Consider the following 72,089-nt stretch of genomic DNA (forward strand, 5'->3'; position numbering starts at 1 on the left):
ATTTGGTTAATTTGTGTCTTAATACATATACTTCCTGGTGTGGGTGACGGCCAAGTGGATGTGAATGTGGGTCCTGAAACTTTTGGCAACCATCTGCCTGGCAGATCTTAACGGCTGCTTCCAGTAGCCTTTCTCTAACTTCTTTGTCTTCCACGCCAAAATCAATCTGGTGCCTGATCATTGAGTCTTTCAGTGTTTCAAAGTTGCATGACTGCGCTTTTAGCCACAAGTCCGTCAGAAAGCTATCAAAGGGCTCATGCTGATGCTGTTTACGAGACCGAAACGCGTCTCTCTCGTACGTCTCGTTCTTCTTTGGAGACTAGTGAGCGTCAAATTTACTAAGCACTACATCCAACTGTCTTTCTTGGCTGTCGAACAGGAACGTGTTATAAACTGCTATTGTTATTGTTAGCAGCATTGCCACCTTCCTAGCATCCGGCTTTGTCTCCAGTCCCAAGGCTGCGACGTTTGCTGTTTGAAGGTGCGCCAGTTCTGGTCGACGTTCCCCGTTAGTTTCAAACTGTCCGGTGGTTTTAATTCCATGTCGCTCTTCTTAGTTTACTCCTGGTACCATGTTATCTTCGCGTTTGGAAGAATGAGGCTTAGTTTAGGTCCCAACGTAACTTTATTACACAATGCCTTCAGCAACATACATGTGTATCTTAGTGTCTTCTTACTCTAATGTTTTCTGCGTCTTTAATTACTCCTGTTGCCACCTAGTGGATAAAACATGCAATAGCATCTGATCGCAACACACAGGACCTGAGGCTGGTCTTTAATTTGTTGTTGCAGATTTTCCTCGGGACGCAGCTCTCTGTGCCCCAGACACTCCCACTTTTATTTACAAGCAATAGGTATTGATTTACGTTTTTTTAAATCTAATGTGATTGCTCGACCCTCGACGCCGTCTCTTGTACGTCTGACGTCACTGGATTTCGTCTTATGCTAGCTGACTGGTAAACATATGGGGACTTCAAATTGAACTGGGGAAAATCTGGCAACAAGAAAAAAAAAAGAGGATAAGGGAGCTTGGTCCGGACCAACCCGTTTTACAGATTCAGCAGCAAGTAATGAGGACGAGCTTACACCCAGGGCTCCACCCGCTCTTGTTATGAGAAACAGAGGTGACTAACTGGATGTGGTGTAAATAATGTCTTTAAATGCTTCCCCCGTTTGCTGTTTTGCTGTAAGGTTGCCACAGTCACAATGATGCTACATTTTGCATGTGGACTGGCATATTGTGTGTTGTTTTGTTGAGTCCAGCTTCAGTTTGTTCACACACACACACACACACACACACACACACACACACACACACACACAAAATAATAATAATTAAAAAAAAACTCACCCCCCCAATACATTTTATCATCAGCCGCCACTGGTACTTTGTTCATTTGTGAAATGTGTTTATTGTTTCCTGAATTCGAAAGGCTGGTCATGTTGTATGCCTTACGCCCTGTCTACACTGATGTGGATATTTTGCAAAACCATCGTCATCCTCTGCATTTGGGCCTCTTGTCCACATGCAAATGGTATTTACACCTACCAAAGTGCATTTTTCGAAAAAACCTCTGAGCCTCTGTTTGGCTGCGTCAGTGATCGTGTGATTGAGTGTGTTGATTGCTCAAGGGAGCTGATTAGTGCCCGACTGACAGCTAAACGGTTAAAGGTCGGCGTGCTGCCATGTACATTGTAACTGGTTATCATGCACAGAGGTTAGAGGAGTTGGTTGTGTCAGCATTTACTATGACAACAACATGGAAGTCAATGATTCACATCCCATTTTCTACCAACAGTTGGTGTCTGTTAAACATGACAGACATGTTTTTCTAACCTGCGAGTTTATCTTGTAATTAACTTTGACTGAGAAGGTTTAAGTGTCTGAACTTAATCAAACCATAGAGGTGATGGATTAGAATTCCCTCCTGTGAGTGGGTTTTAGAACAGTCATAGTTCACAGGTGTTTGTTTAACCAGTCCACCCAAGATGTCATCATGTAACTTCATCTCATCCAGCTCCCCCAGAGATTACCCACAAATCATTTCACCATCACGTGAGGTCTGCTCTTTCACCCGACAACCAGGAGTCACAAGACGTGACATCACTAAATTCTCATATTTACGAACCCAGCCCATCTGTCCTGCTTTATCCTCGAGGAGACCAAAACAAAAGATCTAATACTGCTGAGTCACCGCTAATAAATTCAAAACTTCACTTTCTGTGGCTGGAGAAGCACACACACAATTTTACTTACGGAAATATGCTGCATCTCATTTAGTAGAGGTCCAGTTCTCTTCTTCAGAGGTGTGTTTTAGATAATGAAGCTTTAAAAGACGGCTTTTTGATGGTGAAGGAATTGTGTTTTCAGGAACCTGCTCTCACAGGCTCAACTGACGGACTACGTATTTAAGAGAACTATAAAAAGGGCGCAAAACACATCTGGGTTCCAGGCTCTGTAGTTAAGGCTTTTCATGAGCGATCTCATGGAATTCAGAGCATCAGGAGTTTTTGTTTAGATGAACATTAACAGGAAATGACATCTTAATCTTTTACAACCATAAAGGGTTGTATATATTTAAAGATATGTTGACCCTGAGACAAAGCATCCAAGGCTGGTGTATTGTTTTCTTATTGTCAACAAATTCAGAGAAATGCCTCAAATCAATGGTATGCAAGTCTGTCTGACACAGGCTAGTAGAATCAATCCATTGTGAATTAATTCATTGTGATTTTGGTATTTTCAGGAATTTGTTTACAATAACAATCATTTTAGAACATGGGACAAGATGGTGAATATCCCCTATGTTTAAAGGTCTTCTGCACTTGCCAACCGCCAGAAGATATTAGGGATCACCAGCAGATGTTAGCAAACATTGCAGATGTTAGGTATATATGTATACCTTAGCTTGTTTTGGCCTTCTAGACACCTTCTGCTAAGGCTGACCCACCATATGCAGATCAGACCTGGGTTCTTGTTCAAAACGACCTCTCTGGTCAGTGGAGAACGCCCTCTCATTCCCTGTTTCCCCTCTCTATTGTGTACCTTCTTTGGGAGAGACTCACTTTACAACCAGTGCGGATGTGTCTGAGCTTAGCTGGAGTTGGGCAATGCGGCTCAGATGAATCTTCATTCAGCCACTGCTGAAGGTTTTTGGGTGAAAGAAGATGTCATATGTTGCTCTCAGCAGGAAGCTGATTTTGCATGCCTCCATCTCCCATAGGTCCTTCCAGGTTTCTGTAACAAGGCTATTATTGTCAGGTTTTGTGTGGAGCAGGTGGACCCAAGATGCAGAGGCAGATGTTTCAACAAAAAGTGTCCTTTTAATGGCAAAAATCTACTAAACAGGAAAAACAACTAGAATAGGATAACAAAAGTCTCAACTGAAAAATATAGAGCACACTGGGGAAAACACTAGGAACTCACGAGAGATGGAGATGACGCAGAGGAATGACGAGGCATAAATGATGACAAACCAACAAGGACAAAGGGAAGCACAGAGACTTATATACACAGGGAAGGCAGGGGCAATTGAACACAGATGGAACACATGAGGACTGGTGCCGACAATCACAAGGGCAGGAAACAGGACAAAGACAGGGAGTCAAGATGGTAAACACACAAGGAGCAGAAATTACAAAATAAAACACGAAACCGCACACAGGGAGAATACATAAATCGAAACACAGAAAGAAACAGAGTGGGAAAAGGAATTGGGACAAGATGAAACACCTGTGTATTCGACCCGTATTCACGGGTCGAATACAAACCTAAACACAGGGATAGACACGAAACACAAGGAGGTCATAATCAAAACTGAAAACACTCTTCTATAAAGAGGTGAGAATAAACAGTCTGGAGTCATAACCATGAGGGCCGGATTCCAGACGGTCCAAACTGGAAACTGAGACGTTTGGGAGGAGGGCGGTCCGGAGGAGGGAATCTGGGACGGAGCACAGGGGCTCGGGCGGGCGACCCGGAGGCTGGTCAGGGCCAGAACATGGAGGCCCGGGCGGACGGCCCGGAGGCCAGTCAGGGGTAGAGTATGGGGGCTTGGGCAGACGGCCCGGAGGCTGGTCAGGAACAGATGCAGGGGGCTCTGGAGAGGATGGCAGCTGCTGCAGCTGTCCAGGTACAGGAAGGGCGTTGGCCTAACCCTCAGACGTGGGGCAGGAATGGGGAACTGAAGAGGTTCCAGCAATTAGAGAGACACCAAGCGAGACCCCTTGGCGCGGAACAGGAGCTGGAGAGGCACCAGGCGAGACCTCCTGGTGCGGGACAGGAACTGGAGAGGCGTCTGCCGGGACCCCCGACGCCGGATCAGGAGTGGCCTCTGCCAGGACCCTCCTGCGCGGGACAGGAACTGGAGTGGCGCCTGCCGAGACCCCCGACGCCGGAACTGGAGTGGCGTCTGCCGTGACCCCCGACGCCGGAGCAGGAGTGGCGTCTGCCGGGACCCCCAATGCCGGGACTGGAGGTGACTGCAGCCCAGCCAGGACTGGAGGTGGGTGCTTGTGAGCAGGCTGTAGAGGAGATGGGTTTTTGCTGTGTGGAGCGCCCCCTCTCCGACATCTGCCACGCACAGCATAATCTTGACGGAGGCTGCGGTGGTCCTCCAAAAGCCAGACAGGTGCCAAGGTATGGGTTAGTAGATGGAGCTGGACAGGATAGGAAGTGTTTGAGCTTAAACTGAAAAACATAGAGCACACTGGGGAAAACACTAGGAACTCACGAGAGATGGAGATGACGCAGAGGGAGGACAAGCACGAATGACGAGGCATAAATGATGACGAACCAACAAGGACAAAGGGAAGCTTCTTAGCTATCATCTTGCTCACCATATAACTTGATTGTGTAACATCGTCTCTGTCAGAATGTCTTGTAAAAGCTGCTTGTTGGTCACAAACTTTACAGAAGAACATTGACTTTACCAAAGAGCAGTTGTCAATTTAACTCATCCAGTCTAGCTGCATGTTTTCATATGTAATAATGCTGAAATTGGCTATTTTCATCACTGCAAGTGCCTCCCTCTAACCATGACACTGGCTTTTCTTTTGACCTCAACAAAAACTAATAACTCAATGTTAGTCTCTTTTATTGAAGAAAAAATTCATTGCTCTCATGAGAACTATTTCATATTAATGAATTGCCTCATGGGCTGGATCAAACTGTCTCACAGGCCGTATATGGCCTAGAGGCCGGACGTTCCCCACCACTGCTTTAAACCCTCACATGGATCAAATCCTTGGGGTGAGGGTGTCTGAGTCCGAAAGACATCTATCCAACAATGCGTCAGGCTTACTGGGCAGGCACTGGCCAAGCTTGGTGTGTTATTACAGTGCAGCTGGTTCAACAGAGCTTGAATCAACAGAATACCAAAGTGGATGAATGAATGCATTTTCATCGCTCATGCTTCAGTTGGAGGAGAGCTGCGATATCAAGACTGTCTCATTACATGTAATGGAAGGAAGCAGTTTCAGCACATATCTGATGCAACAGATACTACAGGCGCTGAGGGAGACATTCAAGACACAGCATTTATCTGTAATGTAGTAATGCCTTTGTGTAATAACGAATCATGATTCAGTTTATGGTTATAATCCCATATATATTTTATTTGATGCCGCTAGATGGATGTATACATAGTATACAATACAGAAGACAACTGATAACATTATCTGTACATGGTGTGAATAAAACAAGTAACTGTACAAAACCATCTTTTTGTTTGTTTAGTTGTCCCTCTGAACCAAAACAGATACCAAATTAACACTAAAATGAGTTTTCTGTTGAGGGACGTGTTGAGTGACTGGAGAGATTTAAGGACAGTTTCACCTTTGAGTAATAGTAGTTATCTCCCATCATTCTGTGATGTCTGATGAGCTTTTACCAAATATATTTCAGAGTGTTCATCTATTCTCTGTTCGGAAAGTATGCTTCAAATATTTACCTCCACCAAGGAGGTTATGTCTTCAGCCCTCTGCGTTGTTTGTTAGTGGGATTATGTCAAATTTACTGAATGGATTTCCATGAAATGTTGTGGATCTGGACAAAGGGGCAGATCCAGGAATTTCTTTAACATTGTGAGATAGGATGTTTGATTTTTTTACAGTTTGACAGAATTCCCAGAGAAATAATTCATTAATCTGGCCCCCAAAAAACAGGCATGTTTAGCAGACTGATATTTATGAGTGTGTGTAATTAAGTGCAGATCCAAATAAAAATCTGGATCTGGAGCAAATTTAAGTGTCACTTAAGTTTCATAAGTTGGGCCTTGGCAGAGATGCCATTATGGTTCCAGCTCTGACTCAGTTCCAACAGTTGGAGAGATGATGAGTTGAAATTAAATGAGAAGAATCACATTAAAATAAAAGACTGTAATGCCAGGATGGAAAGTGCAGCAATATCTGTGTGGTAATTGATTTACTTTTTTGTAGATTTTGCCAGTAGTTTTACCGAGTGTGTGTTTCATGGGGTGAATAAACATTTTGCCACTTGAATATACTGTGGGCTTCACCTAGCAGTTCACTACAGAAAGTTGGCATGTCACCAACCACTTTCCTTTTGATGTATTAGTCATAGTGTGTAGTAAGTCACAAACTGAAAACCAGTGGCTATCAGGTGTGTGTCTCCTGGCTGGGTTTGGTCGGACATTTCTCTGTTTTTCATGGGCCAGAGTCTCAGCTTTCAACTAATAAACTGGTCTGGTTCGGTTTCAGTTACATTTTCAGGTCTTGTTGGGTTCAGACACAAATCTCTGGACCCTTGAAGAATACTCTGACCCAGTCATCTTGCCACAACAATTTGGCCTTTGTCTAAGTCCCTCTGGTCTTTACACTTGCCCACTTCTCCCGCATGCAACATAATGACTATAAGAACTAACTTTTAATTTATCATCTGATATTCTGTATTTCAGACTCTGACATCCACCATTGTTTTGGGATTATCAAAGATTTTTGTTTCATTTGTGAGTGGTCATAATATTTTGGCTCATCCTTAAAGGTCTTTTGTTTTTAAGGTGTTGTAAGATGTTGATTTTACCCAGAGTGGAACTTTTTCAGCTCTTTCATCTCTTGGAACAACCCTCTGCTCAGCATCAGAACAGCTAAAACTCTTTGCTTTGAAATATGATGAAAAGCTATTTTTCCAGTAATGTGTTTTTAAAGCAGCTAATGGATTTCCTGTCTTTCATTGTGAGAGTGAGTTTACATCTATTGGCTTTTTCCTCATTCAGTTTTAATGCTGCTAATGTCCTGTCCTCTTCCCTCTTGTGTTCTGCTGCTATTATAATAATAATCATTATGATCATAGTCAGTGGCTGTTTGGAATATGTAGTGAAAAATATAAATATAAATTCAAGCAACATCTTCATGTTGCTTGTTTTGTTCAACAAAGACTCCAAAATAAAGCTTTTAAATGAAAGAAGGTGGAACCAGTAAAGTTTTTGCATGTTCCTGCTTTCATGTTCCTTCTCTGTTGACTGATTCATTGATTAGTTCAGTTAAGTGTTTAAAAATGTTTACAGCTGACTTCAGTCTCCAGGGGGTTTGAGTGTTGTAACAGTCGGAAGGTAATTTTCAGGTGATGACGGAAATGTACAGCGACGGTTCTTTGAGGAAGCCACGCTCCTGTGCGGCTCATGCAGAGAAGCGGCTCTCACAGTGCTAAGGCTTTGTGGAAGGTTATAGCTCTTTGGCAACAGAACACACAACTTAACATTTGTCAGTTTTTACACACAACAGACAGAAACACATTACGTTTTGCACCATACAAACAGCCTACATTCACTGTATACACAAATTTACCTATGAAAAAAAAAAAGTTTAAAGATATTTGGTCGTTAGTATTCAGGGATTCTTTGATATTGATCCAATTGAAAAAGACTGTTTCAAGTGGGTATCATGTTGTATCAGGTTGACTGTGTTTCATTTCCAAATGATATAAAGCTGTTAAGATGAAGTGAATGGCACCAAATCAAGACATCAATTCAAAGATGTAAGAAAATGATGCAACAGCACAGACCAATTATGCCTGGACTGTGGCAGATACAGTACTGTGTTTCACATATCGATCACTTCAGTGATGAGTGAAATGAGAAAAAAATGTCCATTTACCGGTACCTGCTTCTGATAACCGCACAGTGTGGGTGTCACACGCTTTCATCCATTCTTATCTCATCCTATGCATGGAATGATCAGTGTCTCTGCATCCTCTGCTACTGTCTGTATAGAGTTTACACAGGCATTGTGTCATCGTTTAAGGTCGAGGTAGACTAACCAAAAGTCCAACCTGCCACAGTTGGTTTGACGGTTCACTTTACAAGAAGACAGCTTTCCCTCTATTTGTATGTAAACAGATCTCTGTCTTCAAACAGGAGCAGGAGGACATGGCGCTCCCTGTCTTCTACTGTAGAGCAGACACCCCTGCAGACACAGTTAGACTGAAGTTGAGAGGATTTGCACCCAACACAGCCATCCAATCATTGTCATGCTGATTTGGGACAAGGTTCATCAGTTTGACTTCCAAAATTCAATCCATGGACTGTGCCTGCTCTGCTCTAACATGGCTTTAGGTTGCAGAGATCCAGTTCCTGAGGCTTCCTCCGTCCAGAGCAGTGGTCCCTGGGTAGATTCATACCATTCTCGTTTATGCAGTGCACCGGCCGCCTTTTAAAGCCCCTTCCACAGGACTTGGAGCAGTGAGACCAGGTACCTACATCCCACATGGGGCATGGATCCCCGCATGGTCTCACAGCTACAGGCCTGTCAGTGCTGTCACAGTCCACTGCAGGACGCCCCTCCACACTCTGGCACTGCACCAGCCTCTTCTGAAAACCATTGCCACAGGTCACTGTGCATATATCCCAATTTCCTGTCACCCAGTGACTAACTGGCCTCTTCCCCATCGCTTGCTTCTTAACTTCTACTTTGTTGCTGTCCATCAGGACGCTGTTATGTGTTTTGTGGCTTCTCTCCTCTTTCTTCAGGGTTTTTTCCTCCTTGCTCTCCTTGGAGACGTGGAAAGAGTAGCGCACCCTGGGTGGAGTCATCTTCCCCACAGAGAGTACCTCCACAGTCAGGGGCTCCTGCAAGGGTCTGGTGGCCCGCAGAATCTCTATAGATGTGGAGGTGCCGCTGTAACGCAGCAGGCTGCCTTTCACCAGCAGGTCGCGCTCCACCGCTGACACCACGTAGTTGCCGTTCAGGAGGTACGTGCCATGCTGATTCTTTACTGCTAGGTAGTTTTCATCGCTGACCATTCCTCGATAGCCGCGCTGACGGATGTCAATGTTGGAGGCTCCCACTGGCAGCATCACCACAAAGTTGTAGCCATGACTGGAAAGGAAGAGTGGAGATGTGAAATATTAATTATGCTATTTTTCATTGGTGATGATGTAACTTAATTTAAATTCTAGAATAATGTAGAGTGCAGCATGTTGCTACTTGTTTCCTCTCTTCCCCAGAGTAAGATTTGTTTTCTATGCTTGTAGTGGAAACATTGACACAAGCCTATCTTTGCACAAAGAGAATAGGCTGGGTGAAACGAGTAAACTTTATTCAAAGTGAATGTTTCACTAGTTTTATCAGAAGTAACTCCAACAATATTTCACTAACTGATTATATTTTGTAATTCATGAGCCATCCGCCAACATCTTTAAAAGAGACATATGATGCTTATTCAGTTTTTCTTACCTTTAGTGTGTTATATAGGTTTTTGTGTGGCCTACGTAAAGGGTCTGCAAAGTTCAAAAGCCAAAACTCTGTGATAAAGCAGCTTCTCTTTAAGATGATCAACCTGACTTTAAGCACAATATCTGTACTTCAAAAGGGATCCCCCCATGATTTAAGCAGCTCATTAGACTGCGCCAGTGTAAGTGTTAAATACAGAAGTTATATTTTGGAAATAAAGCTCTTTGACTTTGGCTGACCCTGACTGAAACACTTCTCGTCCACTTAAAAAAAACCCGGTGGCAAGAGTTTGACAAGCCTACAGCCACAAATTAAAACACAAATTGGTCCTTTTAGTTCTTACAAGTGGAAGCCTTAAGCATTGGCCACATGGAAACAACTCAAACTCCCTGAGTGAAGGAGGATCTGGACGAGAATGAAAACCTTCATCCCTCCTAAGCAGATGCTGGTTATAGCTGTTAAAAAGCTTTGACTTTTACAAGACCGTTGAGTCTGGGCAGTTTGAGTCTTAAGCAAAATGATGAAAATGATCATGTGAATCAGGAATAGGACAGGGGCATCATGTTTATAGTTTTTCAATTTTTTGTCTTTCTTCAAAACATTTCACGACTAAGGAATTTAGGGCAACAGGTAACAGATGCTGATCTCAGGCACTGGGACATTTGTTGTTTTCAGAACTTACAACAGGAAACTTGAAAAAAGAAGAAAGGAAAAGATGCATCTGATCAGCACATGAATTTAATTTTAATACCCAGCTGCTGATGATATCCGGACCCACAATTTTCCTTTGATGATCTGCTAGAAGAGCCCTCTTTCACACTGTGTCAATGAGACCTCGTCCTTTCCGGTACACTTTTCATCACAGGAATAAAATCATTGCTTTCAAGCCACTGGTCTCATGTAATTGATTGTGTAAAACATGCAACCTGTCCCCAAGATGTTTGACCTAAATCTATTCATGGTGAGTTATTTACATCTTGTGTCATTTGTATTTGTTTTTTATTTCCTTGACTGTATCTATTTCTCTTCCCTAGAATTTCACATTTTATTGTGCAAGAAGATCTTTAGATATCCAAAGTTTATCATTTGGAAACGTAACTTTCTTAGTGGGGATTAGATTGTGAGCAAATGGAAACATAGCAACAAACCACCTCAGTGAATTCATCAATTCTGTCAGGAGATTCCCAAAAGAGCATAAAGCACACAAAGCATCCTTACAGTGAAGTGCAGAACTCCACTCCTGCTGATCTCCAGACCTCTATCCAGAGTCAGCTCTCTGTAGATATGCATCCATTCTTTTATGTAATTCCTCAACTTTCTTAGAGACGGCACACTTGCCAAGACAACAGAGCAATGCTGCATGCCTCTCCTCTGGTCTGTCTCCTGTCCAGAGCCCTTTGACTGCTGCTCCCTGGTTTAAAACCTTGGTCAACCCTGTTATCATAAAATGTGGCACTCAGCCACATTGTCTATTCTATTACCACTGAAGATATATTAGAAATTCAAAAGGCGACGAAGAGCCAGATTTGCAAAGATCTCCAAACATACTCTAAAAGATAAGGCTTCATTGCAACCACTGTTCTCTCCCTGAGATTGAACAAAGCAGGTTCAATTTCTGATTTAGGCTTCTGGTTGCAAGGACTAATGATTCAAAACCAGTAAACAAACACATAAACGCCAACTCACACATGCACCAACATCTGTGGTAGGTCGTGGCAACACCCATGACATCATCACATGCTTCTTGTGAATAACTGAGTCAATGTAACTCTAACAAACAGCCCCAATCTGGTGTCATTGGCTGGACTCCAGGTTTGACAACCTTCAGAGTCAGTGTTTGGATCATATGTTCCATATCCACGATTGTCCTCGGGAGCTTATGAGCGCCATGACAGTTACACATGCAACATGCTCAGCTTCACTGATGCTCTGGCCGGGCTCCGCTGCTACCTTCAAAAATATGAAATTCCTGTATTTCTTTAATAGTATTTAACTTATTTTAATTGTATTAATTTTACTTCTGTGCTTTTGTAATTCCGCACCTCTTCGCGATCAACTTAAAATACTAGGTTACTGTCATTGTCGATGTAGCTAACTGTGGGCCATCGCTTCATGTCATCACGTTACACAGTTGTCCTCACAACTTTTTTATGTTTGTACCGTGTAAAATACACCTCTAATTTTTGTCCATTTTGCGACTATTTATGCTATAAGCCAAGTTTAGCAGCGAGCATGACAACTAGGCCCATGTGAACACAACTACTCCACTTAAATCAGAAGTTGAAGTCAGCATAAAGGTGGATACACAAGAAATACACAATGGTGTATGTGTTTTGGGTTTAAATAGATTTTCCATTAAAGTAACTTAGATGAAAATCTAACCATTTAAAGATATTTATTCATAAATTCAGATAATAACAAACAGTTACTTTTTAGACTCCGTGACAACTATGGGTTTCCTTTCTGAACTCACACTGCACAGTTTTGAAATACCATGTACGTATTCAGTCTTGCCATTACTTTGGTACTTGACTAAAAAGTATGGTCATAAAATAAAGTTGACCCTGACCTGTCCCACCACTTCAGATGTGACCCCAAAGAGTGGCACAGTGTGCCGGCGTACTACTTACACAGGTTTGGTGAAGAGTCCTGAGACTTTCTTACAGCCCTTGTTGTCCCCGCCACACACGCCACACTTGTCAGACTTCTTGTTAGAGTCCAGCTTGCCATCGCAGCCGGCCTTGATGCATTTTCCCTGAACACATACAGCTGAGGTGTCAGGAGAGCAGGGCGTCCCATCCACCACCTGCAGGGATTGAGGTTATAAAAGTTACATCATCCTGGGCTCAGGTCATTGGGTAACATGTGAGTAGGACAGCGAGAGCAAGGCTGAAGATGTGCTCACATTTTGACAAACACTTGAACCCATGTACATAAATGAAAATAATGAACCAGAGAGAGTTACAGTGTGTGTGAGTGTAAACGAGATGTGGAGTTGTGTTGCTGCTACAAGCTTGTTTTCATGCTGTCCAGCCACAGCTGTGAAGCGATACAATCCCTGCATGTTTCCCTCTCTCACCACTACTGCCACTAACACATCTCCACTCGTTGTGCAGTAGACAGAATTAGCTGTTTCTTCTTGCACTGTGGATGAGGGCCAAGTCACACCAGGCCGACAGTTACTGTAAACACCAAACCAGGAAACCTCTGTGAACATGGAGCCGCTCAATAAATGTTTCAACTACACCTCCCATGAGGTTCTGACTTGTGACGAGGTGTTCAAGGACAAAGAGTCCAGATTTCATTAGGAAGCACAACTGCAGCTCAGAAGATTAAAATACTTTACTCGTGTCATGTCTCAGGTTTTTAGACAGATCTGAGTATGAGGAAATTTTTTCAGTGAGTAGAAAAGTGAGTGTGGATTTAAAAATTTGGTATGAGGAATGTTTCAGTGAAAAAAATAATTATACACACCTTAGGAGCAAGGACATAGAAGTAGCCAGTCCCGTTAGCACGGCAGATGAGCTTGCATTTGTCCTTGGGAGAGATGCCAGAATATTTGGGAACCCACACCACAGAGGAACCCAGTCTGTTGGTGTTTAGGTTTAGGCCGTTGAACGCCTCACATTGCTCCTCCCTGAAACTCTTACCTGGAGAGAGAAAAACAAGCTTTGAGTTGATTGACAGCTACTGCAGCACTGTTTACTGCCCAGGGTGTGATGCACCAATCATGCTCTCTGTTCTTGCACATATAGCACATTTTACATTTTACAGGGACAACTTTACATACAGAGATAGTGTAGATAGGTAGATGTACTTTACTGATCCCACATTGGGAAATGTTAATGCTACAGCAGATGAACTCACTGACATGTACTTAGTAAATAACAATAAAACATAACTAGAAATACCTCAGTGAAATCAAATCACTTTGTCTTTGAGTCCAAGTGACAATCAAAAGTTTTCCCTCAAAGCGTTCTTGAGGTTTTGCATTCAAGAGGCCAAAAGCATATATTGAGAGGCCACGTGACCTTGCCTTTTGACCTTTGACCAGTAAAATCTAATCATTTAACCCTTGAGTCCAGGTGAATTTATGTGCCAAATTGGAGAGAATTGGGCCGAGACATTCCTGAGATATCACATTCACAAGGCATAACTCTTGCTTTGTGAGAACACAGTGACCTTGACCTTTGAACCTTGACCACCAAATTCTAAGCATGACCTCCATGAGTCCAAATGAATAGTTGTACCAAATTTGAAGACATTCCTGAATGGGGCGTACATACGTTCAGACATACATACGGGCTTGAAAATTTAGGGTAATTTCTCATTGATGGACACACAAGGCTCCATTGATATTAGCAAGGAAAACTCCTTCCTACAGCACAGCCCCATGCATTTTCAAATCCTTTTTAGTGTATGCATAGTCCAAGTGGGGGACCACATCGGTGGACCATCAAGACCACCAAAAGCTTTACTATGGAGAGAAAATGGACTCAAAATGGTCAAAAATGTGAACATGACAACTACACTTCTATGAAGTTGAAGTTAAAAGTCTGTTCCTGAAATATCTCCATATTTATCAGCTATAATATATTTTTATAAGAAGAAATGTGTCCTATTATAATGTCGTGAACACATAAAAATGTCTAGTTATATTTGAAAAACATTATTTTAACAATAAACTTTTCACATTATAATGTGATAGTGATACAATTCAGATTTACGTTATAGTTAAAAATACTCTCAAAGTTGTGAGTAAATAGATTAAAAAAAATCCTGGCTCTGTCCCATCAACCGGATCTGCCCTAAAAGTTGCACAAATTGGTGCAAATTGGTTCAGTACTTTTTGTGTAATTCTACTTAGTAAGAGAATTAAATATAATATTCTGTAAAAATTGATGACAGCACCTAAGTAACGATATGCAGGCTCTCTTGTGTAGAGATCAGAATGTGCTGCTCTATAGGTTTCCATTAAATTTCCAAAACTAAGCTTAAAGGTCCAGTGTGTAAGATGTAGGTGAAAGGGATCTATTGGCAGAAATTTTATGTAAAATAATCCCAGTGATGTTTTGACTCGGGTGTTTCATCTAAATTGTACAAATTATTGTTTTCTTTACCATAGAATAGGATCTTTAGCTTCAAATACTTTATATTAACATCGGGAGTGGGTCCTCTCTACGGAGGCTGCCATGTTTTTACAGTAGCCCAGTCTGGACAAACGAAACACCTTTTGAGTTTTTATGACAACTGAAGGCTACCACAGGTTCTCTTTGATGTTTGGAAGGGGAGGGTGACGTGAGGGGTATTCAGCTGCAGCATGCACCTTCACCACTAGATGTCGTTAGATTCTACACACTGTACCTTTAACTTAGAGAACAAATACACTGATGCCTTTATGGATCTGTTGTATGTAAGTAAATGAACTGATGTCATGAAGTTGTGGAATTGTGCCTGTGGGGTAGAGTTTCAGTGAATGGTCAGTCAGAGCCCTCTCTGTGTCTCCCTGTGTGAGCAGAGCCTAGCGTACCTGTTTCAGGGCAAGGGTTGAGGTTACAGGAGCGATATTTGATGCGAAGGCCGTAGCAGTATTTGCCTCCATTCTCAGGGACGGGGTTGTTACACTCCCTCTTGGCGAGTTGAACTCCTCCACCACAACTGCGGGAACAATCTCCAAATGCACCCCATTTGCCCCACCGGCCATCCACCTGTGACCAAACGAAAAGAGGCCGTACATCAGTTGTTTCCATTAAAAGGACCGAGGGCAACTGATCTTCCAACACTCACCTTGATCTGCATGGTGGCATTCTTATCAGCGCAGGCTCCTCTGTAGCAGACCTTGCCGTTGCCACAGCTGGTCCCATCCGCCCAGGGAAAGTGTCGGGTTTGACAGACCAGCTGTCCTCTGGCCTTCCCAGTGCACCACAGTTTGGAGCAGGGCTGCATGTATGGGCAGGGTTTGGAGGCGGGACCGAAGGCGAGCTCACACTGGCGGTGCAGGCTGTAGCTGGAGCCAGGCAGGTTGTCCGGGAGAGACAGCTGCCTCTGAGGCTGGTCCAGCAGACAGTCTCCTAAAGAAACAAACCCACAGCACTGCTCTCAGTCCCACTGCACACTGTACTGACTCATATGGATATTGAAATCCAATGACTTCATGACTAAACATGTGGAAGTGTTCAAATATCTATTCAAAGAGCAAGAGTTTATTGAGCCGCTTGGTTGCTGCTGATCAGCCTTTTAAACATTGGAAATATTTCTGTTTTGACTTTGACTTGTTTCCAGCAGCAACAGGCAGATGTTTTCAGATCGAATAAACCCACTGATACCTGTCAGCAGTCACACAAAGTTAGCGTAAGAGCCAGATACTTCCCTCAGAAAAAAAGTGCATCGACCAAACCCATTGTTTCTTATGCCAATTCATATTGCACACAAAAATCGTTCTCATCTGAAGCTACACCGCACTATGTATTGCTTTCCCACCAGAAAAGGCAAAACAGATCAGTAACACATTATAACATGAAAGGTTTATTCTTACAACAATGTATTTTTAAGTTATTACAACATAAACACATCATAAAAAGAAACCATGTCTGTTATAACAATGCAATATTAATCTTGGTTCAAAACGAAACCTTTCACATGATAATATGATAGTGTGATGTGATGTCATGTTTGAGTGAGGAAACATATAAAGAACTGATAATTTGAGGAATATGGACTTAAGTCTTTAGTTATGGCAATCAGATGGGATTAATGCTTCAAGTCCACTTATCAACAAATCATCCTCATGTGATTGATTCGCTGCTCCAGGTCCTAACGTGAAGTCTGAAAATGTGCATTTTCTCTCTCATGCACACTTTTTATTTTTTTGCTAAACCCACTGAAATTTTTAAAAGTTCTTTAGGATACTGCCCAGCCCATAAATATAAAAATAAGTTTGAATCAGCTGGGTAAAATTGTTGTGCATTGAAAGGATGTTCAGATGACTTTCTGCAAGTGAATGGTTTAAGGTTTATCTACGTCGACATCATTTAAAATCAATGGATTACAGCATTCAAGGGAGATTCAAAAATAATATTTTTCGAACCAAAACAGAAAACCAAGACGATGAGCTAAAAGACACAAAAACTGCCCGATGATAATTCTCTGTGGGTGGGTTACTCAAAGAGGCACCTCTGATCCATCACAAAAAATGCCGCTTTAAGTACACTTTTAAAATGTCCTTTGATTAAAATGTTTTGACTTATTTGATAAGTTGGATATTATGATATTTCTGTGGATTCTTTGCTGATATAAGGTTTCATCCTCTCGCATTTGAACTTCACAGTGAACATTTTAAGTGTGTGCAGAGCTTTTTATATATAGTCTATGATGCAGAGTGAAGTTAGAAGATTTTAGAGTCAATGTTTTTCATAAAACAACTGAATTGGATTTATTTCTGTTCACATGTGTGATTCATATATGTTTTATTTATTCACTTAACTCTTTTTATTTTTTCATGCCTTGCATGTCGGCTATTTCAGAGGTCTGTAAATAAAAAAAAATACCCCAAGTAAATAAAAGTAGACTCGGTCCACAGACTGAAGGCACACTGCCCTGCTCTCAATGACTGCCACAGAGAAGTTGGTCGCCTGTTTATTCAAATGAAGCAACTTTGACCTTGAAGCTTGAAGCAACTTCAAGGCTGATTGACAACAGGCTCACCACAAAGGTAGTGGTCGGCACACCAGATGTACAGCAAACCATGATCATTTGCTCCTTAATAAAGCTGGTGGGCATGAGTGTGTTTGTCAGAGTAACAGTGTGGAAATGTCAGGCTGTAAAGTCTGCAATGTACACCTGAGTGAATATGACTGGGTGTTACTGGCTGCACAGCTTTGAACAAGCCACTGGCTGTGAAGCCTCATTTATCCATAGAGACATATTAATGAAAAAAAGAAGGACGGAATAGAAATATTTTTGGCCTTCGGTCATACTACCAAGATGATGAGTACAACTGTGACAAAAGCGAGCCAATGTCTGTTTTTTTGTGGGTTAGATTACTACCAGCTGACAGCTCAAAGCCTGGACAAAATTAGCGAGTCCATCTACATCCAGAGAAGTGTTTACTAACCATGACCTCTGTCCAGGAACTCAGTAATGATGGCTGCGCTGCAAACAGACCAGGGTCGGCTCCTGTCAATCTGAATCAGCGTGGGAGACATCATGTGGTTGTCCTTTAGTTTCCCAAACACCTCCTCACATGCCTTCACATTGTCGTGGGGCATGTTGAAGACGTGGCCTGAGGAGAGAGGGTGGGGTGGGAACAGAGACAGATGGTCACACCGTCGTGGGACTCAAGTAGTTGCATTTAATGTCATACCATGATATGCAGTTGGTTCAGTTACTGGGTGGATACAGTGAAGTTTCTGCATGACCACATATGTATGAGATGTATAAATGTGAACTCCACTTGGACTGAATTGGAGCTGATATCACAGCCGACAGGAATGCGTGGCATATGTCCATGCTCTAAATCTGGTCTGACAGGGGAATTTAGTTCCCTAAGAAAATTGTTTCATTCCCTAAATACGGACATGCAGTACTTTCCAAAAGAAAAAGAGAACAATCATAAACTGTGGTTTCAGCTTATTTAATCATGGACCAGGACCTTTCCGGAGGGAAATTGTGTCATTATTTAACATATACGTGGTCAGTGTAAATCAATGCCTCCCTTGGGGCCTCAGGAGTTACTTGTGCATCTGGTCTCAGGCATGAGTCCTGCTTCTTTTACAGCCCCATCAACCACTGATTGTTGAAAATGAGAACGACACTGTTACTTGTATTATTAATAGGATTGGCCTTATAGCGTTAGCTTTGAGTAAACTACAGCTGATTTAATACTATCCATTAAATTGCATCAACAAGCACAGGAGGAAGGATTAGCGGTGATCAACTTTAGTTCCTTTTCCATTTTACCATGTTGCACATATAAATATATCAGTCTAAATCACTGCTACCATAGAAAAGAAATAGTCAGTTCAGTTAATTCACCCTATAGTTCAAGCTGTACTGGAAACTTCTCCTCCGCCAGGAGGTCATAAATCTCTTTACTCACTTCTGAATTCAGCATGATGTCAGGTTTCAGACGGATCCAGCTGGATCATACAATACTTTCTCTAAGCACATGTACCATGACCCAGCTGTGATGTCACTCAAAAGTTGGTAATTGTAGCTAATTAATAAGCAAGAAAACTAGAAACAGGAATTCAAATTATAGTTCAGCATTTTATGTAATGGTAAGAGTGAGATGAGAGAACTGGTGTCATATCTCATGTCTGTGGGGTAAAGAACAAAGCGTTAGTTAAACTGACTTAGGAAAAACACTAGTAGGAACCCATAAAAGAGCAATTTTGATGTAGTTATATTTTAGGGGTTACTTTTTTTGTTTGTCATGAAATTTTCCCTGAAACCAACAATCATTTCTTTTTCTGTACTGGTTTAACAAGATAGATAGAATGTAAAGATAATCAGCTTTAAAAGTCCAAGTGTATTTTATAAACATTGGAAACAACTGGATATAGCTTCTTCCCCTCAACTTCCCAGCTCAGCGAACAAGTCCTGGCCCCAACTCCTTCCTAAACACAAGACTGGAGTCAAACCCACCTCACCCTTGGAGACAAAGCAAATATGCAAATGTTTTAAAGCAATAAACAGAAATCAGCGCCATTTCCACCAAAAATGTCAGAGCTCTGCATGTCTGTAATTCAGTGGCATATTAAATACACAATTGCATGAAAAAATTCACTGGACATTTAATTGCAACACAGTTCAGAGTCCAGAGAAAAGTTGAGACAGTTTTGGTGTAATTTTTCTTTCTTAAATTGGCCTTTTCTTCATCTGCCAGAGAATTACAGCTGGGGTGTACATTTGTGAGTTTATGTAACCATGTGAATAAAGGGCCTGAACTGTTTTCAATTTTCAAGATTTTTTCAAAAAACATATCTCTCTCTTGCTGTTTGCAGCTGCCAGTGTGCAGAGTTACGTTGTGCAGCTGGTATGTGGAACATGCACTGATCTAAACCTTGGCCTGTAAGACCCAGACGCTCATTCCGAGTGTGCCCACCCAATTAGAGACTACTTCAAAAACCAACATCAGGTCAAAGTAATGAAATAGCTGATGGGACTAATAACCCTGCAGTGCTCTGGGACTGGTCTGAGAACATGAAGATCATGATGAAAGTTGCAGAGCTTTCCAGGCGGGCCAGTTTACACACTGATTACGTGCACATACGTCTGTCAAGCCGGACAGCAGAATTCCTTTGACAGTTTAAGTTGAGGTTGTATGAAGCTATTGCCCTAAAGCCAGTGGTTCTCAATCTGTGATGTGGCCACCCCTGAGACGGGCACAGAGCCACTGTGGAGACTGTAGGGGGTAGGTGTGTGTGTGTGTGTGTGTGTGTGTGTGTGTGTGTCTGCTGTGTGTGTGTCTGTGTGTGTGTGTGTGTGTGTGGCTACCTCAACACACACACCTACACTATACTATTCAATTTTCATTTGAAAAGGCAACAACGGATATACCTGATGTCCACACTACTCCAATGCTTTAGAGCCACTAAAAGGAAAAGTTTGGAAACGCTATCCTCTTTTAGTTTGAAAATTCCAGGGCTGCATTTTAGTCTAGATGGGCAGAAACTGAGATGTTTAGAAACGATGACGTAGACACTCACAACTGCTTGCTGATTGGGTCTTTTCAGTAAAAACGTAAATTTTGCTTATTAGGTCAGGCCCATCACATGACCCCCTATACCAGAAGAAAACTAACTGGCCTCAGCTACCAGTGTAGAACGCAACATGAATATAATCAATTACAAGAGCTGCTGACCCTGTTGTCTATGCTAACAGCTGTTGTGAAGTTAAAGTCAGCTTTTTACAATAATACAACTGCTTACGTGCAGGAGACGATCTATTATTCGAGCAATCTGCGACAATTCTGCAACTATAAACCGAAGGCTTCCTGTTTACACCAGCCCGCACATGCCCAGTGTAGGTGAGTGGTCATGTTATTATGCGTTTTAAGGTCTGTTATGTATTATGATTAAAACTGAGACGGGGCGCTCAAGTGGAGAGAGATTGTTTTAGTTTGAAAACATTGGAATCTTGGGAGGGGGGCATATGGAGTGAGTGTATTTCGGAAAATAAATGCTATTCATACAATTTATTTCACTAATGTTGAACTTTTATTCAGTTGCTTTCCCTGTGTTTTAGAAAAAAGTTTGGAGTGGGAGCACAAGCTCTTTTCTCCTTCTGAAGGGGACCATATACCAGATTAAGTCTAAGAACGACTGCCTCAAGCATATCTCTCTCTGAGGCCTGCTGCAATTCCACTGTGTATTAGCATAAATCTAAAATGCACAGGAAGTTCAGTTCCCTCCTAATCAGTTACACTTCATTCAAACTACACCAACAATCAGCATGTGTCTAACCTAGTTCGTGGGCAGTGGTGAAAGCCGAGGGCAGGCCGTCATCCTCGATGACAGAGCAGCTCCTCTTCGGGTCACACATGGTCCCGACGTCAGCCATCCCCAGTGTGTCGCAGGTTGTGGCTCCACAGAGATCCTGGTGACAGAGACTTGAGAGTTAAATGTGAAAGGGACTTTTCTCTTTTTTTCCTGGAGGAAACGTAGAAAATCAGATAGGACTCGAGCCATGTTCTAAAGCCATGTTTCGTGTGGTTGAGCTGAGAGTTACAGAGTGAACAGAGCGTAAACGGCACTAATACAAAGCACATGGGGCCGTGGTTTGCTTATTGCTGCTCGCTTCTTAAAATATATTGAGGCAGGGAGTCAGGGGAGATAGCCCATTAGAGATTTCCCCTTGGTGTTTAGGTAAGAGGTAAGAAGATAGTTTGGGAGGACTAGATGAGTCCCACCTGCAGCTCACAGCCCAGGGTGAAGGACAACCATGTCGGCTCCACTACAGTCTTTTCTTTACGAGTCACTGTTTCCTCTTGTATCCTTGACATCCCAGGTCGATCCATCATTTTGATCCAGATTGAAATATCTCAACAGCATCATGTGGAACATACTGTGCATGCAGCTGTGGCTCAGGAGGTGGAGCGGGTCATCCACTAACCAACAGGTTGGTGGTTCGATCCCATCCTCCCCTATCCCGCAAACCTAAATATCCTTGGTCAAGAAGATATGAAGACATGTGGGTGAATGGCAAAACTGTACTGGAAAGCGCAAGAATAGAAAAGCTCTATATAAATACATTTATTTATTTTATATTGATGGTCCGTAGATGATGAATCCAAATGACTTTGTAATCTCTTTACTTTTCCTCTACAGCCATCATGAAGTTGATGTTTGTGGTTTTGATTGAAATGGCTCAGACATGTTTGGATTCTCACGATATTCAGGTAGAACTGTAATAACTTTGGTGCTCACCCAGATTTTCATTCAGCACCATCATCGGGTCAACATTTCGATTTGTCCATTACTTTGGTTTATGACCTTTCCTTCAACCTCATTTGTAGTTTATTTACAAATGTTGGCATTTCAGCTCACATGGTGAACATGTGTAAACATTATGCCTGCTCAACATCATGTTTTGCATTCTGCTGTTAGCTTTTAGCTCAAAGCTTTACACGTACACAGCCTCACAAGCATTTAGGTGGTGTCATCTTCAGTTCAATGAAGGTCACAGGGCCAGTTGTGCACCCTTGTATATAAGTGCATGTTATTTTATATTTAAATCATAATGTGCCTTAAAAACTGCAGTGAAAGCCTGCACCACTGATCTCAGACCAGGTTTTCATTGGGCAATTGTGCAATCACTCTCTGCTGCCTCAAGTTAGCAATGAGCCCACAATGCACCTGAACACACCTCAAGACTAACATGCCTCTGGGCAAGTGCAGAATAGAACATTAGAATATTGGCCATGATTCATTGGTTTGGATACAAGTGTTAGATCTTTTCCTGGATCTTTAGCACTTATTTTACTCCTGCTCGGATCTCTCTGCTCTGGGATTACGGTCGATCAAGAAGTCTTTTCTGTGCTTTTTGCAGTGAACAAAGGGAATCTAGATAAACAGTGGTGAACTTGTTGTGTTACAGTGAGGCCTAAGGATGCCAGAAGCACTTTCTGCCAGGCACGTGTACTCCACATCACTTGGTCTCCATAACCTATGACAAGGTTTTTTCCAACGCAGCAGCTGTGCTCATTGTGCCCTATAAGGACAACAACACTGGCCCTGCACTCAGTGTAAATAAGTGATCTTTCCCAGCACTGGGATGTTTTGACCTTGATGAGTTTTACATGTTGCTCTGCCGTGAAGCAGAGAGGTCGTGTCTCAGACTGCTGGCCGGGATTAAAAGCAGATGACAACAACCAGACATCATAAGAGGAGAGACAGAAAGAAATTAGTGATGCAGAAAGATATATAGGTAAGTGGTCACAGTTGTGGTGGTCACATGTGGTTATCGTAACAGTTGTGACTGTTCTGAAGGCTTTAGATGGTGTCACTTTACATCAGCTTGAATGGAGGAGTGATTTGGATTCAAACTGGAGTTTTATGAACTGCTCTGATCTTTATGACGGTACCTCATGTAGGCAGATAACGACCCAGCTCTTATTCTGTAGGAGCACACAGAGGTGAGTTCTTGGAAACGACTGACTCGGTTGATCTTTTCCAGTGACTCGCTGAAGCAGCTAACACAGAACTACATGACGTGCATTGCGCAGCTGTGCAGATAAAGACACAGTTCGTGGATGGATTACTGAATGGGTATTGCAGGCACACAATGTGAAAGGGCCCAAAGGGTTAACGGGCCCCTGGACCTGAGTCTCTGTATGAAGTAACATTTATATTTCTTTTTGGAATGTCCATGAGACACAATAGGACTACAGAGAGATACAAAACTGTGATCAAGAGATGCAACATGGCTACAAAGACGTGCAATGAAAAATGATTAAAAGGGACACTGAATGACCATAACAGCATGGAAAGCCACACAGACGCACACAATGACATCAATGATATGTTATAATCAAATGAACCAGAAGTTCATGTATGGGTAGGGGGTGGCAATTTCCTGTCTGTTATGTTATGTCTGTCTGTCTGTGCCCCTTGTGCCCCCTTGTCTCATAATATATCCATACACTCGTGTGTATGCAGCATGTCTATTTCATATAAGTTAGTGCCGACTTTTATAGGACTCTCTCTCTCTCTCTCTCTCTCACACACACACACACACACACACACACACACACACACACACACACACACACACACACACACACACACACACACGCCTGCTTACCTGTTTGGTGAACAGTATGGCAGTGTCCCAGTAGTCAGGGTGCTTGTCGTTGTGTTTATTCAACTTCTTCTGCCAGGAGCAGAAGTTGCGCAGAGTCAGGGCTGCGTTACTGGAAACCTTCGGTCCCTTGTTGGCCTCATTTATCACCATGAAGCCCACCACCACTATATTTATGGAGTTGAAGATGCTGGGGTGTTTGTAGAGCCGGGCTGCTACTGACATCAGGGTCAGGAGATAGTGCTTCAGGTCATCCCCGTGAAATGTAGCCATCGATTCATCTGCCACCACCAGCACCTCCACAAACCTGGGGATGGAGGCGAACCTTTTTGACCTGCCTAAGGTTTTCAACACAGTTTCAGTGAAGTCATCATTATCCAGTTCGCCCACATGCTTGTATTTCTCCAGGGAGACGGTGAAGCTGGGATCAGGTGTAACTCCACACCTGCTGGTGAAGTTGCGGCCGAAGTGCGCATCAGTGCGTCCCCGGCGGCGGATGACATGCGTCCTGTCCAAATAGTTTCTGTATCCAGACGCGACTGCTGCGTCTTCAGCCCTGTTTCGACTGATGAAATACTCCATTCCCTTATAGGAGAACCCTCCATGGAGACCTTTGCACAGGCTGACAGCGGCAAATGAGTCCGGGTCTGTGTTGACATCACCGGAGTAGAAACATGCCCTGAGGTCTGCCGCTTCAGACGCGTTAGGTGCCAAAGGGCCACTCTCAGGGGCCAAGGTGCCCAGAGCAAGAAAACTAGAATCCGGTGTGAGTCTGAGGTAAAATTCCTGTTTGAACGCAGTTAATCGAAAAACATTCATCTGCAGATGCTTTTCATCATCTTGGAGATCCACGCGTTCGGGTGTGAAGAAATCGACCTCCATGCAAAATGTTTGTTTCAAATAAAAGAAAAAATGTATAAAAACAATCAAACAATGAATGAGTGTAGCCATCTCTGCTCCTCGGGCAAGTCCACAGTGTAATTCAGCGGCGGTGCGTTCGCGTGCAGTAACAAGTTGTGCGCAACGAGCAACAACGTCCTCAGAAAACTAAGCAGCCGCTCTGCCGCCTCAGCTTCTTCCCCATCCTGCACCGTGTCCACTCTGACCTCCAACTTGTCTGAGCCGCGGCGCTCACTGTCACTGAAACCTGACTGAGTGCGCAACACAGAGCTCACTGGTCATGCGTCTCGGTTTGTGCTGCAGCCACTTAACTCTCCAAATATTATTGTTGCTGTACAGCATGTGCGAGAGGAACCGGAGCATCATCCTCCCTCCTCCCACAGCCCGGACACACACACACACACACACACACACACACACACACACACACACACACACACACACACACACACACACACACACGCTGTTTGTGCGCTTTCGACAGTTTGCCATTCATCTCAAACAGGAACTTTAAAATGTAATATTGATAAAGTAACATATCCCATCTCATTTCCTTTGTGTGCATATTTGTCCCCCAAAAAAGACACCACCTGTATTTCATCAAAAGCAGCCAAATTAATTGAAAACTTTAACGTTGACGTCCAAGCGAACACGTTTGTATGCTCATGCAGAGGACGAAGCCAAGAGGAAAAATGTAAAGTTAAATCCAGGCAAAGAGCGACACCTGTTGGCGCCTGAAATCCTGTGGAGCATCAGCGCGTCTGTGCGCGTGAACAGGTGGGTTATGCTCTGGCGCCATCTGTCGGTTAATGAGTTCGACTGCGTCCCACAGGTAAATTGTACCTCCCTTACAACTCTGCCATTCTCTTTCTTCTGGCACACGGTCTTAATAAAGTTCAATTAAATGTATCTAATGTCGGAATTTAGCCTGGAAAAATGATTCCCTTAATATACAAAAAATCAAATCTGCTTTACGATTTTTGATTTTTAAAAATCAACACACTGGATTATTTGTTTGAATGTTTGAAGTTTATTTGTGTAATTTCTCGTTTCGTTAAAAAAACCTAAAATCTACCATTTGGGTAAAGAGCACGTGGAGGAAAAACAGATGATCCCTGATCAATAACTTTCACAGAATCCATATCTCCTAAAAAAAAAATCACACGTGAGAAGGCAATATTCTCCTTATAGCTGCACTGATGGGATGATACGTTTCTCAGGGTTAGAGCGCACACTTTCTGCCAAGCGGTGTCTTTCTATTGTGAGGGGATCAAGCAGACCGTCCAGTGTGTGTCTGTGTGTGTGTCTGTGTGTGTGTAACTCAGGAATAAGTCGAGTAGCGGACTTCCAGCTATGCACAGCCTGCTGGGTTAATAATAGGAGCGCGGTTGTTAGGCTGTTTCGGAAGGGGGGAGTGTCGACCTATTCTCATTGGATCCGTTTTGTCCGCGAGTTTCTCCTGAAGTGCGAGTGGGAGGAGATTTTCCAGGATATCAAAAATAAACCCCCCCATGTCGAAGGAAGAACAGAAAGTATAAATACCACCGATGTGTGCAAACTGCAGCGGTGCTGCTGAGCGGTGCAACAAGACTCACTGGCTTTGGGAATCAGACAGGACGACTCAGACTGACATTAAACAGCAGACATACTTTGACTGAGACTGACTTCTCAGCGCTGGGAAATCACTTTTCATCTGGAGACAGCTCTGACTTTGATAAAATACTGTCTCGATTGGAGAAGGTGCGCCACCTCCCAGAGATAAAGGACATACATTGTAATCAGTTCTTTAATTTTTATACCACTTCTAAAAGCTATTTCTCTGTAGAAGATGTGTTACACTGTGCGTTTACTCTTTTTATCCATGTGCGTAATGAACGCGGCACTCTCCACTCCATTTGAATCAGAGGATGTTGTACCTGTTCGGATAAACGCAAGAACGAGCGGTCGCTTTTGGAAAAGAAGCGAGGATCAGCCGAGATTTGTCCTCAGAGCCTTTGGCAAGGACTTGACTCTAAATCTTGTACCAGACACCAGCTTTATCGCTCCTTCCTTCACCATACAGCGAATCAGGGCCAGAGATGCTGGCGCTTTACGCAGCGCTTCAGGTGCCAAACCTGCGCTGCACCCAGACCTCCAGATGTTCACGAGCCAGACAGAGGGCAGTGAAGGGCACCTGAGGGGCTGCTTTTACTCCGGGGACGTGGGTCACGATCAAAACTCGGTGGTGGCTGTTAGTTTGTGCTCCGGCATCTTCGGCTCCTTCATCACAGAGGGGAAAGAGTATTTAATTGAGCCCAAACTTATCGGCGGCCGAGGGCCAGACTCGACCGAGCAGCTGCATGTCATCAGGAGGAGGACATTCGCCAAAGGCCACGGTGCTTCCCTGCGGTTTGATCGCGCGGCGGAGGACAGCCGAGCGGAGAAGCGCGACGGGGAAAGTTTTACGCACGGGGACAGTGACGCACGGAGGGAACCTCGCAAGAGACGCTTTGTTTCCGAGCCACGGTTCATAGACACCCTGGTGGTAGCTGACTCAACCATGACCCACTTCTATGGAGATGAAACAAAGGTCAGACACGATGAACTAATTCTTTCCTGCACACACAGTTGATATAAATCTAAACAAACCCTATTTTAACTTGGTAATTTAGACTGTCCCATAAACAGACTCCTGCAGACGTCACTCTCTTTTTTTTTTCTTTCTTTCCACATCTCGTCTGTCAGGTTTCGTAGCCTAGAAAATATAGTGGCAGTGATTTGTTTTTCATGTGCTGCTTCATAAATACGTTCAGGGGGCTTGGGAGGAAATCGGTGGGCTCCCTGTTTTCTACAGGCTGAGAAAGAAGTCAGGCAACAGAAATGCAAGCAATGCTGCACTACATTCCTCAGGACTTGGTCATGATTTGGCAGCATATCTTCAGCATCATCCAGGGAAGATTCACAAGGTTTACAACATCTGTTCTACTCTGTCTTTACCTAATTTTATAAATTCGTTAAATGGACCATTTCTGCTGCCTGTAATATAAAACTTCCAATATTTAAATGCATCAGAATTTAATGGATTGAGTCTTTATATGAAAGATCCTGTGAAATCATCCCCCATAACTAATATCAGTCCTGGTTCCAATCAGTGCTAAACCAAAGGCATTTATTTATTTAAACAAAAAGTAGGACACTCCGTGATCTTGCCAACATCTGCAGCAGCCAAATTGTTGTCTGTTTGTACTTAAAAAGCTCCTCAGCTGCCAAACACAGCCTCACAACACAGTAAGTCCCAGGCAACCAGGCACCAGGGTCAAGTGGACAAAAGTTAGGCTGAAAGATATGGCTTATGTTGGCTTTTCATAAATCAGACAGGCCTGTTTTGATTTTCATTCATGTGACAATGATTTTCTATGAGCAGGGGTGGTTTTAGAGATTTACAGGCCCCAGGAAATTACCAGAACCCATTGCTCTACGAAAATCTTGTCATTGTAGAATATCATCCAACCTGAGAAATAGTGATTTCAGCAAGGCTGGTGGAAGACTGTACAAAACAATGCATGGCACATTTCCCTCCACATTCATTGGGATTTATGAGCGTTGCAGAATTATGTGGAAGCTACAAAGTGACTCAGAAGAAAAGTTTGTGTAAAATATACTTCCAGTTTTTCTGAAACTGTTTCAAGATGAACGATAGAATATAAGCGAGCGTGTTTTGGTCTTTTTGAAATGTTTTCATGCAACGATCTGATTTGTTTAGCCAATAAGCTGTATGCCTCACTGTGTGGAGTTCATTCTTAGCATTAGAAGTTGTTAGCGTAACAAGCGTAAAACACCACCAAACTGCTGACTCTGTTTTTAGCTCCCCTCATGTTGTTAACTCTCCTACTCGTAAAATGTAGGGGTCAGAAAGACAGGCAACTGACAGATCAGGCAGAAAACTCCTCTTCTCAGCAACAGCAGAGACATAAGGCACAAGTCCATGCTTTAAGGACCAATGACATGGCCTTTGAGTAGCATTTCCATTTTAAGAGACACAGAAATCCCCCCACATTAGTTATTTATTTCAGAAGACAATCTTACTTGTGCTCTTGGTCCTTGACTAATATATGAATCAGCTGTTGTTGTATTAAAGTGTAATTCCCCCCCCCTAATTACTGGGTTATCTGTGTTTAGTTTAATAATTGTGTTCTATGTTGGCTAGCATAGGTTAAGTAAGTGTTTTTCCAAAATAAAAGAGCTCTATACATGCATCTCAGCCAAATTTCTTATAAGACGTGATACACTGGCCATATTGCCTTATAGTTCATGGCAGATTACTGTAAATCTTTGGCGCCCAAGAAATTGCAGCACAATGGTACGCTTTGAATAATTTAGACGCATTGTCACCATCATTGAGTTTCTCCAACAGAGAGCACTTACATGGTTTATTTAAATTTGATAAGTCCCTTTCAGCATATATCTTGGGCATAGTTCTTTAATGACTAATTTTAAATGTTTCGTAAAATATAACTTTAATATTTGGTTAGGTTTTAGTCTACACAAGTATAGTATAAATGCAAAAATACCTGAACTGCCTGATCGTTAACCATTTGGCTTTTATCTGAAGGTCATTGTGCATGGAAGTTGAATTAAATAATTGTCCTGTCCTTTCTCTCCTCCTCCATAGCACTACATTCTGACCCTGATGTCCATGGCAGCCCAGCTGTACAAGCATCCCAGCATAAAGAACTCAGTGAACATCGTGGTGGTGAAGATGTTGATAGTGGAGGATGAGGAGGTCGGCCCGGAGGTCTCCAGCAACGGAGGTGTGGCCCTGAGGAATTTTTGCTCCTGGCAGCAACTCTTCAATCCACCAAGCCATAGGCACCCAGAGCACTATGACACTGCCATGCTGTTCACCAGAGAGGTGAGGGACAACCACAGACCTGGTCTAGCTTCCTCATTCGGCTGCAGAATATTTTTAAAACCTCAGAAATAAAACCTAGCATCATCTGCATATAAAGGTGTAAATACGTAATGTAAGAGTTTCAGCACAAAAGAAAGATCACCCAACTGGCTTTTTTCAAGCACTTTCATCATTCAGTCTTCGTCTGTGGCTGCGGTGCTTAGTTGTCATTTAAACTACACAAGTGAAACAGCAGGAACCGTGGACAAGCGACTGAATAAACGCAGGAAAACTGACAACATCAGCTGATTCTGAATACTAGACCAAAAAACGATCACAGCATTTTACTGAGAATGGGTCAAAGGTAGTTGACCAGGAAAATGACAGGAGAAGAATCACAACGGACATTCACGTCAAACCAAAGATAGCATCCTTGAACAAAGGCAAAAGCCCATTCCAAATTTACGTTAATATTTCTCTTTGTCTGATGCAACAGTCAATTTAGTTTACTGTCAAACTCAGAAGCTGTTTTTGGAGTTATTCCCCCAAATGGCATAAATATTTATAATTTAAAAATAATTCACTGTGTGGCATCAGGTTTAAAGACAGTGACTTTGATAGCTCATGATAGTCTGGCTTCTCTGCAGAGCATGGTTCAGACTATTAAGTGCATGAAACAATGCATACAATGTTGTGAGTGTTTTACACTGTATTATTAGAATGGAAAGTCCACTCACCCATGCTAGTCTGGCATGCTTTGTTCTCCATTCAGAAAGCAATAACCCAGCAAAGATGAGTCATGAAGTCTCAGGCCAGCTGCGGTACATACTGTGGTTTCAGAAGCACCACAATCGACCACACACCAGTTTCTTGAAACCAGAGGTTTATACAGTAACACAGGTGCATTAAGATGGGCAGATGTTTATATTGTGGGGGGTCCCAGATAAAAATGAGCCCCTTGCTTTGGACCGGTTGTTGCTCTTAAAGCAACCCTGGAACATGAGTGAGAAAAAAGCAGATGAAAAAAGATAGGGTAAAGAAAAGCCTTTATATTTGCCTTTGGATTAACTAAGGATGCTGAAAATTGACGACAGAGATGGAATAGCTGTAAATGTTTCCAAGCAGGGGGAATGTCAACAGAGTCCAAACAAATGGCTTAATGGAAGTTTCAACAGGAAATACATCATAATTTCTTGAGTTTGAGTTGTGATCACTTTGTTCTGCTTTATTTGGCCGCCGTCTTTCATCTGGTTTGTGCATGTTGACAAGGTGTTAGCAGACATTAGGCGAGTAACTTCTCTGTTATTAGGATTTGTAGGTAAATGTACCGGGTGCGGCTCGATGTTTATGTGCCTTCTGAATGACGTTAGTATCCAAGTCTATCCCTGGACCAGGAGAAATGATGAATAGAACATATGGGCTTTTGCAGTCTTGTGTTGGATTTGTTGGGACAGCGTTCGGTCGGGGGAAGCCATCATTCACACAAGCCTGGTTTGTGTTTGTTTTTCCATTTCCGCGGAGATCTGCTTTGAAATGCAGAGGACGGAAGGATCCTCGTGGATGAGCTAACTTTAGTGCTCCCACAACTCAGCCCGGACACAATGAAGCCACTTTAAATGGTCAAGGCTTGAGTGTGTGGCCAGGTTGGGGTTGAAAACATATGCGGTAGAGTCACAAGACGGGGCTGCTGCTCATACTGTCTGCTGTGAAACTCACAGTCTACCCTCTGATCCAGGTAGTGGAAAACATTTTCTCATGGGTTTTTGTGACCTTAAACTACAAGTGTGTGTGTATGTCTGTCTACACAATGTGTAAATGCATACTACAGCTTATACTTTGACCCATATAATACATCTATGTTGTGTGTCTGCAAACATGAGTGACAGATGCTGTTGTGGAACATGGTGTACAAACTCCTGGTGGGTTACGTTCAACTGAAGCCCTGAGTCCAGATGTGTTTTGAATCACAGAGGGCTTTGCCTTGTGGTCTTTCGGGGGCCTGAGGCGAAGCCCTGGACGCGTCCGTCTCCGTCCTCCACAGCCAGGCATGTTCTCAAACGGGGAAAGGTTTCTAATATACCCCACAGTTCATTATCCCACATCACAGCTCTGGACAGCTGCATGCTGCCGATATTTATTTGCTTTGTTTTATGATGGAAACACTGAGCAACATGTTTTTGATTTGTGCTGTTAAAAATGGCCAAAACTGGACACAGTAAATAGATGGTGAAGGTTCGTCATCCTACGTGATTAATATAACAGTCCCTTAGCCCAAACAGTTACTATATTTATTATATGACAGAATAATGTCTTTAGCTCTTTGACAGTCCACTTTTCCAGCTGTTTCTAAGCAGATGACCACGATGTTTCCATTGAACAGCATGAAGGCAATATTGGCTTTGTATTAAACATTGGATAAAGTCCTTTCTGCACTGAGATATTGTTACACATGGTTTGATCACAGGTTAATGGAATAATTTAAGTCAACACTACACTGACCATACAGGATGAGACATTAACCTGAATTGATTTAACTGAAGTAGTTAGACTGGATCCCCTTCAAGTTTGCATTTGTTTTTATTTTAGTGGTTTTTCTGACATTGAAGCTGTTTGGCAGCAGTGCTGAGATCCAAAAGTGGCAGGTGTGTGCAGCTCTTGTTCTAGCGACATATGCAGAGTCTGAGTGGTATGACACTGCTGATTACTGGAATGTTATTCTACTTATAGCAGTTAACAATTAACGGTGGGTTGTATTTCATGTTTCCCTGGCATATACCAATTCTAATTGACTGCTGATGTGTGACGTATTAATAGTGTGTCAGTCCTGTTCCAGCAGCAGATAACGCTTTACAGTGTGTTATAAAACTGTTTCAATGTATATGTAATTGTATAAAACCCTAAAACGCAGCCTGTACAGCATGTTGCGCTGTAACATATTGACATATTCATTTCACGTGTCATATTTTGGTTGAACAGTAGCAACATACCACTGAACAACAAACTTGCTTCCAAGACATGATTTTGGAAAATGGTATTCTTCTGTGGAAGGATGACAATATCTTAAAATAGTCATAACTAGCAGTGACAAATCACTTATACCACAAAAAAAGAGGCACACAGCCAGCCATGTTTCAGTCTCTGCCTCATTGTGTTTTATATATTTTTTGACAAGATAATGAGATGTAATGAATTATTAAATAATACAGTATAACACATTGTCTATAATGCAAAATGTACATGTTACACTTTGGGGAACCACAATTGCTCCATTTTTTATGGAATTATTTGAGTTTTATTTGACATATGTAAGTAAACGGTGAAAAAGAAAAAGTGTTGGACGAGATGAACAGGCCAGTACAGTGATAAGAGCAATGTCATAGAAAAATATAAATTAAGAGAAAGAAAAAAAAATAGATTTTCTTTTATAAATTAATAGGTATATATAATATATCTAAAAAATCTAATACATATTATATATTTCCAAACAAAAAAGGTTTCAATATCTTCTCCATGTAACAGGACATCTGCGGACATAAGAGCTGCGACACGCTGGGTGTGGCTGATGTCGGGACTATGTGCGACCCCAAGAGAAGCTGCTCCGTTATTGAGGACAACGGCCTGCAGGCTGCCTTCACAGCTGCGCATGAGCTTGGTAAGATCACATCTATCATCAAACGTGCGGGCTGGTGTATTTAATTTATATATAACAATTTGCAAAGCTTTAAAGTCATTTTCAATCATTGACAGCCTCACTTTTAACTGCCTGTGCCCCTACAATTGTCCCATTCTTGTTATCGCTACCTCTCCTGCTGCAGGTCATGTGTTGAGTATGCCCCACGACGACTCCAAGACCTGTGAGAGGCTGTTCGGAGATCTGGGAGGACATTACCTGATGGCTCCACTGTTTGTCAGCCTCAACAAGACCACACCCTGGTCTCCCTGCAGTGCCCTCTACATCACTGAGTTCTTTGACAACGGACATGGTAGGAAATGTTTCATGTTGCCACCCCAGCATGTTAAAGAAAAATGACACAATGCGAAAATCGGGAACTGCTCCGCCCTATAAAGACTCTTTGCCAACGTTGGCATCTGCCATGGCACTGAGGCACTGTTATTATAGCTGATTCAGAGAGGATTAAACAATACTGTTCTTCCTCTCATGCGTTAACTATGGCTTTCCTGCTTAAACATGTCACTCCCTCCAAATTATGGGTTATGATTTATAGGGATAGTTTATCTCTTTCCACATCCTCCTCTTCTCCCCCCCTCTCTCTTTGTTTCCTTCCCTTCGCCCCCGCTGTTGCTCCCTCTCCCCTGCCTCGTGCTGTGCATCTCGTAGTGTTTGTATCCTTGTTAGACCTATCAGTGAACCTTCTTTCCAACTGAGTCATACTATGGACTTCTTCCTGTTCTCCACCTCCCCAGCCAAAAGCAACAGCTGGTGTCAGCAAAATATGCTCTTTATCAGTTGGAAAATGTCTCAGACAAAAACTCATGTGGCTAAGAATGCTCATTCCGAACTGTGGAGGTCATCGACAGCTCCACGCAAAAGCTTATTGAATGTTATGAAGAACCATTACGGGAACGGTGAATAAATTCAGATTTAGAAAAAGCTGTCAAATGTCCAGTTTCACTCGGAGAGCAGCAGGCCGTCCATAAAAGTGCACTTCATTAGTTAAATTGAAATTACTCCTTTTTTATTGTCATGGCATAACTTGCCAAGAATATTTCCCAACTGTTGTCATGCCACACAGAAAGAGCAACACATTTACCATTGTCAGCTCCATGATCTCCATAAACCACAAAGTAATCAGTCTCATACACTGTTGTATTGTGTTGTGACCACAGGGGACTGCCTGCTGGACGTCCCAGAGAGTGCCATGCCATTACCAAGTCAGCTTCCAGGCACCAAGTACAGCCTGGACCAACAGTGCCAGCAGATCTTTGGAGAGGAGTTCATCCACTGCCCCAACACCTCAGACAGTGACGTGTGCAGCCAGCTTTGGTGTCAAGAGGACGGGACGGCGCAGTGCTCCACCAAGAACGGCAGCTTGCCCTGGGCCGACGGCTCCGCCTGTGGCCTCAATGGGACCTGTCTCCACGGCGCATGCATGTCCACCCATGAGGTGATGCAGCCACTGGTAAGAATGCTTCTTTAATCACGAATAACAAATGTTTTCCATCAAGTGGCCTGAAACTGTGATTATGCAACACTGGAAAGAAACAAAATACCATGCTCGCTTTCCTACAAATCAGAAGTTAAATTTGTTCTTTCTAAAATGTTTCTTCGCTCAACTCATACTATCAGTACTTGTGCTGCTACAGCTTAGGATGCTGACCAGGAGCTTATTGGGGCTAGTGTTAGTTAATATTAACAAAATTGGTTGTGTGTAGAGGTGATGATCCTTCACTTCTTGTGCTACCATGAGACTATCTTGTCGCATTCCCAGTTATCGTTTAATTGTTAAATGTGGACACAATGGCCACTGTTAAGAAAAATGTACGTTTCCATGTTTTACCCCCCATACAGTTAAATATTTTCATATGGACACTGTTAAGTGACTGGGTGTGAATGACTCTGTGGCAATGTTGCAGTTCCCTTCAGCGGGTTCTTTCACACTGCTTTAAAACCACAGACCATGACCTCATTAACTGTCACAGCTTTCATCAGCCACATTTTGAGCAATAGCAGACAACAGTTTTCAATAAAAACGGATGACATGCAATAGAGCACGTAACTCCACAGTCCCCTTAAATTCAATCAAGCTGCACCAAATTTCACTGAAAACTATGGATGATTATTGTGAAAATAAAGATCCTGGATCCACCCCCTGATCCAGATCTACGCCAAAAGTTGATGGGTTTCATCTCTGACCGACAGCGCGTCTTGGCACCAAGTTCTGTGGTAATCCGTCTATTTTGAGTAATCGTTCTTACACACAAACCATTATCAACAACAATCCTATCTTATCTGCGGTTTGATCACTGTCTTCCTCATTCCACATTCCTAGGTGTCCTTGGGCAAAATACTGAACCCCAAAAAATGTCTGCCCATAGATTCGCTGTATGAATGTGTGTGTGAACGGGTGAATGGCAAAAACTACTGTAAAGCTCTTTGAAAGGTCAGTGATGCATCTATCTGATCTTATCTTGATCTTATGGGCTGTGTTGATGGGGGCATGCTCAGGTACCTGAGATCACAAGATATAATCTTTTAGGACCAGTTACAATAATAGAGTAGGTGTTTAAACAATGAAGCAACAAAGACAAGATTTTCGAACTGTATAAAGTTCTGTCATTCATTTTCTAAAGTAATCATTTGCGTGTGTTTGATCTACGCAAAACAACTTCGCTGAATTGCGATTGCAGCAAACTTTTTCTCGTCAGAGCCTGCTCTGTGTTTGCCCCCTGCACTGGCACCCATACATGCTGCGGCTCCTTTCAAATGAATGAGAGGGCCCTTGTTTTTTTCCATAGTCACATTCTTCTTTAGTATAAAATCCCTCTTTGTGTTTCTCCTGACAGTGTTTCCATGTTGGAGCATGGCGGAGTGAGGTAATTCTGTACTGAAAGGGCAGTAACTATGGAAAATACACTTTGTTCTGTATTTTTACAAGAGTGTTGACTCTTGTGAAAATATACTTTGTTCTGTATTTTTACAAGAGTGTTGACTCTAAACACTGAGGCAATGTTTTAGTAGCCTGTATGAACAGGAGGAACGACTGCATCAACCAGAAACTGCTTGAGTGTTCACATGGGCACCTGACAAATGTTTTAAGACCAACCTGAGAGAGCGCTAAGAATGCATCAGCAGACCTCACGCTGCCATCTAAGAGTGGCTGTCAGCTGTTGGAAACTTTTGTATACTTCTGACCACATTAACCTTAAGAGCATGTAACGTGATATCAGCACATGTGGTCCTGTGTGGACCTCATTTACACCTTGTTGCATGTTGCATGCTGACATTGTGCTTTTTAGCTCCCACTTGCTCTCTGCTGGGAATTGCTCATAGGTTTGCATGAGTCACTCCATTGAAATGCACAGTTCATTCACTCAGAAATGGAGCAATAAAATGTGTAGTCGTGAAACAACCATTCAGAGTCCCCCACATCCGATTTCAAATATGGTAAGCCTGATAGAGTTACATGTTCTGTTCGTCAGTGCTAACACACAGATTATTTTCTCAAATTAACTGTCAGTTAGCTGTTCACACACGTCAATATGTGGTTTAACCTGGAATTGCAAAAGATTTGACTCCCTTGGTCGCTCTTGGCCTCTAAAGCAGCAGCTGAAGAAGTTGTGGTATGAGTATGTTTGAAAGGGAACTGGACGTGTGATTGTTTTGTCAACTGCCATTTCTCAGTTCATGACTCAACTTTCAAGCTCAGCTTTCATGCCAGTACAGTCCTTAAGTGCCAGGAAAAATGAAAATGTTTACTTCCCCAATACAATAAAAACTGGACAAAATTCCCCTGCTGACGTTTGTGTGAGATGAATGAAAGTTCCAGAATAGACATCTGTCTGATTCAGGACTTCATTTAGCTTTTTAATAAATCACTCAACAACAATTGGAAAAGCACTTACTTAAAATGAATTAATAGAAAACTCTGTTGGGTACGTTCGCTCTTTTAGTTAGTGATACTAGACACTTTTTCAACGTGCAGCTGTGTGCATTTGAAATAGAAATACATGAATGAAAAGTTCAGGCTAAAAGTTCAGACTACAGAATGGTTGGAATTTAGGGAGTTTGAATCCAGCTGTGTCACAAAGCTTTTTCCTTTAAAAAACACTTTTACATCTTAATGGTTCATTTTAGCTCAATTGCCTTAATCGTCTCTGTGTTATATAATCAAACATCTGTTTATGAACTGGGATCTTAGCTGGTCCAAACTCATTTAACGGCTGCAGAGGACACCCACAATTTAGCAACACACATTCAGTTAAATGCTGCAGCATGGCAGGTTCCAGTAGTGGTGAGTGACGCAAGTGGCAGGAACGTGGGTAGAGGCAGACAGCAGGCACGTGCCGAACTTCAACACAGATTTGGACTGGAGTTGTGGCACGCCAACTCACTGTGCGGCCTCAAACCCAGAAGCCCAGACTGTGGTTTGGACTGCGCCGCTGAGATTGCCTTTGGCACTGAGCTCTAACCAAATACTCTGACAGCTCTTTTTTTTCCCTCTCTTTTCTTGCTCGTGTTTTACCACAGGTGGTAGTGGACGGGGGCTGGAGCTTGTGGGGACCTTGGCAGCAGTGCTCCAGAACATGCGGAGGTGGAGTGGAGTTCTCCTACAGGGAGTGTGCTGACCCCGTGCCTCAGAACGGAGGGAAGTACTGCGAGGGACAGAGGGTCCAGTATCAGTCCTGCAACACGCAGCCCTGTGACAACAACGAGGGTGAGAATCAACAGTTTTCATCATCTAGTTCTTGAGGCTGCTGTGAGCTGTTATTTTGATATAAACTTAGAAGTTCTATGTACTTTTTTGAAAATATATGGGCATTTTAATGACATTTACTATATAAAATACTTTTACAAGATACTGTATGATTTCACTTTATTATTAGAGCGCCCTTCTGAAATTTGTATTAGATGTCCAAGATGTGCACTGTTTCACAAACAAAAATACATAACCAAACAAACAATAGTAAGGAAAAACTACCAAAAATTAACATTCAGGGAAAAAACTAAACGTAGAAACCTCAGAGAGAGCCACATGTGAGGGATCCCTCTCCCAGGACGGACAGAAATGCCATAGATGCCGCGTGTAACTGAACACATCAGCAAAATTAAAATATTTAGGACATCGATTAGAAGAAACAGTCTTTAACATAATGGAAAGGTGTGTCAATGTAGTATCAAAGTATTCAAACAGAAGAAACTGTCTGATCGAGATGAAGGGAGCAGCAATGTCAATTGAAAAAGAGGATTTATTGCCAGTAATGGTAGAATATGTGAGAAGGCATATTGTATATCAAGCAATCAAGCTGCTACCACGATTACGATCCACCTCTATAATCAGCCGGCACCACGATCACAATCAATGATCCACCATCACGATCTCTGATTTGCGATCAACCGTCATGATCTATGAGCAATCATCACGATCCCTGATGTGGAAGAATTGGGAAGAAGTCAATAAAGAAAATTTGATTTATTATCAAATTTTCACTTATATTAACTATATTTTGAAATTATTAACTTATTTGATTGTTGTGCTATTGTAGAGGTAAAGATTAGTCAATATAACTCTGTTTAGGGAATTTTTTGTTCGGGGTTACAAAAAAATGGTCCTACATCTGTTGTATCTGTCTTTTACCAACAGGGAAGAGTTTCAGAGAGGAGCAGTGTGAGAAGTACAACAGCCTCCATTACCTGGACTACAATGGAAACATGAAACAGTGGATACCAAAGTATGCTGGAGTTTCTCCCAGAGATAGATGCAAGCTGTTCTGCCGGGCCAGAGGCAGCAGTGAATTTAAGGTGTTTGAATCCAAGGTACATTAGTATATGCACTCAATATCTCAGCTCATTTGCAAAATTTGCTTATGCATCATGTTCATACTACAGCAAACATATCCCAATTTTGACCAGACGCTCCCAGTCAAAGTATTTCTTCAAATTCAATCTGAAAGAGATATTCACCTTATATTTGGATAATCAGAACACAGTCACAGTCTTTGTAAAGATGCCTTGCGAAGAACATCTGTTACTCTTTTAAATGCAATTGCCACTTCAGTGTGGAAGTTCCTCTTGACCTTGTAAACAGTCTTCATATAGAGCTTTCAGCTGCATGTCATGGTCAAATTCAACTGAAGTCGTATTTGACTGTTTATCTGCTTGAGAGCCATATCAACACCTGTTGTGTCAATACAGGTGATCGATGGCACGACCTGTGGTCCTGACACCACGTCGGTGTGTGTCCAAGGCCAGTGTGTGAAGGCAGGCTGCGACCAGGTGATTGGATCCAACAAGAGAGTGGATAAGTGTGGAGTGTGTGGAGGAAGTGGGCTCACCTGTCGGAAGATCACAAGCTCCTACAGCAAAGCAACGTAAGAAGTGTTCCGAATGTAAAGTGTATGTAGTTACATTTAAGTTCAAATCTAATTCCATTAACGTCCGTCTGTTTTCTTGTTTGTGGAACGCATATCTCACGAGCACTTGGAATGTGTATTGTTAATAATTTTGTGTGCCTTCTGTCTGTGAACTGAGTTGAACATGTCTTCTTCTACATCCTCGGTAAACCAAAGCAGTGGTCGCAGCTGGGTCAAACCGTTGTTCACAATTGCTGCTAGATCGCTTCGATAAAAGATCAAATCTTTTTGCAGATAAACCGGGTCGGATGAACACAAATTTTAACAACTTCACTCTGCACCATAGACCGTTTATAAAAAGCTCTGAATACAAGGTCCAGCACACAAACAATAAAAGGTGACAGTATATTGCAGAACTGTTTGAGGAGGAGTCACTGATGACGAGGAATAATTCTGAAGTAACTCGTCCAAACAAACAGCACATTCCTGAAAGGCAGGTTTAGAACAGGCACTGCGCTAGTTCAATGAAATACATAGATGCATTTCTGTACATTTTAGCTGCAGAGTAAAAAAAGACTGTGGTGAAAAGAAAGATCATTTAATCTTCAATCCGATCAGAGATTGTAGTATTGTCAACCCTCACTTGCTTATCAGGAGTTGTATTTTCTATTCTCTTGGGAAAAAATTGTAAAAACTACTTTTTTCAAATGTTCACGCCTCTTAATGCAAAACAAAGTTTATACATGATCTTAATCCAGTTCTTTCGTTTCTCTACCAGCTATGGATACAGTGACATTGTCACAATTCCCATTGGTGCCACTAATATCGACATCAAACAGCGGAGCAACAGAGGGATCAAACATGATGGGAACTACCTGGCTATAAGGAGAGAGAGTGGTGGCTACATCCTCAATGGTAACTTTTCCGTTTCCACTGTGGAGCAGGACATTCCTGTGCTGGGTGCTGTGCTGAAGTACAGTGGCTCCTCCACCACGCTGGAGAGGATCCAAAGCTTCAGGCAACTAAAGGAGGCTATCACCATCCAAATCCTAGCCACTGCAGGGGATGCAAACCCACCTAAGGTCAAGTATACCTTCTTCATCCCCAGAGATGTGACCTTCAATAAATCCAAGGAGAAGAAGGGTTCGTCACAATCATTGCATATGATCCATCCCTTCGGTGTGCCTGAATGGGCGCTGGGGGAGTGGTCTGAGTGCTCCAAGAGCTGCGGCTCCGGATGGTCCAGGAGGAACGTTGAGTGCCGAGACAATGCAGGCTTCTTCTCCACCCAGTGTGACAAAGACCTGAAACCTGTAGACATCCGGCCGTGCGGGGATCTGCCATGTCCCATCTGGCAATTGGGACCTTGGTCCACCTGTTCGCGAACTTGTGGCCAGGGGGAGCGCCGCCGCAGTGTCTTCTGCACAGACTATACTGGGAAGATTACTGAGCCAGAGAAGTGTGACCCAAACAAAATCCCAGAGCCAGTCTCTGGAGAATGTCTCAACCAGGAGTGCTTATGAAAACAATGAACTTTCCTATTTTGGTCCAACTGCACTTACCAACCATGGCTGGATTACTGGACATTTTGGGCACAGTAACTTCAAAGAGACACAAAATACCATGAAGATACACAAAACAACCACAAAAGACAGAATAAGAGGAGATGCAAAATGACTATGAAGAGACGCAAAGAGAATAAAAATCAAAAACCCTACAAAGAGACAAAAAATGACTATAAAAGGACACAAATGACAACAAAGAGATACAACATGACAAACAACATCTCTGGGTCATTTTTTTGTGTTTCTGAGATTCTGACAGGTCTGGGTCCTACGTCAGAGGAGTTGGGGGCCTTTTGAAGGCCTGTGCCCAAGGGCCCATTGTCTCATAATTTGTTCATGTTACTAACTGGTTGCATCTAGTCCCACCAAGGGCATATGCCTGTTTTTATTTTATTTTTTGCTGTTTTACATTTGAAAACCACTATTGAGATTTGAAACAATGGAAATCTACCTCATGTGATGTATATATGCTAGATGAAGGTGCTGTGTGTGTGTGTGTGTGTGTGTGTGTGTGTGTGTGTGTGTGTGTGTGTGTGTGTGTGTGTGTGTGTGTGTGTGTGTGTGTGTGTGTGTGTGTGTGTGTGTGTGTATCCTGGAGAATGAGGAGTTTGTAGTCCTGCTTTAAACAGAAATTAACTTTATGACTATAAGGTTTGGTAAAATATGCAGTTTGTTCAAGTCTTGGTGAGTTAGGTGTCATTTAAAGTGGAGCTAGAGCAATGGCATGAAACCTTCTGTCAAACACCAGCACAGTGTAAATATACCTCCTCTTGTCCTCTAAAGCACTCAATCCTCTATGAAGCTTTAATCAAGCCATTAACCTATTGTTGGGGTTTGTCCATATGATTCAGGCCTTGTGATTCAAGGCTTGAGAGAATGCGCTCCAGTTTGATTCCTTATCTTTTCTGCATACATACCAAAATGTGATGTGATAGAAACCCCATGTTTTTATTCAGAAACTCAGCAATGTTTAACTATAGGGAAACCATTGATTGACACTCAATCTGACAAGACGTTGGACTTATAGTTATAGTCCACATCAAAACAGCCACCACGGAGATATCCCCCCTGTCCTACAGTTTGCCTTTACCTAGGTGCATTATAATGCAGTAATATAATGCACAGGAACAGTGGTACAATCAGTTTTCAATGAAACTATTATATTATTTGGAGGTGTTATTACTAAGTTATTAGCATACTATCTTATCGTGTATATGAAAAGTAACATTGATTTTATTATTTTTCAGACTTTTGTTAATGCATCCTATGCAAACCCTCACAGTTGTTTTCAGACTCTGGTATGTATATTTGATTTCTTCATTCCTGTTGATAATTTACAGTATATTATAAAACAGATGAAGTATTAGGCCTTATATCCCTTCAGTGAAGGACCATACTATTTTATTATTACAGCTTCCATTTTAAGCTATTTATTTTTGTAAAGTTTTTACCTTGGACATGTAATTAAAATGGCAAATGCTGCTGTCTTTGAGAATTTTGTCATAAAAATTGTCAAATAAACACATTTATGTCAATATATCGTTGTCTTCGACTGATCCTTACCTGCCATGACAACCAAAAGAAAACATGTCTTCAAACATCTACATCTAAAAACCCTTTTCTCAATTGTGCTCAAAAGCCTCAGTACTTGACGATTCTTGTTTCAGGTCTGGCAATTACATCAATAATGGTGCCACTATCAGGGGGAGCCATACTTTAAAATGACCAATAAATTCCACACAAACGTTTACGTTTTCCAGAGCACTCTGTTACGGGACACTAAAACCTGCCACTGTAGGCCAGACTAATGGAATCTTTTAGGTGGGTCGACAGCTTTTAACAGCTGGGCGAGGCAGACTTCACTGCACGTTTTACAAAGTGAAACCCCTTAAGATGTGTTGTAAGAATCCTCCCACACTGGAACAGTTTCTCTGCCCAGACTTAGAGAGCGGTGCAAAAAAAAAATCAGTAGCTGCGGTTAGGGAGGAACCAACAGGCAACTACTTAATTTCCTATTTTAAATGCCAGTCTTATTCTATTCACATCTGTCTGAGCTTGGTACATGTGAAAAACATAATGCATTACAAATTCTACTATGGCCATAATATCATTTACAGAATTTGGTTTGGGGTTATTGAAAATGTAGCAGTATATTTATCACAGACTAATTCCATCATCCACCCACACAGTACATCAAGCTTCCCGAAAATGGAAAAAACGGGTTGGATGTCTAATATGAAACATTAGAAAATACAAACGACTACTGCTATCTATTGTTAAAGGTCTGTCACTGACATCAGTGCACCTTAAAAACACTGCCCCCACTACAACCCCTAACCATAACCCTAACCATAACCCTAACCCACACTGGAAGGAGACTACAGACAGTCTGCCACAATTCATTCTGATTCATTCCTTCTTTGTCATGTTGACTGTTTCTTGCAGTGGTAGAAAGTAACATTTACTCTTCACATAAGTACCATTTTGAGGTATAGTAATTTCATTTCATTATATTTTTTTTATGCTACTTTATTCTGTTCTTTTATGACACTACATTTATGTGACAGATGTAGTTGGTTAATTCTAGTGTGGAGATTTTACACTGTGGATCAAGAAGTAAGCTTTTAAAATACATTTCAAACCAGTCATTTTCAACCTTTTGGCTTCCAACGGTCTTACAAACAGCAGTGTGAAGTCAGAGTCACATTTCAGATGTCGGTAAGTTAACAGCTCCAACAAATAATCATTTTCCCCTCTAAACTTCTCACATGGTTTCATTCCAATAAAAACTCAACATGATCTAATCTCTCACCAAAAATGAAAGATTAGAGTAAAAGTGCAAAAACTGAAAACAGATTTTTGTATCAGAACTTAGTTTTTTATTATTTCCTCTTTCACGAATCATCTCACGACCCCGCTAATTTATCTGGTGACCCGGTTCAAACCGGCTCCTAATACTCAATAAACTTTCCAATATGATTTTTCATGCGGGACTTTTACTTGGGTAAAAGATTGAATACTTCAACTGCACTAAATCCAGTCAGCCTTTTCTTTCTTCCATTCCCTCATTAATCCCGAATATATCCTGGTCCACTTTCACTGTAACTGCTTGATTGTCTATCGTGCCAGTTGGAGTTCTCACTCAGTTTTTTAACCTTTAACTGCCTGCCCGGTTTTGACTTTTTGCTTGATTTTTGGACTTCACCTCGGGCTTGCTGCATTTTGCTTTGTGTCCCCGCCTGCTGACTTCACTCTTTGCCCTTCACTGTACCTGCCCTTGCTTGCATTGCTGTCAAATAAAGGGGAAGCGTTTGAATTTGACTTATCAGTGTCTCATTGTTGTGCATGAGCTCAGTTCATATGGACATCAGACAATGTACTCCAGGGGTGGACATCATAAATCTGGCCTAAATATCCAGAGAAGGTCCTTTTTCATCATGACAATGAATTTGGATGAAAAAATGTAAACTATATATAACAAGAAATATATACGATGATATGAGGTAAAGAAATATATGAATGGATTTAACACATTAACAAAAGCTCCATGTGAGTTGGTCTAAACAGTGGGAATCCCTGAGCAACTGTGTGAGTGCTGTTGTACATGTTGCTGAATGTGACGCTTCCTGTTCCTTACAGTACGGTACAGTGAGGGATGCGCGTTGCATTGTGGGGATACAAACACAGCGCAGAGAGAACAGCGGGGAGCACAAAGGATTAAACCAGCACCTCGGAAACTTTCAACACCGGCGGGTTGTGATGTGAATTCACGTCGGCGTCATTCGGACCGTGAGGTTTGGCGGGTGGCAGGCTGACAGCTGCCCGAGAGGCAGTGCAGGGACTGAGGGTGAGCGGTGTGCAGCAGCAGCAGCGCGCACCGCGGGCTCCGACCGACCGACCGACCGCCGCTGCTTTTGTCAGCCGAGCCGTTTGCATCCCGAGGCCCAGCCGCTATCGCAGGCCGCCCCCCACCAGGTAAACTCTTTTCCCCCACCGTCGGCGGGATTACGATAACCCCGCAGTCCACGCGTGTGTCGGGCCGCGTCGTTGTCCAAGTGTCGACACAAGAAAACGGAACCATCAGATAGCTCCGCGGTGCGCTGGCTAGCGCTAGCCTGGTGGCTATCAGTAGCTAATGAGAGCAGGGTTATCCGCGGTCAAACCGGGGATGTGGCTAAACCGACTTCAAAATAAATGGGGTAAATTGAATTTCTTATTTTTGCCACTTGGTCATTTTGTGTTTGTGAACTGTTAGTGTTTTTAAATGCTGTATTTATGCACCAATTAACAAAGTGGAAAAATCTAGAACATAACATAGCACACGAATAGTTTTATTTGTAAGAAGAGGACAATGGGTCTACAAATAAGTGGTGAAAACATGATTATTATCGACTTTTGTATTACTACCACATGGTTGGTAACGATTACACCTTAATTTGTGGAGTCATAAAAATGTGTGTTATAGTGTAAATATATAATGTCTAAAATCATTGTTAAATTGTATACTAAGCTTAAAGGGTCGCAATAGGCGTGTTTTATTTTGACAGTGAAAAACGGATGTGCTTTTGTTTTGACCTACTAACTTGACTCTGTTAGCTGGTGTCTGCTAAGCTGTGATTGTTGCTGGAAACAGGAGTTTGATCGGGAGTTCGATCGCCTGACACTTTGTCCATGTGCCTGTGCACACACACACATAAACACAGGCTTTTCGTGTCTGTGAGCTCTTTGACTATCAGACCACCAACACATGTTTCTGTCAAACGCCTGTGGTCACTTGCTTGTCCGTGATGTAAACAGAGTGAAAGTCTCTGGAGTCTGGGGGCTTTATTGAGGGTTTCCGTTAGTTTTGTCGGAGTCTGTCCCCCCCCACCCCGAACTTGATCCCAGGTACCAGGAGGGAGGGGCTCACTTAGGTTGATCACCATGGTCACCTTAGCGGCTCGGCACGGGTTAGGCCAGGTTAACATAATAGGAAACTGTCAATAGCTGTGACTGCTGATCAATATGGTCACCGAAAAGATTGAGCTATCATTTTCTACAAAGGGTTTATTTTAAAGTGACCATTAATAATAGCAATTGCAGTTTTTACACATCAGTCCAGATGTTTTTTCTGTTCTCTGGCTTTTTAAAACAGAAATCCCATCAAAGTGTCAACATTCAGATTGTTGCTGCATTTTCATTGTGCGAAGAAGCATGAATTTGACTGAACGGCTTTTCTTTTCGTCTCTCTTTTGGCAGCATAAAGATAACCTGTAGCTTTTTTGTGCACATCATATTCATATTAGTTTGTTTCATCACCAGACAAAAAAATACTCACTATCCTGAAGTTATTTGAATCCCCTGGACTTTCAACAACCAATGTTGGGCTCTGTCAAGCCAGGTAACCCCAACATAAGCAGATGAAAGTGTCCTTTCTACAGGGTACAGATCCCAGCTATATGATACTGGTTATCCAGAATTGTCAATGATGGGCCAATTACACCCAGATAACCTTAAGAGCCAAACCAAATGATACAAGCTCCTGGGGAGGCATATTCTTCAAACTGAGCTGAGCAACCTACTGTGATGTGTAAATACTTTAGTCAATGAGGCACCTTTGCAAGTTGGCTATGTCTGGAAATTACAACTCTAGAGATCACATAGAGGGACAGAATAAAAAGACTCATTTATCTGAGCCCTCAGTTTGAATTTGGTGAAGAGATTTGTTAAGATAAGAAGCTGTAGCAGTCTGTCCCTACTTAGAAGCGAACACTAGCGAGCCAGCTGCCTGCAGATGTCTGGCTTATGTTCCTTCAATACAAACAGTGTAGTTTGTGCTCAACCCTAACCCAGTGGAGTTGTTGTACTCAGTTGAAACACCAGCTGGCATTTTTTTGTAAGTGGTGCAGATCTTAACTGGTTTGTTCACAGAGACCTGAAAGTGTAAAGTCTTATTCTTTTTGCATGTACCGAGTAAAATAAATCTGTATCCCTGCAGCATAAGTTACCACGGTGATCTACCTTAGTCAAAAGTGAGCCAGCTACATGATCCCACAAACCAGAGATAAGCCCAAAGATAGCTGATAGCTCACTTTTCTCACTTTGTGGTACAGGCTCCAGCTCCATCACCATCATCATATTTTTTTAGGATTTGAGTTTTTAGTGTTATTGTTGACTCTTAGTCACATATCCATTGATCAATCACTTGATCTGCGAGTGTATAAATTGGCCCAGTGATGTCTTCTAATACCTTGTTTTTTTTCTGACACCAAGAAGAAAGAAAAGTGCTTAGTGTTCAGTGAAGTGAAACAGAAACACTCTGCAAAGAAGTTGAGAAGCTGCCGCGGATTAATTTGTCACCACAATATTCATTGTGATGGTTTTGTGGTCATTAAATTGTAGCTTTATAGTGAAGCAAGTAGGGTACTAATGTAATCAGTCATGTATATTGGAGTCACTACATGGACTCTCAAGATGTAACATTGGCGTCAACCTTTGTATAAGTTAACCCTAACCCTAACCCTTTTTCACAGCAGAATTGAAGACTTCTTGCAGATGCAATTTTTAAGATAGTTTTACTTAAAATATACAACTTCTTTCTCAGGTTCATGTACTTGAAAGGACATCCAGTTCTGTCATGAATAACTTAATAGAGCTCATGTATATAAATAAATCTCCTTCAGGACACATTACAGCCATATGAAAACCGCACAGTGAAATCAAAGCTCTTTTCTATCACCCCAGTTTGCTGGTTCAGACTAGGCACTCTCTTGTTGCACCACCACGGCCCAGGTCTATAATTCACCTTGCTTTCACTGGGCCAGCGTAGCCCAAGAGTATTTTCTTTTGGTGTGTGTGTGTGTGTGTGTGTGTGTGTGTGTGTGTGAAGGGGAGTGCGCTCTCCCTGCGAGAGCCCCTTCACATGAGCTTTTGTTTGATGGAAAATCTCATGCCTCAAAGAATCCACATGTCTCTCAGACAGCTGCTGAGCATCCTGTAGTGCACTGGCCTCCACATGGGTCTGGCTCGCATCGCTGCGCATCTGCTTTGATTGTTGTTACATAACTTGGCATTTTGTCCTCCATGCCCCCCCTTTACCTTTCCTTCCCCTCAGAGAACACCATAGTATTTCTCTCTCTGTGTGCCCACTGCCTTCCACAGTGAATTTGACTGGTATCATCCTTACTTTACCATAGAGCTGGTGTTTTTTAGAGTGCTACTTGAAATCTTATTTTTCTCTTTGTGCTTTATTTCTAATGGAGTGGGTTATGAGAGTCCTTTGTGACTTCACACTTGTTTCTCTAATGCTAGGCCTGGACTGTGTTAAGTTAAGTAACCATTTGAAATATTGGCATGGCTATATACAGTGAAGTACGTGACAGGAAACATTAACAAAGCTTAACAAAAATATTTGTATTATATTCTTATATTTTCTTACTAGTTCATATGGTTTAAATTTTGCAAACTGAACAGAATTTTTGTTTTGCTTCTCATCTGCAGGACGCACTTCCTGTGCAGAGTCAGGAAGTGACTCCAACATGGGGGTCAAAACCTTCACTCACAGCTCGACCTCCCACAGCCAGGAGATGCTGGAGAAGCTGAACGCTTTACGCAACGAGGGTCACCTATGTGATGTCACCATCCGCGTCCAAGACAAGCTCTTCCTGGCCCACAAAGTGGTCCTCGCCTGCTGCAGCGAATTCTTCCGCTCCAAACTGGTGGGCCGACCAGAGGAGGAGGAAAAGTTTGTGTTGGACCTTCATCATGTGACTGTTAGTGGCTTCGCTCCTCTGTTGGAATATGCGTACACGTCGACACTCTCCATCAGCACCGAGAATATCATCGATGTCCTGGCGGCTGCAAGTTATATGCAGATGTTTGCTGTGGCGAGCACATGTTCAGAGTTCATGAAGTCAAGTATTCTGTGGAGCCCAGGTAACAACAACAACAACAACAACAACATGGCAGCAGAAAAACCACATGAATCAGCACAAGAGAGTGCCTCATCAAACTGTGCCCTGACGCCATTGGACGGCAGTGTTTCACCTGTGTCGTCGGACTGTAGCGTGATGGAGAGAAATGTGCCAATATGCCGCGAATCGCGACGGAAGCGCAAGAGCTTTGTAACAATGGCGTCACCTGAGAGTCCTCTTAAATGCACTACACAGATTGTCACCACCTCCCCTCAGATCCCCAACCCATCCCCCTCGTTCTCAGACAGCACAGCCCAGCCTGTGGAATCCTCCCTGGCCTTTCCATGGACTTTCCCATTCGGCATCGACCGAAGGTTCCACTCGGACAAATCAAAGCTCCCGGAAAGCCCTCGTTGTTTAGAGCAGGGCGCTCCAGGGACCTCAGAGGTCGTGGTTGGCCGGCGGCTCAGTGACTACCTGTCGTGTGAGAGCTCCAAGGCAGTGTCGTCGCCAGTGCCAGCAGAAGAGGAAGATGTGAGGGTGAAGGTGGAGCGTCTCAGCGATGAGGAGGTCCAAGAGGCGTCCTCTCAACCAGTCAGTGCCTCCCAGAGTTCGCTGAGTGACCAGCAGACGGTGCCAGGGAGTGAACAGGTCCAGGAGGAGCTCCTCATCAGTCCACAGTCTTCCTCTATAGGTGGGCTGTTCTCCCTAATTCACTCATCCACAGCATTTAGAATTATTTCTGCATGTTTAATGTTGCCTTTCTAGAGTAAATGCTTCACTATCAGTCGAGAGTTACATGGTTAAATATAGACAGAAAAACAACATATCCGTGTTGCTGTATCTATCACTATTACAATAGAATCTGTGTCCTGACCCAGTTACCACAGCGTCGCTTTGTAACCAAACCTTCCCCAGTGGGTTTTTGTGTTGGTGTTAGTGGAACATTTTTTAGTCCGGGGGCGCGAAAGCAGTTGGAAAATGGAAACAGTGATCACTCAACTGTTAAATAGAACAGATTTGTATCCAGCTGCATCAATGCTAAAATAAGGGATCAGCCTTAAAGGACCTACAGTAATAGACCAACCTCATACAAGATGACATGCTTTCCTTAGTCGGAAATTCAGTAAACAGCTACCATATGAATAATTTTGATTTGTCTCTTCAGGGTCGATGGATGAGGGAGTGTCTGAGGGATTGCCGTCAATGCAGAGCACGTCTAACGCTGGAGGACATGCGGAAGATGATGAAAGGTATCATGATTTGTTACAACTTGAAGTAAGACGCAAGTCACAGGCAGCAAAGAATATATAGACAAATGACTGGCTGTCTGAGCCACACCTGTGTAGGTAATAAATCTAAATGACAAAGACATGACACACGATAATATGAAGACTTTCAATGTGAAGGCCTCTAACTGGAAATGCATAAATGACTCATGTCACATCTCAGCATTGTCCAAAAACATCCCATTACTAGTTTCTTTAAATTACCAGTTCCTTGACATGGACTGTAGTGGGCCATTTGTATTTCTAAACTATCAAGATATTTTTTATGTGAAGAGACAAAGATAGTTCTTTTTGTTAACTTGTCAAAATGGATGTAATTTAAGTATTTGTATAGGAACAGGTTTTTTCACTATTGGAGCACTTACCAGGTTTATTATCATTTTGATGTTGACTGTGTTTCAGGTTGGATGGTATTCAGTATCCATACCACCTCTATATCAGCCCTTCAGCGCGACCAGGCACCAATGGCCCTGATCGGCCCTTTCAGTGTCCAACCTGCGGAGTCCGATTCACACGTATTCAAAATCTGAAGCAGCACATGCTCATACACTCCGGTAGGTGAAATGAGGAGATTAAGATTAACAGAGATCAAGAACAGGTAACAGAGACCTGATCAGCTCATTGCTGTGTACCTCCACAACCTCAGATATTTTTTTGCAGTCACATTATTTTGTCATCAATGAAGACAATGCATCAGATTTTGTGCAGCTCTCTTTGGAGCCACAACAAGATAACACACATGCAGCAGTGCTGCCCAACACCTGTAAACTAGGGCTGGGCTGAATATGACCAAAAATGTCGTCACAATAAAAAAGTTCAAATCAGTCGATAATCGATAGTGATATTTGTCATTATAAATTTTTGTACTTATTCAGACAAGTTTGTAAAGGTTTCATTTCGATGTTAATTGTTTTTTAGTTTTTCTCTAAAACAAAATCCAAATTACATCCATTGTGATTCAGTCGTCTAAAAATACCGTGTTCACCATATGCAGATTACAATGTTGGCACTATGTTGGCGCTAATATGACAGCACTGTTGGATTTATTCTCACATTACCAACATTTGATTTACATCAGACGTTAAGTAAGATTGTAAAAAGGTGCCATAAATAGCATATGCAGCCTGGGAGAGAGATCAAAACCTGCTCAGGTCAGAGTAGTTCCTTTTTAAAACATTTTTAGATTTGTACTTTTATACTATAGAGTTATACTTTCTTAACCTGTGGAAAGTGCAGTAACAATTGAGTTTGGTTTTAGAGATAACCAAACTTTATTATCAAAAGCCAAAGGCATCATATTCTCAGCCTTCAGTCATCACCCTGCAATGGCAGCGATTTCAAATTGATATGGTGAAGGTCCAGTGTGATTTACATTGTAGATAATTCATAAGCAGCATTTCATTTGGAATCAGTTGGAGTTATACCTATATATGAAATGTATGAAATGAACAATTTGATGACTCAGTAAAAGAATGACAGAGCAGGTAAATTCTATATGATAGGAAACTTAATTTCCTTTTATCATGTTTGAGACGTCTACTAACTTAGAACATAGTTTAATAAGACTTCTGAAGTGCAAACATGTCCATAAAGGGACAGACAGTTTTAAGGGCACATCACAGTGACACATTAGCCATGAAATATGTAGAACTCTCCGCAAACATTTAAAGATGATGAAGATGTGTGAGTTTCATCACTGTGGTATGTAGAGGCAAATAGGCATTTATCATAGAGTTGAGTGTTTACTCCTTAACACTTAATAATATTTAGGAGCTGAAGTATTAATTGACATTCAAATAACTAAAACTACATTACGTTATCATGATTAAGTATATTACCACCTACTTGTTTTGTTCCTTGTCTGTGCAAGTTGAAAATTAAAGGTTAGGTTAAATATGAAAAACATGCATATTTTCATTATTTACACATTAACTGGTTTTAACCAAAACTTGACATTTAACTGATGTTCTCAGTATCAGTGGTATATTTGCTAATGGAGATCACAATAAATGGTTCAATGATTTTGGCTTACTATACTTTCCAACATATTGTGTAGAGCTTAGTAATGCATGCATGAGGCTTTTTTGTTCTGGGAAACACTGATTTGGAAAACGGTTGAGGCTGAAACACACACACACACACAGAGAGACACAGACACACACACGCACGCACACACTTGGATACAAACACTTGTTTGATGCTACAGTACAGATCCGCTAAGCCTTGCGTTTCTCACCCTCCCTCAGGCATTAAGCCTTTCCAGTGTGACCGCTGTGGGAAAAAGTTCACACGGGCCTACTCCCTAAAGATGCATCGGCTGAAGCACGAAGGTAAACGCTGTTTCCGGTGCCAGATATGTAGCGCCACATTCACGTCCTTCGGTGAATATAAGCACCACATGAGGGTCTCCCGACACATAATCCGCAAGCCGCGGATTTACGAGTGCAAAACGTGCGGCGCCATGTTCACCAACTCTGGCAATTTAATTGTACACCTGAGGAGTCTGAACCATGAGGCATCCGAGCTAGCAAACTACTTCCAGAGCAGGTGAGGAGTGCGGGGGCGCTGACCCCCATTATTTACTCAGATCTCACCTACTCAGATGGATTAGAAAATAACTACATTTAGGTTCTAATACCTGAGGTTCATTTGACTTTGGTTGTGTAGAATTGTTTTTGAGATGATTGCAGTTGGTTTGAATGTTCAGATCAAGTGTACCTGAAGTTTTGGGCTTTTGTTTATTGGAGAGTTTTTATTTTACTTACTTACTTAAGGAATATTTTGACATTTTGGGAAATGTACTTAATATATTTATTCCCAAAAGTCAGATGAGGAGGTTGACAGCACTCTCATATCTTTAAGGTAAATAGGTAGCTGGGGCCAACAGCAGCATTATGACGGAAACAGCAGGCCTGACGCGATCTGCCATCAGCTTCTTTAAAGTTCACTAATTAACACATATCTCATTTATTTAATCAACAAAAGCTGAAGTGAAAAATTGCCAAGGGTTATGTTTCTTGGCTGGGTGAATTGAGGTCTTACAGTTCAGTCAAGATATAATGTGTTAACTTGTGAACTTCAGAGAAGACTGTCAGTGGATTTGGTGCCTTTTTAAATAGAGGCTGTCGAGCTGTTTCCTTTGTTTCTGACTGTAGCTTTGATATTTAATCAATAAATAATTCAATATGAGAGCGGTGTCAGTCTTCTCTAACTCTTAGCAAGAAGTTGAATGAGCGCATTCACCAAAACCCTGAACTATTCCTGTAACATTCATCATTGAGAGGAGATGGCAAATACCTCAAGCACGATTTGATGTGACAATGAAGTCGGTAATTTGATTTAAAATGAAGTGAGTGAAGTAACCCAGTGTTCTGAAACACCTTTGATATTTCAGCGTTATTTAGACTCACACTTTTTATAGTCCTGCACTTTGTTCACGAGAGTTGCACCATGAAAACTTGAGTACGGTCATTCAATCCCCACAAAACACAACTTTGATTCTGTTTGTCGATTTGTTTCTATTTGAAATAATTTTCCTCAACCCAAATAGACTGAGTTGCTTGTTTCTTTTTATTTACTAAACCTTTCCACTTTTTGACTTAACTTAACTTTGGTTCTCACAGGTCAGAAGGACTTTTAACAGGCTATTGACTCCTCAAAGGTTTTTTAGTAAAAGGCCTGAGCCTGAGATCGTAATATGGAAACTGACTATCCAGTCGCTCTGTTGACTCCCATTCCCAGTCTTCATATAAAAAGATTAGTTAACTTCACTCTATTTGTCCCCAAGTTGCTGATTGCTGGTGCAGTTTGTCAGGTTCAGCTGTTGTCTGTGCCACAGACGACAGTAACACAGGCCCTCAACTAATAACTCTGAATAATGAGTGACTTTAGTTTGGAACCATGGTCACTCAAATTTTAGAGCCTCTGTCATTGGAATTCAAGTGTACTTAATGAAAACCAATCCATGTTCCGATTATTTTGATGCATAGATCAAATGATGCAGCATTTTAAAAGAGTGAGGCAGAACAAGCACAGATTTTTCTATATTTAGTTTTTAATTAGACATTATCCAAAGCATTTATCGTCATCATCAATCACTTCATCGTCATCATCTCCTCTTCTAGTTTACTTGTGTTAAACTTGTTTGCAAACAAATGATTGCCAAAATAATTTGAGTTAAATCAGCTGAATCAAATAAAAAAATGTAATCACTACTAAGTTTGCACGGAAACATTTGACCTTGAAAACTATCTTTTGAATTTATGTGGCATGAATTTTTACTTTGTGAAATTCTCAACAGTCAGTCTCCAGTTGTATATTTATTAAAATAGAATTAAAATTGGTGTATTTAAGTTGCCCTTGGTCAGTACACTTGGTCTAAATCAGATGCTAAATTTGAAGACAGAAAACTCAGATCTGAGCATTTGGGACACTGAGTAAAAGGAACTAGTCCAAGATGAAGAGATCTCACTCACTAAAGAGGCCATTTGGGTGATATTTGTTATGTTGTTGTTTCATCTCAGGCCTGAGAGAAAAAATGTCAATTTCCTACAGTATTTTCAATATCTTGTGCCATATCAGTAATCCTTTGATTACTACAATGGAATTTCTAAATGTTGTATTTGGTTGCTGATATAATTCAACCTATTATGGCAATGATAACAAGAAAATATCCACTCCAACACACATATTACCAAACATTGTGTATATCTTTGAATTGATTTAGTTTTTCTACTGATTAAGCTTTACAGGACTGTGTCAGATGTGAGACATTATAATAAACTGTTTTTGTAATGAAAAATCAAGCTAATTATGTCAAGATTACAAAATAAATCTTGAAATCATAGTTAAACAACATCATAAATTGTCTTTATCATGTCCTCTGTGCCCTCCTGTAGATATTTCGATATTTGCACTGCATTTACAATGGAGTTGTGTTGCAGAAACCAAATCATGCACAGTGAACTCAACAAATTCTCTCGATTCTTGCAGTGATTTCCTCGTGCCCGACTACCTGAGCCAAGTACAGGAGGAGGAGGAGGTGCTGGGAGTCCAGTATGAGCTGGAGGAGTCCCAGCATCACCCAGTCTACCCAGGCAGCACTTCCACCACCACTGCCACCTCATCCTCCTCCTCAGTCCAGATGCCCGTCATCTCCCAGGTCTCCTCCTCTACCCAGAATTGTGAGAGTTCCTCCGGCTTCCTTTCACCCGAGCCACTGGATCCCATGGAAGCCCAAGCCTCCCTCAAGATGGACGCTGACGAGACGGCAGCCATGACAGAGGAGACCAAGATGGACAACAGTCTAGGTGGCAGTTCCCCAGAGGTGTTTGAAGAAGTGCAGCAGCAGCACGCCCAGGCCAAGGAGATGGTTTCTATTACCATAGAATGATTCAAGTCTTGTACTTGCTCATCATGTCTTATTTTGCAGCCATGTCATATGGGAATATCTGCCGGAGCGCCATGATGGCTGACAGGGACGACTGGACATGTGTACATGTTGAAACGTCATCATGTGAAGCCATCATGACCCCATGATAAAAGTTACCTGAAGACTTCAGTTGCCTTAGTTTTGCTTTCCACATGCAAGTCAGATGCACTTATTTGAGTTAATGTTTTACACCAAACCAATTCCAGCAAAGTAAATGATCATTTTCTTTGTCTTCTTTGCAATTATGATATCATTCGGTGATATGAGATTTCAGTAGATCAAACTCTGGGTTCAGTTTGTCCCCAAACCCCAATTATCTCCTGAATAAGCAAGTCAGCAGTATTTCTGAAGTCATTTTTCAGGTGGCTGTTTTTCCCATATGACATGAATGCAGCACTAGGTAAAATTATTTCTGTCTTAGCCAATTTGAGGTCTGTTATAAATCCAAGCCTTGCCCTATTTTTGGAAAGTGCCTGAGTTCCCATTTTAACAAAGTAACATATAGAGGAGGAAGAGGTCTTGACTTTGCCAACAGTGACGAATCAAGTCTGCTAACTGAGCTAAAGAAAAAAACATACTTGTATTTCATTTGTTGTGATAATGCTAGTTTGTAAGGGCAGAAACTCTGTTATTCCTTCAGTGCCGTCGCTATAGGCAAACTGTTAAATGTCAATATTATCTATATTGCAATAGCTTGTTCTGTAGTTTTACTATTTGAATGCTGTGTATGTTGGGTGTTGTGACATATGTCAGGTGTGTGTATGTGCATTTTTCAAAATCAATATCAAGACAGAACATTTCAATTTTAAATGTTTAAATCTTGAAATGATACTGACAGAGTATTCCCTTTTAGATGTTTGTGTAGTATATGATTTTTCTGACATATTACAAGTATTTTTTTAATCTCTAATGAACACTGTTGTTAAATCAAACCTAAACTCACAGAGTTTAGAAAAAGAGAAACTCAGATAAGCACTGATGCATTTTTTTGTTTTGAAACAAAATATGACCAAATTTTATGTCAGAAGAATTTTAAATTTGGAGTTTGAAAGTGCGGTCCCAAATGGGTTCTAAGATGTGGTAATGTAGCATTTCATCCTAGTTGAAGTTGGGTCTGCTTTTCATTTTGAACACACTTTGTAACAGATATTGATTCATATTGATATCTGATTCAGATTATGGTTATCCTGATTAACCGAGGTACACTGCTGATGTTCTAAGACGTTGCATGACTGTTGAAGTGATGTTTAAATAAGGTACAACGTGATTGTCTTCTCTTTTTTTTTTTTCAAACCTCTTATCCTTGAGTGAATGTTTTTTCTGGATGATAACCCAAGAATATTACGTTTCCCCAAAAGTGGGATGACCCACCAGCAGTCTTTTAAACAGAAAAGTTACTCTGTGAAAAATATTCCTGACTAAAATGTAGCTTAAACCTGCAGCAAGTGGTGCAGGCAGATTGTGAAGGCTGTCTGTGACGGCCAGTTTTCATTCAGAAATTCAGAGTACAAGGATGTTTGGTCACGTTGTGTTAAGATATAGCTTTGGAAGCAGCAGGAGCGTGCTGTCGTGTGAATGCAAATACTGTGAGTTGAATCATTCTAAATGATACGTTGCTGTGTTAGGTAAGAGCTTAACCTTCACCTCCAACTGTTTGGCAGTTGATGTTTCTGATTTCATTTTATGTTTTTATGCTGATTTTAGGTCAAACCTCCAACTCCTGTTACCTGTGTTCCTGTGGTGTGCCTGTATTTGGAGAAGATAATGATGCTCATGATCCATGAGTTGAATGCTACTGACTGTGAATGGGTTTCTTGTTGAGTGAAAGCTTTTATTTTCTGTTGCCCCCTGAAAGTAGTGCTAATGGCCCACATGTAGGATTCTCACAGCGGGATGTAAGCCCTCTCACGAAGGGTTGATTGTAAATGTAAAGATGACTATTGCTGTGAGAAGGGCAGGAATATCAATGACCGTGTCCCATTCATTGCAATCCATTGAGACCTATCTTAATAAGAGCTTGTGCTACCCCGCCCCAGCCTGTCCGTCACTTTTTCAAAGTTGTGCCATTTGCCCTTTTTATCTGGGTACATATCAAGCTTTTCCTACAGGACCAAATGTCCTCTGTCTCATTGGGGATTTGCCATGGCAATCAGTATCTGCACATATTAAAAGAAAGAGATAATCATTTCAAGTGGTCCATGCTATTTAGCAAAGGGTTCCTGCTGTTTCGGCCCTGAAAACACTGTATGATGTTGTGCTTTTAAGAGGCTAGCCTTAGTAAATGGACCTATTAACTCAAGTTGCACAATATCGAAATTTTAAAAATGTTTTCTATTCTCCATTTGTACGTCATGCTTTTCATCTGTTGTGTTCGGTGTCTGTATAAAAAAGTTTTTATAATGAAATGCTGCTGTTTGTTGAAACGCAAAGTGCCCAAAATATTTTTGTGAACCAATGGTGTGCAATAAATGGACAGGTGGTGTTTTCAAAGTTTTGATTTTGTCTTTGGAATGATGAATTATATTATATATATATATATATATAGAAAAAAAAAAGAATGTATCATTTTGTTTCATTCAAATGTGACTGAAGGTGAATCAAATAGGCGAGGACCCCATTTGACCTGTGAAACAAGGAACGAGGCTTTGATATTTAAAGACTGGTTCTGTTCAGCTCCTTTCTTTTTGTTTCTAAAGTTGCATGTTCATATTGTTCTGTGAAGTGGAGAGCATGTCTTCAGTTAGTGATCCGTTCCGTCAAGGCCTTATTTGTCGATGACTCCTCATCCAGCAGAGCTTTGATCAGTTGTTCAGCATGCCCTCTTATTTTCTGTACGTTATCCCTTTATGTGCAATGTTTGAAAATATCTTGATTATATACAAGACATGCCTTTTCAATATACACTCAATGTTGTATATGTTTTCTAGTCCTTAAGGTTTATTTAAAAGGTGGAAAATATAAGAAAAAAAACTGGTAGCTCTTCATAACAGCATATATATTTTTGGTGACTTTTGTATGGGTGCTGTTTCATGGCACCTTTGGATAATCTTGTTAAATGTGAATAGAACACCTTAGTCTGGGAGTATGGGGGGCATTGGTAGTCTTCACTTTGTGACTGTCTGCAATGTGTGTATATGTTTATATATATATACATATATATATATAAATTTGCAGTATATACACTCATACTATGTTGCATATTCTTTATACTGTAGGCTACTTGATTACAACCTGCTTTGAGACAGATGTTGTATTTTGTGTCTTTGATACTGTATTTCAACTGTAGTTTGGAGAAACTGTACAAAAACATCCCAGATAGCAATGCAACCTGCACATTGAATTGGGAGAACTGATGTTTGTGCTGTTGAGTGTTTAAACTGGATCATATTCCACAGCTGGCTTTTAAAAACTGACAAGACCACTCTGTATTTTTCGGGTTTATGGTTGTTCTGAATCTTTACTAGTGTTCTGGCTTTGCAGTCCTGTTGTTATTAAAAAAGAGTCACTTTTGTAAAAGTATAAAATATAAATAAAAAAAACCAAAAGTCAGAATAAGTCTAAAACTTGTCTGAAGTTATTTGTTGCTGTAATATATTTCAGAATATTTTCTGCATCATCACAAATCCAACATCGTTTTATTTAGAGCACAATTCAAAAGACTAGATGAGCAAACTTCAGTTGATGTTTTTTCTTATGAGTTTGTTTCAGGAACCAAACCCCAGCAGTCAAACTACATGTGACTACCAAACCCCCAAAGGCCATCTGAACCAATGAGCCCACCCCTGAAGACTCTTGGTAGCTTTGGCTGAACACAGAATTAAGACTGAGGAGTTTGTCCCCCATCTGTCGCAGTGTAGTCGACTATGAAGCAATTGCTTCGCAGCTAGCAAGCAGGGGGAAAATAATGATGCCATCAATAACCATCCAAATTTATCAAGACAGACTTTTTTGACAAAGGCTTTAAAGGCCATTCCTGGAGTATTATTTTCTTCTTTGGCAGTTCTTACCTTCATTAGACAGTAGACAGTGAGGCGAGGGAGGAAGAGATGATGCTTTGCAGCAAAGGTCCCCAGCCAGATTTAAAGTAGGAACATTTGTGGTTACATGGTCAGTGTCTTACAGCCCGAAGCCACCAGGACAGTCCAGAATCCTTCAAAATAACCATTCTCTGCAGGAGTCTGGATCAAGCAACAGCCCCACACAGGTTCTGAGGCTCCTGTAAGGATTTAAAGTGGTCAAACATCATTATTATGCTCGTGAACATTCATTTCTTTAACGTCACACACTCCATGCAGGCAACGTGCCAAGAGTAATAAAGTCCCTCAAAGTAGACAGTGAAGAAATGGGTCTCATCTGTACTGTTCCCCATCATTATTTCTCAACTTGTAGTTTTTGTCCTCTCAGAGGGCCGATACTGATGTTCAGTGTTGGCTCACAGATGGCTGTAATCCAATCAGACGTTGCCGCAATCTTAATCAGCCAATCATTTTGCTGTCAAACCTGGCCCCCCTCCTCCCCAATCCTCCCCAATCATCCCCAGTCTCCATACACAGCGCCATCCTCAACTTCTCTACCTCCCATCAACCACCACCAGTGTCTTGACCTTGGGGAGGGGGGTTCCTATACAACACACAGCCTTACCCCCTCTGAATCATGATGACATCATGAAGGGACAAAGCACCATCAAGCACCATCAAGACGACGCATAATAATAAAGCTCAGCGTAAGTTCAGTCAGGAAAACTTTACCCCCACTCAATCAATGTCATTCTCTCACTCTCTCTACGCTTATTGATCAGCTGATGGTGGGCGTTTCTAAATGGCCAATCAGATTCTGCCACAGTCTCTTCCAGCCAATCATGCGGCTCCTGTCAAACTTTGAATCCCCCCTCCTCTCTTCCTCAGTCAGCCGTCATTCAGTGACGCGCATGACCCACCTCCACCCCAATCTCCTTCGGTCTTCAGCAGAATCATCATCACCTCATCTGGATCCTCAACCACCACCAGTGTCTCGACCCCGGGGGGAACTCCTCTACTGCGTTATGCTTCACCTCCATCTAATCCCGATGACATCACATAGGTGTCTAACACGCCAAAAGACTATAACATTCACATCACTGTCAATAAATGTTGTTAAAACGTTGAATCAAAGTCTCTCCCGATTGAAATGATATTTGCTCCTTCACAGACTCGTATTTTACCAAATTCCAAATAAAATCACAAACCTCATAAAAGTTAATACAACACACACACAGCCACACAAAGCAATTGTTAGTTCTCAGAACAGAAATGTTTTGACTGCGTCGGCATTTTGTTGCATCTGACTTTTATTTAGAGCATTTTTTATATTAGAGAAAATCTATTGACAGTATTGGAATGAAAAGTGTAAAGTGCACACTTTTGGATGGTGCAGTTACGCTTCCTCCACGAGGCCGTTTGTCTGAGGACAGTAAACCGAGCAGAGGCTTTGTTTTATCCCCAGATGTTCCTATAATCCAAACTCGATCTGTGATGCAGATTAAACCCACACACTGTGGTTCAAGACATACTGTTCCTATTAATGTGTTACACTTAATAGGCCGAGACTAATGTTGTACAAACCTTATTTACTCCTTTCTGAGTTCTCTGAGGGCATCACACTTGTGGAAAAAGTCCAGAACAACATCAAGTCACTTCTTGTGCGCTTTCTTCAGTGTCCACCACGCAGCAAATATATTGACATGCACCATCAGCGGGTTCCAGCTTACCAAATAGTTCAATGCCAAACCGCTCTAGAGGCCTGATCTGCTGTGATCGAGACATCTCACACAGGCGCAGTAGTGGAAAACATGAATGCAAAAACCAAAACACCACACAACCACAAAGGCCAGAACACAACCACTACAAAAATACAATCACAACTGAAGTGAGAGACAACAGATGCAGACAATGAAACGTGTATTTATATATATATAATTTCATATTTATGTATTTTACCATCCAACATTAGGATATTATGAAGCCAAACCTGATACATTTGCTTGATTCATATTGTAAAAGTTATAGATATGGTATTGTAGGCCTTTCTTTCTCTCTTTTGGTGTAGCCCTCTTCGCCTAATGAGGAAGACCTTGATGATTAAGAAAGAAAAAAAACATACTCAAAAACACATGAACCCAATCACAAATTTGCTGTGTGGCCTGATTAAAAAAAATCTGATGGAATAAAAACTTCACAAACAGAGAGATTGTCTTCCAGTACAGACGATGGTGTTACCGATGAAGCAACAACCTACCTACCTTGCGATGTCTTGTTCTATGCCAGGCCAGTAAAAACAGCTAATAATGGCCTTGTGAGTGTTTTCCACTCCACAGATCCCACCAGGAGAGTTAGTGTGGGACTTCACACGTATGTCATGAGCCTCTTGTGGAGACGCGAGCACTGTGGTCAGGATCTGTCTGCCATCGATTTTCCTCTGGCAGATATAGTGACGTTCATTACCTGGGGAGAATTGAACTTTGAGCCAAAGGGAATTCTTCAGCAAGCAAACCACAAGTCCCAGGTATTAAATGAGTTACTTACCCTTCATGATGAAGTATTCACCTCTTCTTTTTATATAATACTGGGTATCAGGTGGAAGCTGGCCATATACTAGTAATTCCAGAGCTTTCTCCTGGGCCATTTAACACGCTTTCAACTGTTTTATAAGTATGTGGTATCTGGTATCTTTACTTTATAGGCAGCTCAATTATGGGTTTAATGAGAAGCAGGATTGGAAAGCATGCTGGAAAGACATTTTACTCAAGTAGAAGTAAAATTACCTGTTCTCAGATAAAAGTACAAAGACAGTAAAAACTACTCTGAGTTAATGTTACTGTGGTGCATTTAGTAGAATGATTAAATGATTTAGGCTACCAGGCCAATACACATTGATATTCAAATATATACACTGTTCCCTGGTAAAACTGCACCGAAAGAAACCAATACATTCCAATCAGGCGCTTTGCAGCCTGTACCTACAGCTGATCGCTGATAAACCATTAGACTTTATTCAGTATCATGCAGTATGGCTGCAGAACAAGTCTCTGACTGTCCTCGGGTGGCCCAGCCAAAGCCCAGATTTAAACCCTGCAGAACATCTGTGCAGAGAGCTGAAGATGGCAGCTCACACACGTTTCCAATCTGATCTGAGAGAACTGGAGTGGAGCTGCCAGGAATAACGAGATAAGCTGCCCAACTCCAGGTGTACAAAGTTTGTAGAGACTCACCCAGGAAGACTCAAACTGTGACTGCTGCCAATGGAGCTGCTGCACAGGACTGAATTAAAGATCTGAATACTTTTCTAAATAATAGATACTGATATTTAATACATTTACAAAAAAATTAAAAACATGTTTTCCTTTTGTCATAATGTGAAAAAATGTGAAAGCCTTAATACTTTTTGAAGTGACGCTATTACTGCTGCAGCAGCTCACAGCAGCTTTTCAGTTTTATTTACATACGATTTCAAATACAGCTCCTGTAAACAGCCATAGGTTTCTGCTGGTGGTGGCTGTAACTTTCACTTTATCTATAAAGGAAGGACCAGTAATATTTCCCTGTACTCCATTATCAGCTGTTCAGTTCAAAATGCACTGCTGTGTTTGTTCCATGTGTCACACAGTTTAATCATTAATGCACTATCCACCAATGGACAGTTTTGACCTTTGAGATAAACTTGTAAAATTAAAAACGTGTTTATATCTGTCATATCCAGAAGTTCTCTGATGAGACCATCCATCGTTGGTCGTGTATCAGAAGGCAACGAACAGAAATATAGGGAGGTCATCACTGACTGTGTCCACTGGTATAAACTGAATCACTTTTACATCAACGCCACCAAGACAAAGGAGATGGTGATAGACATCCGCAGGAAGTCGCCCCAGACCACACAGGTGAACGTCCAGGATGTGGACATTGAGATTGTGAAGGACTATAGATACCTGGGTGTTCACCTCAATAACAAACTGGACTGGTCCACACACACAGACGTCCTGTCCAAGAGGGGCCAGAGTCGCCTCCATCTGCTGAGGAGACTGATGTCCTTCGGAGTGTGCAGGACACTACTAAGGACTTTTTATGACACTGTGGTGGCTTCCGCAGTGTTCTATGCCATTGTCTGCTGGGGATGTGGATGCACTGAGAGGGACAGAAAAAGACTTAATAAACTGGTTCAGAGAGCCAGCTCGCTCTTGGACTGCCCTCTGGATCCTACTAGCAAAGTTGAATTCAATCATGGACAACACCTCTCACCCCCTACATGACACCGTGGGGGCCCATAGCAGCTCTTTCAGCAGCAGACTGCTCCACCCACGGTGCAAGAAGGAACACTTCCGCAGGTCTTTCATTCCCTCTGCTGTCAGACTGTACAACACCATCCAGAATGTTAAATAAAAAATGCTGCTTTGGTCATGTTTACTTACACTATTTGCACAATTGTTTTCTTTTGCACAATTTGTTGTACTATTTTGCACTACTTTTAAGAGGAAAAAACTGTTGCACACTTGTTTTTTTATGTACAACCGTCTCACTCTTATGTACAAAAGATTCTTTACTTGCCATGTACTATTCATCCTGTGTGTACAGAATGTTCATACTCAGCATTTTTGAAAATTTGATTTATTTTTAAATTTTAAATTTTAACTTATAAACTCTTTATTTGAATTTTATTGTGTTTTTCTATATAAAATCTATAATCTTCATTCTGTTGTCTGCCTCATTCTGACCTGCCTGCTGCTGTAACAAGTGAATTTCCCCAATGTGTGGATAGATAAAGTTCTATCTAATCTAATCTAATCTTAAACTTCACACATTTGCAACATGAGGCATGAACAGCTCAGTGGTCCACAGCACCTGACGAGGCTGCTCCTCAGTTCAGTGGCACCACCGTCTCTCCAGGAAAACAAAGCCTGAGCCAACACACAATATGTTTTCTGCTAATCATGTGCAGTCTCACTGAGCAGCTCTGACAAACACATCTGTTTCTCCTTCTTTTGATTTTCTTGTTTTTTTTAGAAGATGAAATATAACTTCTCTCCTTGATTTGATGACTGCTGTTGCCAAAGCTAACTATGATATTATTCTTTAATTTACCCACATTGTGAACTTGGGTCACTTGCTTAACAGACCTCTGAAATAGCCGACATGCAATGTTTGAAAAATGACAAGAGTTCAGTACACAATTCAAATTGATTGGTTTAGAACAGGGACTGCACTAATGTAAACAATGAAAACTGTGTAAATAATGTGAATAAGTTCATGTTTATTATAAACAAAATAACACACAGTGTATGTCTTTCTGAATATAGGTACAGGGTGTATGGCTCTGGTCAGTTACTACAGTAGTAATGTGAAGTAATCTGGGTGTACTGGTTTTGTCTGAACAGATTTTAGGGAAAATGTTGAGCCTTCATTTAATACATAATAGAGATATTTTTTAGTAATGAAGACAAAAGGAGCAGATACTTTCAACAGACATTTATTGAGATATGCAACATCAATCCATCCTCACTGGAGTGGGACCAGTCTGAGTCAGGACAGGGAACATGATCCTCATGCTTGGATACAGATGAATGTTTTACACATTCGTCATCAAGAATTATCTGTTGCAGTGAATGAGGAAGACCTCAACAGCTGCTTTTCTTCATCAGAAGAAGGGGGAAAAAAACCCATCAGAAGTAGATCCAGAATACCAAAGTGGCTCTACTGTGGACACACCATATGGTAGAATGATAAATTATATAAAACGAATATAATTGTGTGACAAAGGTTATTATCAATGTAAAATGAACAATTAAGTGTGTAAAATGCTTTTATTTTTACAATGTTATGTTGCAGATGTGATCAAACAAAAAGGGGGGGCAGCACTTCTGTATTCAGATGATGAGCCTGAAATGTATTTTCATTAAGTCTTCTGAGCGCCAGCACTGTAACATTCATAAAGTCGGTTGGCTTTGCAGCTAACAACATTCTTCGTTATTCAGGCATGTTCTCTATTCACTCACACTACTCCCCTCCTCCGCTCCCTTCACTGGTTACCAGTGGCTTCAAAACATTGGTACTTGCGTACTGTGCTGCGAACAGATCGGGTCCAGTCTACATCCAGGACACGGTCAAACGTTACACCCCAGCCCGTTCACTCCGCTCTGCTTCGGCCAATCGGCTTGTTGCTCCCTCACTGCGAGCTAAACACTCAACAAAATCACGACTGTTTGCTGTCCTGGCTCCTAAATGGTGGAACAAGCTGCCCATGGACATCCGGACATCAGAAAGTTTACACATCTTCCCCCGCAAACTAAAAACACACCTCTTCTGACTATACCTTGAATAAAAGTTTAAACTAACAATTTAGTAGCACTTAAATGGCACTTACTTATAGCACTTTGTAGTTTTGCTTTTTTGAAGAAATTGTACTTTCTTGATTCTTGTTGTTCTGGGTTTGTACCCTCATGGTTGAATGCACTTATTGTAAGTCGCTTTGGATAAAAGCGTCACCTAAATGAAATGTAATGTCATGTAATGTAATGTAATGTTACTAAAAATATATTTTATTTTTATATCTATTTCCTTGTTAGCTCTTATGTTGGTTTGTTAAATGTGATTAATCCCAGCAGGACTGCAACAACAATTACACAACGTTAGACCATCGCTTCTGGTATAAATGAACAACTCACCTATTGAATATCAACATTTTTATCTGGCAATATAGTGATTTTAAGGAGTGTAGGGAGCCTTAAAAATGCAGGCTTCCTTTGAGTGGTGTATATCTTTCATACATCTTCCAGATTTCAGACTCTTCTTATCTACTGTATTGTTGTAGTTCATCACTGGACTGGACAGTGGAGACATCATCAATGTGAGCAATGTGAATATAAAACATGCTTTGCCACTATATTGACACCCAGGGACAATTGTTGTAGAAAACATGTTGCAGGCACGGCCGTCAGATTGTCTAGTTTTGGAAACCAGGGCTATATTCTCAGTATTGTGTTTATTGGAAAAAAGTGAAGATTTACAGAATGTTGCTTCACTGAACCTTGAATCCAGATATTATGAATGTATCACTATTTCAAAGTAACATTCATCTCACAGCGGACATAGGGAGGGGATCTTCATTGAGGGAACATCACGAACATGTGCGTTGCATAAATCTGTTTCATAAGTCATTGTTTTAAATATTCCTGGAAATGTTTGATGAAAAAGACTCAGATTGGTGACATTGTGTTTTGGGGATGATGAGAAAGCTGAAGTTAATCTATTCCATCACGCAAAGCCAGAATTTTGTTGCTTTTGGCCTCTGGTTGATTGTAGATTCATCTGAGAAAATTCATCCCTGCACCCCAAACTTGTCTTTTCCAAGATGAGGACAATTGCTTAAAATTTAGAAAACATGGTGTTTTTTTTAAATAATGAAGAAATATACAGTATATTATTATTACAGCTGCAGCTCATTCTTAACTTATTAAAAAGTAAAGTCAAGGTGCAGTGTCTCTGCTGGGAAAAGGCAGGTGGATGAAAACTACAACTGCTGGATCATGAAACCCATCATTCACCCCCACTTCACCCAGCATGCATTGCCTCGATTACAGCCCCATTGTATAACGCTGGGCTCGTACTTTGTTCCTTTTAAACTTTTATGGCAGAGCCAAAAGACTGAGAGTCTTTTACCGCAGATGCATTTAGGACTTGTTTACATTTTGGACTTATCTGTTGGACGTGCGTGGCCAGAGGGGGATTTTAGTCAAACCGGATACAGCAGTTTGTGAGGAGAGTGATAATACTGTGGCGAGCCTCCCTGCCAGGAAAAATAAAACACACTGCATGACTAATACACGTCATACATTCCTAATCAATGGAAGAGGTTGGATTCAATGGAATATTCCACAAATCACATCCTTGCCAGCTTCATTGGGCTTTTGTATCCACAGAAAACAATGGTTAGACATTCAGAACGCTGCATTTCAAAAGTGACCCCAGGACCTGGGTAATGTTACTGGCCACTCACGCAGCTGACATCTCGCAGTCAGGCCAAAGGTGCCTACATTTGTTCCTTTATTTTTCCAAGATTCAAGCACGGTGATGACAGCCATCTGACATTATTGACCAGTATTTCTCCCTTTTCCACAGCTCGGATTGTGTCTGTCCGTGACACCGGACACCTGCTCATAGTAGCAACAAGAAAATCACTTTGTCCACCTACAACATTATGTCATTTTCCATCCATTTCTAATGAGCTTCTCAGCACTTCACTTGATGTTTGATTCTTTCCACTACGGCCTGGAATTTATTCTGTTCTCTGGTTTTGGAAAAGCTTCCTTTTGGCCAGACACGGAACATCCAGCCTTCATTCCAGTGTAAATTCCTGGGAATCACGTGACGTTTCTCAGTGTTGCAGAAGGATGAGGAGGTAAACATGTGAGAGGGCTGTACGGAGGGCTTGTACGTATTAACCAATGCTTTATACTCTCCACCCTGTATTTATTACTGTCACTGACTAATATTCAGGCAGTCAGGCATTCTGCTGCCACTGGAGACCCATATTTGAACTGTCAGCACAAACCCTTACATTAAACATCACAAGTTTATTTGTACAGCACATTCCAACAGCAGCAACGCAATTCAGAGTGCTTTGCATGACATTTGAAAAGCATCACGATCAAATGTAAAAGAAACACAAGACAAGACAAAAATAAATAAATAAAAAAACAGACAGATGAAATACAGAGCTAGAGTTGCAGCAGACCTGCGGTTCTCATGGAGCTTGTCCCAGATATGTGGAGCATAAAATTTAATGCTCCACATATCTGGGACAAGTTTAATTTCCCACACCTCCAACATCAGAACACTCTGAAGACTGTGTGTCAAGTCTGGTGCAGATGTTCATTTCCCCTTAGAATGATTTTCAATTACATTTCCCTTCCCTTAAAGTTTCTTCCAGCACCGTCATCAGGTTTAAAATCTGTTTCAGCAAGAGGCTTCACATTAACTCATGAATACTGACAGGTAACCAACACTGTCTGGACCACCAAATATGAGGAATAACAACATGTAGATACCAGACAGAAGAGTTTGGGGGTGTTACTTTTTGCTGACACACACACACACACACACACACACACACACACACACACACACACACACACACACACACACACACACACACACACACACACACACACCACACTCATTGGCATATAATGCATGTTCTCACTCTGTAAGGTCTATGCTCAAAATGGTCCTCACAAAGGTATAAGTACAACTACATACACACACACCTACATACCCTTTTGTTAATTGATTAATTAATTAGTTGATTAATTGAATTGTTTATTATAAGTTTAACATTTGAATTCATGCTAAAACCATGTATCTACTATCACAGCTGCAGTCGCTCCCTGTCCAAAGAAACTTGTGTGAACTTTAATCATCATCAATTATTTGGCTTAATAAAGGCAAATAATGGAGGAGAATATAATAATAGAGTTGCACACATTGAAAAACATTGTCACTGAATGTATGTAATCTGGGGTTTCAGAGAACTGTTATCTTGTCTAGTGACAGAGTTACTGTTTTTCACTTTGTGTCTCTGTTGGCTGCAGTCTTTAGCTGCTGTCAGAAATGCACTGAACTCTGGACAATCTCCTGACATTCTCCTGAGGGGCTGTATGTGAAAACCCAAATGTCTGTATGTCCGAATGAGCCGATGTGAGAAGTTTTTAACTTGAAAATCTGTTTCAGCCAAGATTTATCTGACCTCCTGTTTATCCTTAGGCCAGGAACACGTTTTCCAACAGTATCAGCGAGCCATCCAATCAGTTACATAATGAAATCCACCATTAATGCATGTCTTGGTCACTGCACAACACGGTTTCAACTTTGACTTCTTATTAACGACTTCCTGCCCCAATCATATTTCTGTGAAAGGAGAATTATTTCCCATACACAGGGTAAAGCTGTTAAAACAGCAGTTTGCAAGAATTTCTGCTTTAACTTACGTGACACTGACACTATTTAAAAAAAAAAACAAGTCTGAAACGGCTGTGTGTTTAAACTGACCCATTCCATCAGGCAAAAATAGTTCCATGTGTTTCGGTGCTTTTACATAAGACTTGCAGAAAGGAGCACTTAGTCTTCAGCAGGACGCTGCAGTGTGAAGTCACAGCAGAGTTTAGATGACAGCAGAGTGTAATATATACCCTTGAGCTTTCATAGAAACCATTGTATGTCACTTTGGGTTTTTTTCTGTTATCTCTTCCAGTTCTCTTTCAGTAAAATGAATGGTGACACAAGCACCTTAGTAGGATACATACAATCATGCAGACACAGCTCAGGAGCCAAGAAGGAAAGAAATTCATTTTTACTGTCACATGCTTGTTGGTTCCAGAGAAATATTTGTGAAACTGCTGATCTCCTGGGATTTTTACACACAACTAGAGATTTTACTCTACATAGAAAAACAAAAAGACAACATTGAGCAGCAGTTCTGTGTTGATGAGAGAGATCAGAGGGAGGTGGTCAGACTGGTTGGAGCTGAGTGAAAGGCTGCAGTAACTCAGATAACCACTCTTACCACTGTGGCGATCAGAAAAGCATCTCAGTATAAACAACGCATCCAACATTGAAGTGGATGATCTACAACCACAGAGACCACAACAGGTTCCTCTCCTGTCAGCCGTGAGCAGAAATGTGAAGCTGCAGGGACTCAGACTCAACAACACTGGACAGTTGAAGCCTGGAAAACCTTGTCTGCTCTGATGAATGTGGATTTCTGCTTAGGCTGCAGATGGCAGAGTCGCAATCTGGAGTCAACAACATGAATCTATGGAGCCAACCTGCCTTGTGTCAACAGTCCAGGCTGCTGGTGGTGGGGATGGTGTGAGGAATGTCTTCTTAATGCCAATTAATCATGATTTGAATGTCACAGTCTAAGTAATGTTGCTGACCCTGTTCATCTCTTTATGGCTTCAGTTTACCATCTTCTAATGGATACTTCCAGCAGGATAATGCTCCATGTCACAAAGTTAAAAGTCTCAAACTGGTTTCATGAACAGTGAGACAGTGAGTGAACTTCAGTGAGCTCCTCAGTCACCAGATGTGGATCCAGTAGAACCTTTGTGATGTGGTAGAACAGGAGATTGACGGCATGAATGTGCAGCTGACAAATCTGCAGAGATGATGTGATGCATTTCAAAGCAAAGGGAGTTCTAGTACTGTATTAGTGTGGTGTTTACAATGCTCAGTGAATGTTAGTGACACAGAAGCTTGATTCTAGTACATTGTACGTGGCGAGTGAAGTTAATAAATAGGAATATTGATTAGAGCAGCTTCAAACATTGTTGACGTGGTAATGAGAAGTCATTCTGGTTTATCAAAACTTGCATGCTATTTTCATGGCTTTCACCAAGTTTGCCGAGATCTGGTATCAGGAAAACACTGCTACATCAAAAGACTTTCAAATAATAATAATAATAATAATAATAATAATAATGTGTACAAAAATATAATTTAACTTAAAGACCTAAATTCCAGTATTGAGAAGTCTTTTGATGTTAAAATATCATCTAACTATTTCCATATTTACCAATCATCCAGTCCAGTTTGTAGGTTTTTTTGGACAAAGCACCCATTTGCTGCTGTTTATTTATACACTATGATGGCCTCCCATTATCTATGCATAAACATAATGTAGATATATGAGGATAATGTATGAATGAAGTTCTGTATAATTCAGATTGTTTTGTCATGGAGGATGATTGAAAACAGACTTCAATGTAACAAGTGTCAGGCCTGCTGACCCGTTTATCTTCAGATGATCCACTCTACACCACTACTGCTGCGTCTTGTCTCTGTTCTGCAGATGTTTGGCAATTTAAGCATCTTAAATGTCAGATATCTTTGGAACATTACAGTGATGTTCTTGCATTGTAGACATGTCTAATAATACTGCTAGGTGCTTGCATACTACAAATAGGTTGTTATGTAAGCTTGATATATTACTCATGTGACTCTTAATGGATCCTTTCGTTGGCAAGTGTTTTGCTGTCACTCTGTACAGTTTGGTTGCTTAAAACCTGCTCATCTCCGTAGTATAATCAACTTTCTA

The 72,089-nt window shown here is 41.5% G+C and overlaps 3 protein-coding genes across 5 annotated transcripts; 2 read left to right on the top strand and 1 right to left on the bottom strand.

Annotated features, from left to right (window-relative positions):
* Nucleotides 1–5,583: 5,583 nt before the first annotated feature.
* On the bottom strand, nt 5,584–25,206 carry LOC118106600 (A disintegrin and metalloproteinase with thrombospondin motifs 15). Its single transcript, XM_035155282.2, has 8 exons — nt 23,995–25,206; nt 21,156–21,288; nt 17,804–17,971; nt 15,478–15,761; nt 15,221–15,398; nt 13,165–13,340; nt 12,321–12,496; nt 5,584–9,336 (listed from the first exon to the last, which is right to left on the bottom strand). Exons 1-8 carry the CDS (start codon nt 24,940–24,942, stop codon nt 8,559–8,561), a joined length of 2,841 nt encoding a protein of 946 aa, XP_035011173.1. The 5' UTR covers nt 24,943–25,206; the 3' UTR covers nt 5,584–8,558.
* A 1,261-nt stretch (nt 25,207–26,467) lies between these two features.
* LOC118106599 (A disintegrin and metalloproteinase with thrombospondin motifs 8) lies at nt 26,468–42,895 on the top strand. The gene is made up of 9 exons (XM_035155281.2): nt 26,468–27,460; nt 29,543–29,782; nt 33,281–33,413; nt 33,577–33,744; nt 34,610–34,902; nt 37,971–38,157; nt 39,085–39,257; nt 39,636–39,811; nt 40,572–42,895. The coding sequence occupies exons 1-9, from the start codon at nt 26,720–26,722 to the stop codon at nt 41,314–41,316; spliced, it is 2,856 nt and encodes a 951-aa protein (XP_035011172.1). The 5' UTR covers nt 26,468–26,719; the 3' UTR covers nt 41,317–42,895.
* A 2,052-nt stretch (nt 42,896–44,947) lies between these two features.
* zbtb44 (zinc finger and BTB domain containing 44) lies at nt 44,948–59,522 on the top strand. 3 transcript variants are annotated; one of them, XM_035155284.2, is made up of 6 exons: nt 44,948–45,333; nt 48,838–49,944; nt 50,419–50,503; nt 50,942–51,093; nt 52,786–53,086; nt 55,532–59,522. In XM_035155284.2, exons 2-6 carry the CDS (start codon nt 48,876–48,878, stop codon nt 55,929–55,931), a joined length of 2,007 nt encoding a protein of 668 aa, XP_035011175.1. In that variant the 5' UTR covers nt 44,948–45,333; nt 48,838–48,875; the 3' UTR covers nt 55,932–59,522. The 3 variants fall into 3 exon arrangements, with proteins under 3 accessions (XP_035011175.1, XP_035011176.1, XP_035011174.1); XM_035155285.2 differs by having other exon boundaries at nt 44,948–45,557; nt 52,786–52,869; nt 55,532–55,702; XM_035155283.2 differs by having other exon boundaries at nt 44,949–45,557.
* The last annotated feature ends 12,567 nt before the right edge of the window (nt 59,523–72,089 follow it).

The sequence above is a fragment of the Hippoglossus stenolepis genome, chromosome 4, assembly GCF_022539355.2.
Source record: "Hippoglossus stenolepis isolate QCI-W04-F060 chromosome 4, HSTE1.2, whole genome shotgun sequence".
NCBI classification, from domain to species: Eukaryota; Metazoa; Chordata; class Actinopteri; order Pleuronectiformes; family Pleuronectidae; genus Hippoglossus; species Hippoglossus stenolepis.

Bases quoted from the DNA above. Each gene is read 5' to 3' on its own strand.
- LOC118106600 (XM_035155282.2), bottom strand. From the start codon at position 24,942: ATGGCTACACTCATTCATTGTTTGATTGTTTTTATACATTTTTTCTTT. The intron at 17,972-21,155 runs GTTAGACACATG...CTCTCTCCTCAG, and splicing joins CACCACTGCCCACGAACTAG to GCCACGTCTTCAACATGCCC. The intron at 15,399-15,477 runs GTGAGTGTTGGA...GTTTGGTCACAG, and splicing joins ATGCCACCATGCAGATCAAG to GTGGATGGCCGGTGGGGCAA.
- LOC118106599 (XM_035155281.2), top strand. From the start codon at position 26,720: ATGTGTTACACTGTGCGTTTACTCTTTTTATCCATGTGCGTAATGAAC. The intron at 33,745-34,609 runs GTAGGAAATGTT...TTGTGACCACAG, and splicing joins GTTCTTTGACAACGGACATG to GGGACTGCCTGCTGGACGTC. The intron at 39,258-39,635 runs GTACATTAGTAT...GTGTCAATACAG, and splicing joins TTAAGGTGTTTGAATCCAAG to GTGATCGATGGCACGACCTG.
- zbtb44 (XM_035155283.2), top strand. From the start codon at position 45,494: ATGAGAGCAGGGTTATCCGCGGTCAAACCGGGGATGTGGCTAAACCGA. The intron at 45,558-48,837 runs GTAAATTGAATT...TCTCATCTGCAG, and splicing joins CCGACTTCAAAATAAATGGG to GACGCACTTCCTGTGCAGAG. The intron at 50,504-50,941 runs GTATCATGATTT...ACTGTGTTTCAG, and splicing joins CATGCGGAAGATGATGAAAG to GTTGGATGGTATTCAGTATC.